General features: G+C 38.4%; 1 non-coding gene across 1 annotated transcript; it reads left to right on the forward strand.

The window, feature by feature from the left end:
• Positions 1–42473: 42473 nt before the first annotated feature.
• On the forward strand, positions 42474–42581 carry LOC112773856 (small nucleolar RNA R71). Its single transcript, XR_003188382.1, has one exon. It is a non-coding gene; the product is annotated as a small nucleolar RNA R71 (small nucleolar RNA).
• The last annotated feature ends 29508 nt before the right edge of the window (positions 42582–72089 follow it).

Consider the following 72089-nt stretch of genomic DNA (forward strand, 5'->3'; position numbering starts at 1 on the left):
GTTGTAGATCTACTTTCGCTCCTTCTATTTTCTTTCAATTCAATTAGAGGTAATTCATAATAATTGTGTTCCTTTTGATTGTTGTTGTTAATTCCTTGCCATAATTGTTGTTAGATTCTATTTTTATTATCAATTTACTTTGCTTTTCTTTTATGCCTTCCAAGTGTTTGATGAAATGCTTGGTTGGATTTTAGTATAGATTTTGTTCCTCTTGGCTATGGTAGAGTAATTAGTGACACTTGAGTTATCTAATTCCTTTGTTGATTGATAATTGGAGAGATTGCTAATTGGTTTGGAGTGCACTAAATCTAGTCTTCCCTATTTTGCTCAACCCCGCTTAAGCGCGTTGTACGCGCACGCGTAGGACCCACGTTTTTTTTCAATGGACGCGGACGCGCAAGGTGCGCGCGCGCGCCGATTCAAAAATAGGGATAACCCTAGCTCGCGAAGCACACTGCGCAGTCGCGTACCCCTATTTCCCCAACTTCCATCTTCTTCTTCTTTTCTCCCCCAACTGCCGTCGCAGCCGCAGTAACGGCCGCCGACCACCACCGTTCACCATAAATCCTCTCTCTCCTTCTGACCTCTTCTCCCTCTCACCCCTCTCACCGTCCCTCTTCCCCTCAGTTTCTCACCGTCACCGCGCCGCCATCTCCGCCGCCGCGCCATCATCACAGCCGGCAACTCGCCCTCAATCTCTCTCTCCCTCTCACTCACTCATTTCATCTCGGCCGCCGCAGCACCTCTCGCCGCCGCGCCTCTGCCATAACCGCCACCGTTAACGGCGGCGCGAATTCTGATTCTGTGGCCCTACTCCCGAATTCCCTTGCCATTTTCAGTTTTTCCCGGCTCCCAGGTTCCTGCTCCATTTCTGTTAATTCTTTTCTATTTTTCCTTTTCATTTGCTCATTCATGTTAGTTCCTAGAATTGCATGTTAGTTAGCTAAATTCAAATTTTGTATGTTAGGTTAGATAGATATAATTGCTGTTAGGTAGCTAGGGCTGGATAGAGGATTCTAGGCCTGATAATTGCTCCGTATGTGCATATCTGCTGCTTGCTTCCTTGGGTACGGTGTATTGGTTTTGGGTTGATATTCCATGCAATATGTGTTGCCACATAATATCTGTTTGCTGCTGTGCGTGCTTGATGCTATTTTTGTGCTAACTGTGCTCTTTTGCTATCCGGGAACGTCCAATTTTAAGCCAGAATGCTGCCCGATTTTCAAGGAAATTAGTTTCATCTTGATCTTTATTTCAGTTTTGGGCAAATTTCCGTTTCCTTTTTGACTTCCCAGATTTGCACATTCATGGTGAACATAAACCACAACTTTTCTTTTCATTACGCATAAATATCATCATATCACTAACCTACTTTTCTAACTTACTAACTTCTTTAACCATTCCACTTCCACTCACCTTTAACCATCTTTAACAAATTCCTTCAACTATATGATGATATTATTGCCTTGTGAATATGAGTTGTTGACTTTCATGAAGCTTGCATTTTTTTTTTTTTGGTTTACTTGTTCACTTTTGCATATTCAGTGCAACATCATGATTGCTCTTTGATAATTGTATCCTGAACATGCCTTCTTTGTTACATGCTAAATGTTTTATATATTCTATCACATTTTTTCAGGATGTCGGATAAAGGCAAAGCCATAGCCACCGCCTCTAAGAAGAGAAAACACTCTACCCCCTCCATTCCTTCCATCTACAAGAACTATGCTAAGAATCCATTGCATGACGAGGATAAAGAGAATCAGCAGTTGCCTTCTACCAATCCGGACAAATTCCCCAATCTCTACTGTGAGCTTTGGTTCTCTAGATATCGAACAACGAAGCTAAATATTGAGAAGAAGTTGCTCCTACCTAATGATGTGAGACGGCGCATTACCGGTCGGATCCTTGAGTTAGGTATTGACTTTGTTGACCGGGATTTGGGTGACATAAATATATCTTGGGTGAAGGAATTCTACTGCAACTTCTTCCGTCCGACTTTGGACTCTGTTCAGGTGCGGGGTAGAGAGATTATGGTCACCGAGACCGCCATTGGGGAGGCATTACATTGCCGACACATTCCGCATGACCAGTGTGCCCATCATCAGGCTGAGATAGCCATCCATACCATGACTTTTGATTATGAGGCGCTTCGGCGCGTGATTGGGGTACCGGATGCTTCATGGGTTATGGATGCGGGCAACACCAAGCCAAAGGGGATGTTATTCACTCATTTGACTAGGGAGGCCAGGACTTGGCAGATGATCTTCGCCCACTACGTCCTGCCTACCACCCACTTTTCTGAGGTCCCCATGGAGATGCTTCTGCTGATCGGGTATGTTATGGAGGGGAAGGATGTCTCCTTCCCTAGACTTATCCGACAGTGCATGTGGCGGGCGCATATTCGTGGCCTCCTTCCATTTCCTACATTGGTCACGAGTATGGCAGCCTTAGCTGATGTCTCGTGGTCAGATGATGATGTGCGACCACCACCAGCTGATGCAGATGACAGGGAGGTTACTATCCCTTGGGGTGTTTGGGTGCACGAGAAGCCACCTGCTAGACGCCGCTCTCGGGCTAGAGCTGTCGTAGGGACACCTTCACCACCAGCCCCTACAGCTAGCCCATCATCTTCTACACCCGCAGCTCCTTCACCATCTACAGGCCCTCCAGCAGCACCTGAGCCTACCTATCTTCTGGTCCAGCATCTCTTCCGGTTCTTAGAGTGAGAGCGCCACCATGTCAGACGCCGTTTGGATCGGATGGACCAGGCACTTATCTCTCTGGGCGCTGAGCTACCTCCGCTTCCCGATTCTCCGGCCTCCGATGAGCAGGATCATCAGGAGGAGGACGCGGAGGCGCCGGTTCAGCAGGATGCCCCTGACACTACCGAGCCACCTCAGACTCAGGAGGAGCCCGTCCCTCAGCTGGTCCCACAGCCACAGTCAGAGCCAGAGCCTATTGTTGTACCTCCCACTGATCCTCCGGTTTAGCATCGAGGACGATGCTTGATTTTAAGTGTGGGGAGGGCACCGGTAGCATTATCTGGGAACCGGTGAACTTTTCAGCCTAGTTATCCTATTTTGCACATCTTTGTATATATTTTGATGCCATTTCTAGTTTGCTTTGGATACTTTTATTGCTTATTTTGGATCTTAGATATTTTGATGCTTTTGGATATTTTTAGATCTTTTGGATGACAGATTCCGTACTTTTAGTTGGATTCTTCTTTATACATTTTGCTTATCTTTGTTTTTGGTTTGCGGTTGTGATTAGAAATCATGTTTTAAGTGAAACTTAGGCACCCTTTTTGCATAATATATTGGTTCTAAGTGAAAAAGGAAAGGGTGAACTAAGAAAATTTTTGAACTTTTCAATCACAACAATGCTTAGTCAAACATTGAGATTTTTCAAGGAGTTTAAATATAGGGCGTTAACCCAATTGATTGAAAAAGAATTTTTGAAACTTGCTTGAATTTCATACCTTGTGAGGCATGTATTGAATTGAGAACACAAGCTTGTGAGACTTGAGCCTATTGATGTGGTTACATTTTATAACCACTTATTTTCCATTCTTGTGTGAAATTGTTCTCTTTCCATGATTGTGATCCTTAATTTGCTTGATTCTATATATCCGTTTAATTCTTGTGTTTGTGCATTTATATGATTGAGGCCATTATTTCATTTGCCACTTACCCAAATAGCCAACCTTTTACTCTCCATTGTTAGCCAATTTTGAGCCTATGCTTAACCAACTCATTCTTATTTTAGCTCATTACAAGCCCAAGGCGGAAAACCAATGAAAAGCCCTTGATTGGATCTTTGATTAGCCTAGGCTAGTGAGAGTGTTTTATTATTCAAAGTTGGTGAGGCTTGGGAACATTGGATGGGATAAAAAGGGGCAGTACACCTTTATGCTTAGGAATTGGGCACATGTTCATGTATTGATTAAATGTAGAGACCTTATGCATTGATGTTCTCGTATTCAGTTTGAAAGAAGAAAAAGAAAAAAAATTATATAAAAAAAAAAATGATGATGAAAAGAAAAGAAAAAAAATGTATATAGAAAAAGAAAAAAAAAGAAAAAAAAAAAGAAAGAAAAGAGAAAAGCAATAAAGGGGACAAAATGCCCCAAAGTGAAGCTCAATAAGAATCAATGCATAAGTGTTGTGAAATGAAAAGAAAATGCATGAGTATGTAAGAAAAAGTGAAGAATGGGTAGTTAGAACAGCTTGCATTTGTATAGGTCATTAAATAGGTTAGGTGGGAAAGTCTAAGCTAATCGAAGATTCAATTCCTAGTCCACTTGACCATAAATGATCCTACCTTGACCCTAACCCCATTACAACCTAAATAAAAGACCTCATGATGAATGTATGCATGCATCGAATAAGTGTTGATTGTTAGAAGAAAATCAAATTTTGGAAAACATGATTAGAAGAGAATTGAGTGAATTAACCCTTAAACACTTGAGTGAATAGAGCGGATACACATCCGGTGAGGGTTCAAAAGTTCAATCACATGTGTTCACCCATATTATCTATATTCTTGCAAGTTTGAACTCCTTTTTGACAATTCAATACAATTGTGGTTTGGACTTAGTCCTTATTGCCTAGCTCTTGTGCTTACACATGCTCTCTTGGGAATTGATTTGTTTGAACTAAGCATTTCCAATTGCTTTAGATAATTGCATTTAGATAGGACTCATATAGTTTAGTTGCATTCAATAAATGTCATAACCCTTAGTTCCTTCTTATTTTAGCATGAGGACATGCTAAGGCTTAAGTGTGGGGAGGTTGACAAACCCCAATTTGACGGTTTGTTTTGCATTGAATTTAGAGTATTTTGATAACCTTTTGTCACATTTAGCCTAGGAATTAGCATGATTTTGTTATCTCTCCCATATTTGTGCTTAAGTGTAAAAACATGCTTTTTAAGCCTTATCTTGATGAATTCTAATTCTTCTTTGATTCCATAAAGATGCCTTGATGTGTTTACTAGTAATTCCAGGATTGAAATAGGCTAGGCATGGATCAAAGGAAGCAAGGAAGGAAGCATACAAGTGGAGAGAAGCATAAAAAGTCAAAGAAGCAAAGTCAGCCCTGCACGCGCACGCGCACAAGGCGCTCACGCGCACATTGCAGAATCGACCAGGGACGCGCACGCGTACCATGCGCGCACGCGCTGATGATGGCACATGACCTCATTAATGCAACACGTGCCTGGCGATTTGAGAGGGTTTCTGAACCCATTTTTGGCACCAAATTGCTAAGGGAAAGGAATAAAAGGATGAAGGAATAGGGAGAAAAAGAACAATTCCCAACAACTAATCATTTTTTGAGTTTTAGTTTAGTTGTGAGAGTTAGTTTCTAGAGAGAGAAGCTCTCACTTCTCTCTAGAATTAGGATTAGGTTTAGTTTAATAATCTTAGATCTAGATTTTAATTCATGCTTTCATCTCCTTCTATCTCTCAATTCTTTGTTGCTACATTCATCTTCTTCTATTCTTTAGTTGTAATTTCCTTTATGTTGTTCTTATGTTTTGTTGTAGATCTACTTTCGCTCCTTCTATTTTCCTTCAATTCAATTAGAGGTAATTCATAATAATTGTGTTCCTTTTGATTGTTGTTGTTAATTCCTTGCCATAATTGTTGTTAGATTCTATTTTTATTATCAATTTACTTTGCTTTTCTTTTATGCCTTCCAAGTGTTTGATGAAATGCTTGGTTGGATTTTAGTATAGATTTTGTTCCTCTTGGCTATGGTAGAGTAATTAGTGACACTTGAGTTATCTAATTCCTTTGTCGATTGATAATTGGAGAGATTGCTAATTGGTTTGGAGTGCACTAAAGCTAGTCTTTCCTTGGGAGTTGGCTAGGACTTGTGGCTTAAGTAAATTCATCCACTTGACTTTCCTTTAATTAGTAAGGGTTAACTAAGTGGTAGCAATGAACAATTCTCATCACAATTGAGAAGGATAACTAGGATAGGACTTCTAGTTCTCACACCTTTCCAAGAGCCTTTTATAGTTTTAGTTTATTTTCATTGCCATTTACTTTTCATGCTCCTTATCCAAACCCCAAAATAACTCATAACCAATAACAAGACACTTCATTGTAATTCCTAGGGAGGACGACCCGAGGTCCAATACTTCGGTTTATAAATTTTAGGGGTTTGTACTAGTGACAAACAACTTTTTGTATGAAAGGATTAGTGATTGGTTTAGAAACTATACTTGCAACGAGAATTCATTTGTGAAATTCTAAACCGTCAAAAATCCGTTCGTCAGTTCGCAGCGCTAGCACAGCTTGTGCGTGGGCGCTCCTCTATTTTTTGTGACCTGTGCATGCGCACCTGTTCGTGCGTACGCACACTTGCCATTTTTTGGACTCTCTGTGCGAGTGCACAAGCTTGTGCGTCCGCACACCAACTTCTTCCCTTCTGGTGGGAGCGTTGGCACAGCTTGTGCGCATGAACCCCACTCCTTTTTGCTTTTGTGCATGTGCACAGACCTGTGTGCGCACGCACACATGACCCCTTCTCATGCAATTCAAAAAAAAAAAAATAAAAAAAATTCAGTCATCTGTGCGAGCGCACAGCCTTGTGCTCCCGCACACTTCTTTGCATCCCTTTTGTTTGGAGCGTTCGCACGCTATGTGCGCTCGCATCCCTCTCTCTTTTGCTTCCTGTGCGTGCGCACACACCCACCCTAACCTGGGCGTTATCCAAGGGAAATCCCCTATTCATCCAGCAGCTCTTTCTTTCTTGTTCTCTCAGCTGCTGCGCCGCCAGCTGCCCGGCCTTTCCCCGGCGACCCTGCCGCTGCCACCTCTCTTTCTCTCTCCTCTCTCTTTCTTCTACTTTTCTTTCTTCTCTTTCTCTTTTGTTTCTCTTCCACCGGAGAGTTCCTTCACCCTTGTGGAACTCTGGTGCATCTCCGGCGAAGCCAACCGCCGTGAGCTCGTAGTGTCTATAACACGTGCCATTGTTTTATCTTCTCATCTTGCTTTCTTCACTCTTTGATTTTTAGGTTTTTATTTCTTTTTATTTCCTTTTTATGATTAATATTTTGAATTTATTTTTACTTTCTTTTCATGATACTTTGATTGAATTTATTGCTTTCTTTAGTTCTCTTTGTTTTGCAAGTGTTGATATTTGAATTATTGAGTTGATTTTGATTGATTTTGAGTTTAAATGTCATGAATTTGCACGATGCACAATAATTGTTTGATGAAATGCCTATATAAAACTTTTGTTTGATTCATGTGAATTGGCCATCATATGCTTTTAACATTCTCTTGTTTGGCATATTCTATGATTTGTGCAACTTCAAATATGAATTTTGATGATGAATTTAACCATGCATTCCTTTTTTTAATGAACATTGAAGTTCCAAACACCCATGTCTTACATGAATTTTATTCATTTGTTAATGGGTGATTTGTTGAGAATGCATTGATCTTAATTGCATTCAAATTTTTCATTGTTCATCTTCGCAATTAAATTGAGTAATCACATTACAAGTGTTCATTCTTTGATGTCTTGATCAAATATCTTTTGCTCTAATTTAAACACATTGTTTATGTGATTCTCACAGCTTCAAGATGAACCAATGACATGTTACTTTGTTAAATGGTTATTGTTGTTGTGCCCCCTTTTTATCAATGAACTTTCATGGCCACAACCTCAATAACCATTTCCATCAAGAATTCAATTAAGTAATTTGGTGCTTGTTTAAGTTGATTGAGAGGCATTGAGCTTTGATTATTTTAATAGTGCGATTGCCGTTTTAATAGGCCGGTGTGTGTGTGTTCTAACCGCGTGCACATTTGGAATATGCACACTGTTTCATTTCAAATCGCACTATCTTGAACGCTTCCAATTAAGAATTTAAATTTTTCTTCACTTTATTTGTGCTTCCTCATTGATTTTGTTTTATTATTGCCGGATGATCTTGAAATCCTTTGTTTCTCTTTCTTCTTTTTAGGATGCACAAGAAGGGTAAAGCACCAGTGATGGAGGCAGAAATTAGCAGATTAAGAAATTAATATAGAAATAATGTTGCGAGTACAGTTCCTAACCAACGAAAATCCGCTTATCAATTTAGAAGGGTTGTCACAAAATTAGAATAAAAATACTGGGAGTAGAAATCCCAGGTCGTCTCCCAACGAGTTTGACAAAAGGGTGCTATCTTATTAATCAGGAGGTTTCCGAGAGATTTTTAGAGTTGGAGAACATAAAAGTAAATGATTGTAAATTAAAGCAATGAAAATTAACAAGAGAATTTATATAATCAAAATAAAAGCCTTCACCGGGGGAAGATTAATTGGAAGTTCTATCCTTGTTGGGTTTTCCCAAGTGTAGTATCAAGAGGTTTTTGTTTTCACTTAGTTAACCCTAACTAAATAAAGGAAAGTCATGTGATTGAGCTAATACTTATTCGCAAGTCCTAATCCTCTCCTTATTGAAGGATTCACGTTAGTAAATAGAGAGTTAGCCAACAACTTCCAATTTGACATGAATACAACGTTCACAAACATATAAGAAGAAGATATGATAAATTAAATAAAATAGGAACTGAAAATTAATTAAAGGTGAAAGTAATTCGTTGCACTAATAAATCCCAAAATGCAACATCCTTATCTGAACAGGGTTAATAAGTAATGAAAAGAGTAAAGGAATAAGAAAGCAAACTAGAATGATAGCGACTTCAATGGAAGTAGTATCTCTTCTCAATATCCAAAGAAAAAGCATAAAAACTATGAATGTGTAGAAAACCTAGAGGAGAGTGATTTCTCTCTAAGATTCCAATCTATAACTAAAACTATGCGAATGAGAATGTGTCTTAAGTCTCTGCTTGTCCCCTGGCTCTAGTTTGTGTTTCGGGACCGAAAATTGGGTCCAAACTCGGCCCAAAATCGCCCCCAGCATTTTCTGCAATTTCTGCAGGTAGCGCATGTCACACGTACGCGTCAGTCATGCGTACGCGTCGCTAGTCATCTTCGCGTGTCACACGTACGCGTCAAGCACGTGCACGAGTCACCGTGCGAACTTCCATTCACGCGCAGGCATGAACCATGCGTGCGCGTCGCTCCTTGCTGGTTGTCTCCTTTATTTCTTGTGCTCCTTCCCTTTATGCAAGCTTCCTCTCCATCCTCTAAGTCATTTCTGCCCTATAAAGCCTGAAAGCACTTAACGCACAGATCATGGTATCGAATGGTATAAAGGGGATTAAAAATATACAATTTAAAGGCTCAGGAAGCAAGTTTTCACTTATAGAACAAAACTAGGAAGGAATTGTAAAATCATGTAAATTGTATGAATAAGTGTGCAAAGGCTTGATAAAAACCACTCAATTGAGCACCAAATAAACCATAAAATAGTGGTTTATCAATCTCCCCACACTTAAATATTAGCATGTCCTCATGCTAAGCTCAAGGAGATATAGAGAATGAATGGGAAAAGTAAGACTCATGAGATGCAACCTATCAATGCAACTATATGCTAAGATGATTCTGTCTACTTGGTTAAAAAGTAGATAAGTTCTCCAAGACAAACATAGATCAGATTCTACTAATTCAAATCACACAATAAAAGACAAGTAAACTTGTGAGAAGATAGCTCATGAAATCAGGAAACATATAATCAAGCATTGAACCGTCACTGGTGTAACAACCCCGATTTTCGAGTACGCGAGATCGTTTCTGAATACACGGATTTCTCCGAAAGATCAGTAAAGGGAATACCTCTTCTGTATCATCAAGCATCTCAATCCTCATTGTCATTATATTATCTTTAACTCAAGACCTTAGTTGAGACAAGCTCGATAACGCGGTCACGAAGAACCTAGTTTTTGAACCGTATCGGTTAGGGGTTTTGATTCGATTTTTCGTAAATAGTCTCAGTTTGACAAACCAGACTCGATTTATGAGAGGAGAGAGATAATAGTATAATATTATCATTATATTAGTATTAGAACATGCTTGAATGATATTATAAGGTTACCTGGTCTGTTTTAGTTAAAAATAGAAAACCGGTTTAACCGGGTTCACAATTTACTGGTGCAGCTTAGCACCAGCACTCTCTGGTGACTTTAGCAATGCTAAGGCCTCATTATTCATGTTCTATTCTCATAATAAATATGTTACTAGTGTCATTTATGCTAGTAGCTCAGAAAATAATTTTTAGAGATATTTTTACAAGTGTTCCGATACATCTAGTTTTAGTAGTTGTACACCTGAGATATTTTAATATTATTTTAATCCACCTCCAAGCCAACCAATCACAACTCACCTTACACCCCCAAGACCTCCAAGGCTGTCTCATTTCATCATTTTGGCCGAAATTGAAAGGAGAGAAAAGAGAGAAAACTTCATGAACACTTAATCTTCAAAGCTTGATTTCTTCTGAACCAAAACTCAAATCAAAACTCCGATTTCACCAAAATGATCCTCTCTTCTTCCTTTACATAACCATGTGACTTATCAAGGCTGGAAATAAGGTGAGATGGCTGTCTCCCTCCCTCTTCAATTCGGTTTTCAAGGAAAACCATGCCAAACATGTGTTTTCTTGATGTTCTTCCTTAGGAATCATGCTTAACTTGACTTGAGGGCCAAGAAACATTAATTTTCAGCAAGTATAAGGTGAGATATCTCTTCCTAACGTGCTGAGGGAGATTTGGTCAGTTGAGAGTTTGTGGATTTAAAGTTGTTCTTGATGTGTTTTAGGAGGAAAAAGTGCTTAAGGACCACCTGAAAGTCTAACCGAATTTGGAGCAGCAAATCAAGGTAGGGTTTGACAAATTTAATCTTGATTGATTGTGTTTGAGATGTGTGATTATGATATGGTTTGGTTATGCTTGAAATTGATTGCTTATATGAGTTATTCTTGATGAAAGTTTGTTGAAATTTTGATGAAATTTGATGATATTCAAGCTATGAATGTTGTTCTTGACGGCTGCTGGAAAAACGAACCCTAGGCCTTAAATTGGGGTTCAATTTGTGTTAAAATCATGTAGAAAAGATGGGGTTTTAGTGGCTGAGAAGTTATTATGAATTATAGTAAAAATTGGTTGCTGAAAAGACTGAAAAACAGGTAAAAACAGAGAAAGAATCTGAGGAATATACGAAGAACACGAAGAACACTTTGAGTGTGGTGAAGAACATTGAAGAACACCTTTTAGATCTTAGAAAGGGCAAGGAAGTAAATATTTTGGTGTTTGAGGGGTTATTTGGTAATTTCTGAAAGTTAGAGTGGTAAAAGTAGAAATATTAAAAGTTACGGGTGGTAAAAAGTAAATTTTAAAGGTTAAAGGTAAAGTTAAGTTAATTTTCGAAAATGTATTAATAAAATAATAAATAATAATAAAATATTAAATAATAATATTTAATTAAAAATAATATTTTAATAAAAATAATAAAATAATGCGAAAAAGGCAGTTTTCTGTAAAAGCTTTAGAAAGACAACTTTAAGCTCAGAATCTCATAATTACCTTCATAAAATACTTAGGGAGTGGTAATAACATGTTAGTGAGGCAAAGATAAACGAAAGATAAAAAGTTGAAGAAAAGATAAAAAAATCGAAGAAAAAGTCTGTAAAGTTTTAACGATAGAAAAACAGATAGAGACTAGTAAACGAACTAGGGCAACTTAGTTAGTACTTGAGTCGCGACTAGGGTTAGGTATTATATGAAAAGTTAAATTGTTTCAGTATAGACTTAATGAACCTATACTTGGGACAGACTAACTATTCATACCGAAATTTACATAAGCTTTAAATACACAAGTTAAGCAGAGAAATCAGAGCAGAATAAAGTAACACAGAGAACAGAGTAACCAGAGTAAAGTAAAGAGATAAAGAGAAAAAGAATAATATAGATACAGATGAAAAGAGTAATCAGAGAAGAGAAAAGGGATACAGATAACAGAGTAATTAAAACAGAGTAAAGAGATACAGAGAAAAGAGAAACCAGAACAGAGTAAAGAGATATAAAGAGAAGAGTATAAGAATAAAGAGTTAAGCCTTGTAGCATGATGTTCGGTTGGATGTTCATCTGCTGCTTTTCCATTGGCCCTAGAGGTCCTGTAGGCCCAAGTTCACCTACAGTAAGTTGTTATTCCTGTAGGCCGAAGTTCACCTGCAGTGAATATCAATTGTGTATCTCAGGGTGTTGCTCCTGTAGGCCGAAGTTCACCTACAGAGAGTTGTGATACCTGTAAGCCGAAGTTCACTTACAGGGGCGCTATTTCTGTAAGCCGAAGTTCACTTACAGAGGTGTTATTTCTGTAGGCCGAAGTTCACCTACAGAAAGTTGTTGTGTTGTGTTTAGACTATTCCTGTAAGCCGAAGTTCACTTATGGGAGTGCTATTTCTGTAGGCCGAAGTTCACCTACAGAAAATAAGCCATATCTAGGACTAGTTCCTAGGTAATGTCGGGCTGCAGGGTGTAAACCGACACGTGAGCTCATGGCCTGCATAGGACAGACATGCATCATACTTGGTTGCGCATTTCCTCTGTTATGATTGTTGTTTGAATGTATGCTTTCTTTATTTTCATTCTATTCTTTGTGTCTGTGTTTTGTTTTCTTGTATTCTTTTGTTTGTGGTTTGCTTTCTTAGTTTCTTTATTTATCTGTATCTTCTGTTTACTGTTTCTCTGTATTCTGCTATATGTCTGCTAAGCAACACAGAATTAATGAACATAACTAATAACCCCGACCCTACTAAGAACTCCCCAGTTCTTACCCCTTCTCTCTCCCTTCCCCCTTCAGATGGAAGTAAGAGTACCTTACCATAGTTCGCTGATGACCGTTCGCAAGAAGAGGATTCTGCTCTAGATAGTCTTATGAGTCTAGGGTGAATATCGTTCTCTGATTATATGTAAATACTGTGAGACCAGCCAACGTTTGCACCCCTTCGTATGCGCACTTTAACCTAAATCCTGTGTACGAGATTTCTATTTTGTGGATACTTCATGAGGTACCAGAGAGACGTCCTGTGGAAAAGTCTGATCGTGCAGAGGAGTAGCAGATGATGTTCTATCTTTTGATGACGTTCCACTTGACTTGAGTTGTGAAGACTTAGAACGTACTTTCCCTCGCATTAGTAGTTTAGAGGGACTAGGTGAGTATAGAGTCTAGGCTAGCCTGGGTGCCAGCTTAGGGACTTCTTGAACAGGTCAGGGCCTGGGATGTTGTATGTATATATATGTATATAGAGATTATTTAGCTATATCTAGGGGTGTCCTAACTAAAGATCTTTACTCTAATAAAGGCTGGATAACCGAATGATATCAACTGCATGTGATATATTTATTTATGGTTGTTTATAACTGTTTTATCTGCTATAAGTTGTGAATTGCTTATGAATGATTTCGTCTATTATTCCAAATGTTTTTAAAAAAAAAAAAGTACCTCGTAAAATAACTACGCTTTTAACAACGAATCAGGCTCATATAATAAATAATAGATAATAGATAGGTAGACAAGTTGGTAGCGCTCAGTTTCTAGTATGATCATGACGTACCAGAAATTGGGTCGTTACAATTTGGTATCAGAGCAGTTCGTTCCCAGTAGAGCCTGGGGAGTGGACTGACTATGCTTCATTGCATACTCTGCTTGTGTGTCCCATGCTGTTAGGGTATCTTCAAGATACATTTGGCATGAATGTCTATGAGTGCTCATTTTGGGAATGTTCGTGCCTAACTTAAGATATTATGACTGATCACCTTAATATTGATTGTTTGGTGCGGATAAGACCTCAATGACTGTGAATAGGCATGGTTTAATCGAGATTTGAACGACGAATCGATGTAAGACCAGCTATCCTAATAGCTGTTATGCTATACATGGCAATGAATATGTTAGATTTGGATGCTGTAAGGAACGGACCTACCTCTTCGTCAGGATGGCTTGAAGAAAGTAGATCACTTTAAGATGGATTCTTGCACGTGGCAGAAATTTTGAGGGCAAAATTTCTTTTAGGAGGGTAGAATGTAACAACCCCGATTTTCGAGTACGCGAGATCGTTTCTGAATACACGGATTTCTCCGAAAGATCAGTAAAGGGAATACCTCTTCTGTATCATCAAGCATCTCAATCCTCATTGTCATTATATTATCTTTAACTCAGGACCTTAGTTGAGACAAGCTCGATAACGCGGTCACGAAGAACCTAGTTTTTGAACCGTATCGGTTAGGGGTTTTGATTCGGTTTTTCGTAAATAGTCTCAGTTTGACAAACCAGACTCGATTTATGAGAGGAGAGAGATAATAGTATAATATTATCATTATATTAGTATTAGAACATGCTTGAATGATATTATAAGGTTACCTGGTCTGTTTTAGTTAAAAATAGAAAACCGGTTTAACCGGGTTCACAATTTACTGGTGCAGCTTAGCACCAGCACTCTCTGGTGACTTTAGCAATGCTAAGGCCTCATTATTCATGTTCTATTCTCATAATAAATATGTTACTAGTGTCATTTATGCTAGTAGCTCAGAAAATAATTTTTAGAGATATTTTTACAAGTGTTCCGATACATCTAGTTTTAGTAGTTGTACACCTGAGATATTTTAATATTATTTTAACCCACCTCCAAGCCAACCAATCACAACTCACCTTACACCCCCAAGACCTCCAAGGCTGTCTCATTTCATCATTTTGGCCGAAATTGAAAGGAGAGAAAAGAGAGAAAACTTCATGAACACTTAATCTTCAAAGCTTGATTTCTTCTGAACCAAAACTCAAATCAAAACTCCGATTTCACCAAAATGATCCTCTCTTCTTCCTTTACATAACCATGTGACTTATCAAGGCTGGAAATAAGGTGAGATGGCTGTCTCCCTCCCTCTTCAATTCGGTTTTCAAGGAAAACCATGCCAAACATGTGTTTTCTTGATGTTCTTCCTTAGGAATCATGCTTAACTTGACTTGAGGGCCAAGAAACATTAATTTTCAGCAAGTATAAGGTGAGATATCTCTTCCTAACGTGCTGAGGGAGATTTGGTCAGTTGAGAGTTTGTGGATTTAAAGTTGTTCTTGATGTGTTTTAGGAGGAAAAAGTGCTTAAGGACCACCTGAAAGTCTAACCGAATTTGGAGCAGCAAATCAAGGTAGGGTTTGACAAATTTAATCTTGATTGATTGTGTTTGAGATGTGTGATTATGATATGGTTTGGTTATGCTTGAAATTGATTGCTTATATGAGTTATTCTTGATGAAAGTTTGTTGAAATTTTGATGAAATTTGATGATATTCAAGCTATGAATGTTGTTCTTGAGGGCTGCTGGAAAAACGAACCCTAGGCCTTAAATTGGGGTTCAATTTGTGTTAAAATCATGTAGAAAAGATGGGGTTTTAGTGGCTGAGAAGTTATTATGAATTATAGTAAAAATCGGTTGCTGAAAAGACTGAAAAACAGGTAAAAACAGAGAAAGAATCTGAGGAATATACGAAGAACACGAAGAACACTTTGAGTGTGGTGAAGAACATTGAAGAACACCTTTTAGATCTTAGAAAGGGCAAGGAAGTAAATATTTTGGTGTTTGAGGGGTTATTTGGTAATTTCTGAAAGTTAGGGTGGTAAAAGTAGAAATATTAAAAGTTACGGGTGGTAAAAAGTAAATTTTAAAGGTTAAAGGTAAAGTTAAGTTAATTTTCGAAAATGTATTAATAAAATAATAAATAATAATAAAATATTAAATAATAATATTTAATTAAAAATAATATTTTAATAAAAATAATAAAATAATGCGGAAAAGGCAGTTTTCTGTAAAAGCTTTAGAAAGACAACTTTAAGCTCAGAATCTCATAATTACCTTCATAAAATACTTAGGGAGTGGTAATAACATGTTAGTGAGGCAAAGATAAAAGAAAGATAAAAAGTTGAAGAAAAGATAAAAAAATCGAAGAAAAAGTCTGTAAAGTTTTAACGACAGAAAAACAGATAGAGACTAGTAAACGAACTAGGGCAACTTAGTTAGTACTTGAGTCGCGACTAGGGTTAGGTATTATATGAAAAGTTAAATTGTTTCAGTATAGACTTAATGAACCTATACTTGGGACAGACTAACTATTCATACCGAAATTTACATAAGCTTTAAATACACAAGTTAAGCAGAGAAATCAGAGCAGAATAAAGTAACACAGAGAACAGAGTAACCAGAGTAAAGTAAAGAGATAAAGAGAAAAAGAATAATATAGATACAGATGAAAAGAGTAATCAGAGAAGAGAAAAGGGATACAGATAACAGAGTAATTAAAACAGAGTAAAGAGATACAGAGAAAAGAGAAACCAGAACAGAGTAAAGAGATATAAAGAGAAGAGTATAAGAATAAAGAGTTAAGCCTTGTAGCATGATGTTTGGTTGGATGTTCATCTGCTGCATTTCCATTGGCCCTAGAGGTCCTGTAGGCCCAAGTTCACCTACAGTAAGTTGTTATTCCTGTAGGCCGAAGTTCACCTGCAGTGAATATCAATTGTGTATCTCAGGGTGTTGCTCCTGTAGGCCGAAGTTCACCTACAGAGAGTTGTGATACCTGTAAGCCGAAGTTCACTTACAGGGGCGCTATTTCTGTAAGCCGAAGTTCACTTACAGAGGTGTTATTTCTGTAGGCCGAAGTTCACCTACAGAAAGTTGTTGTGTTGTGTTTAGACTATTCCTGTAAGCCGAAGTTCACTTATGGGAGTGCTATTTCTGTAGGCCGAAGTTCACCTACAGAAAATAAGCCATATCTAGGACTAGTTCCTAGGTAATGTCGGGCTGCAGGGTGTAAACCGACACGTGAGCTCATGGCCTGCATAGGACAGACATGCATCATACTTGGTTGCGCATTTCCTCTGTTATGATTGTTGTTTGAATGTATGCTTTCTTTATTTTCATTCTATTCTTTGTGTCTGTGTTTTGTTTTCTTGTATTCTTTTGTTTGTGGTTTGCTTTCTTAGTTTCTTTATTTATCTGTATCTTCTGTTTACTGTTTCTCTGTATTCTGCTATATGTCTGCTAAGCAACACAGAATTAATGAACATAACTAATAACCCCGACCCTACTAAGAACTCCCCAGTTCTTACCCCTTCTCTCTCCCTTCCCCCTTCAGATGGAAGTAAGAGTACCTTACCATAGTTCGCTGATGACCGTTCGCAAGAAGAGGATTCTGCTCTAGATAGTCTTATGAGTCTAGGGTGAATATCGTTCTCTGATTATATGTAAATACTGTGAGACCAGCCAACGTTTGCACCCCTTCGTATGCGCACTTTAACCTAAATCCTGTGTACGAGATTTCTATTTTGTGGATACTTCATGAGGTACCAGAGAGACGTCCTGTGGAAAAGTCTGATCGTGCAGAGGAGTAGCAGATGATGTTCTATCTTTTGATGACGTTCCACCTGACTTGAGTTGTGAAGACTTAGAACGTACTTTCCCTCGCATTAGTAGTTTAGAGGGACTAGGTGAGTATAGAGTCTAGGCTAGCCTGGGTGCCAGCTTAGGGACTTCTTGAACAGGTCAGGGCCTGGGATGTTGTATGTATATATATGTATATAGATATTATTTAGCTATATCTAGGGGTGTCCTAACTAAAGATCTTTACTCTAATAAAGGCTGGATAACCGAATGATATCAACTGCATGTGATATATTTATTTATGGTTGTTTATAACTGTTTTATCTGCTATCAGTTGTGAATTGCTTATGAATGATTTCGTCTATTAATCCAAATGTTTTAAAAAAAAAAAAGTACCTCGTAAAATAACTACGCTTTTAACAACGAATCAGGCTCATATAATAAATAATAGATAATAAATAGGTAGACAAGTTGGTAGCGCTCAGTTTCTAGTATGATCATGACGTACCAGAAATTGGGTCGTTACAACTGGTAGTGTATATCACTCTAGTCGCTCAAGTGTCTAGGGTTAATCACTCTACTCTTCTCTAGTCATGCTTTCTAGACTTGTCCTTCATCTAACAAATCAACAAAAATTTGGTATACCAATGCAAACATCATGAGGTCTTTTCAAGGCTGTAATGGGGCTAAGGTAAGGGTGAGGATATATGTATGGCCAAGTGAGCTATAATATGAATCTTTGATTAACCTAAGTTCTCACCTAAACACACACACACTCTATGTAACTCTAAATTCATGCCTAGCTACCCATAATTCCCACTTTTGTGTATATTTTTATTAGTTTTTATGTAAAAGTCACAACTCGTACCACTAACCAGCAAGTGCACTGGGTCATCCATGTAATACCTTACGTGAGTAAGGGTCGATCCCACGGAGATTGTCGGCTTGAAGCAAGCTATGGTTATCTTGTAATTCTTAGTCAGGATATCAGTAATGATTCTTAGTTTTAATTGTAAAAAGTAAAAGAACATGAAATAAATACTTGTTATGCAGTAATGGAGAACATGTTGAGGTTTTGGAGTTGCTCTGTCTTCTGAGTCTCTACTTTTCTACTGTCTTCTTCTTCACACACGCAGGTCTCCTTCCATGGCAAGCTGTATGTTGGTGGATCACCGTTGTCAATGGCTACCAGCTGTCCTCTCAGTGAAAAGGTTCTATGTACATGGCTAATCATCTGTCGGTTCTCACTAATGTTGGAATAGGATCCATTAATCTTTTTATACACTGTCACTGCGCCCAGCATTCATGAGTTTGAAGCTCGTCACAGTCATCCCTTCCCAGATCCTACTCGGAATACCACAGACAAGGCTTAGACTTTTCAGATCTCAGGAATGCTGTCAATTGATTCTAGCTTATACCACGAAGACTCTGGTCTCACAGATTTGAATGCTCTGTTGTCAGGAGATGCAATCAAACGTATGAGCCAGGAACCCAAGAGATACACACTCAATCTAAGGTAGAACGAAAGTGGTTGTCAGGCACACATTCATAGGTTGAGAATGGTGATGAGTGTCACGGATCATCACATTCATCATGTTCAAGTGCAAGTGGATATCTTAGAATAGAAACATGCATGATTGAATGAAAAATAGTAGTAATTGCATTAATTCATTAAAACACAGCAGAGCTCCTCACCCCCGACCATGGAGTTTAGAGACTCATGCTTTAGAGAATACAAGTTCTGCTGTAAAATGTCATGAGGTGCAAAATAAATCTCTAAAAGTAGTTTTTATACTAAGCTAGTGACCTAGGTTTACAGAAATTGAGTAGACTAAGATAGATAGTGCAGAAATCCACTTCCGGGGCCCACTTGGTGTGTGTTTGGGCTGAGCATTGAAGCTTCCATGTGTAGAGACATTTTTTGGAGTTAAACGCCAGGTTGTAGCCTGTTTCTGGCATTTAACTCTGGTTTGCAACCTATTTCTGGCGTTTAACTCTGGTTTGCAACCTATTTCTGGCGTTTAATGCTAGAATAGGGTAAAGACTTGGCGTTAAACACCAATTTGCATCGTCAAAGCTTGGGCAAAGTATGGACTATTATATATTGCTGGAAATCCCTGGATGTCTACTTTCCAACGCATTTGAGAGTGCGCTAATTGGGCTTCTGTAGCTCCAGAAAATCCACTTCGAGTGCAGGGAGGTCAGAATCCAACAGCATCTACAGTCCTTTTTCAGCCTCTAAATCAGATTTTTGCTCAGGTCCCACAATTTCAGTCAGAAAATACCTGAAATCATAGAAAAACACACAAACTCATTGTAAAGTCCAGAAATGTGATTTTTACATAAAAACTAATAAAAATATACTAAAAAGTAGCTAGATCCTACTAAAAACTACATGCAAATACCCCCAAAAAGCGTATAAAATATCCGCTCATCACAATACCAAACTTAAACTGTTGCTTGTCCTCAAGCAACTAGATAAACAAAATAGGATAGAAAGAAAATCAAGAGGCAATAACATCTCAGAGTTTCATATGAAGCTCAAATTCTCATTAGATGAGCGGGGCTAGTAGATTTTTTGCTTCCAAACAGTTTTGGCACCTCTATTTATCCTTTGAAGTTCAGAATGATTGGCATCTTATTGGAACTCAGAATTCAGATAGTGTTATTAATTCTCCTAGTTTAGTATGTTGATTCTTTAACACATCTACTTTATGAGTCTTGGCCGTGGCCCTAAGCACTTTGTTTTCCAGTATTACCACCAGATACATAAATGCCACAGACACATAACTGGGTGAACCTTTTCAGATTGTGACTTAGCTTTGCTAAAATCCCCAGTTAGAGGTGTCCAGAGTTCTTAAGTACACTCTTTTTGCTTTGGATCACGACTTTAACCGCTCAGTCTCAAGTTTTTCACTTAACACCTTCACGCCACAAGCACATGGTTAGGGACAGCTTGGTTTAGCCGCTTAGGCCAGGATTTCACTCCTTTGGACCCTCCTATCCATTAATGCTCAAAGCCTTGGATCCCTTTTTTTATTACCCTTGCCTTTTGGTTTAAAGGGTTACTGGCTTTTTCTGCTTTTTTTTTCACTACTTTTTCTTGCTTCAAGAATCAATTACATGATTTTTTAGATTATCAATAACATTTCTCTTTTTCATCATTCCTCAAGAGCCAACAATTTTAACATTCATAAACAACAAATTCAAAAGACATATGCACTGTTCAGGCATTCATTCAGAAAACAAAAAGTATTGCCACCATATATAAATAATTTGAATTTTTCTTATTAAAAACTCGAAAATAAAATTGCTTTCTTATTCTAAAAATCTGCTATTTTATTCTTGTTCAATGACGATAAAAAAAAGATAAATTATAACTTATTTGAGGAATAAGAATAAAAATAATGATATTAATTACTACTACTCATATAACTTCTAAGGTAGATTTCTAATAGTAAAAATTATCACAGAATTAAGACTAAGATTAGGACTCAACAACTTTCATAATCTTCCCTCTGACCAAGGTTTGAATGGTATATAAGGCGGCTCCAGTTAATCTCTGTTTATCTGTTTGCCATAGATTTGCATAGAATTCCTGAACCATGTTTCTACCCACCTTTGTCTCAGGATTAGCCAGAATTTCCCAGCCTCTTTTTCGAATCTGCTCTTGGATCTCCGGATATTCGTCTTCTTTCAGATTGAATTTAACTTCCGGGATCACTGATCTTAGACCCATTATTTTGTAGTAATGGTCTGCATGTTCTTTGGTTAAGAACCTCTCTTGATTCCAAAGTGGTTTTGGAACATTCTCTATCTTTTCTCATGAAGTAGTTTGTTTTCCTTTTGGAGCCATGATCTTAGTGAGTCTTAGCTCAGTGATCACGAAAAGCACACCAAACTTAGAGGTTTGCTTTTCCTCAAGCAAAAGAAAGGAAAGTAGAGGAATAGAAAGAGAGACAAAATTCGAATTGTGGAGGAGAGAGGGATGGCCAAATGTGAATTTAAAGAGGAGGGGGTGGGTTCAAAAATTTTAAAAAAGATATGCTAGAAGATATGATTTGTAAAGAGATAATTATGATATGCAAAAGATGTAGTTTTAAAATTGAAGACATCAGAGAGAGATTTGAAAAAGATAAATTGATTTTTGAAAAGATAGTATGATGATTTGGAAAAGATTTGAAAAGAATTTAAAAAGATAGATGAGTTTTGAAAAAGATTTAAAAAGAAGTTAAAGGAGAATGAAGAAAGATTTTATTATTATTATTTTTTTTTTGAAATTGAAATTGAAATTGAAAGATGATGATTTGTAACATGTTTATGCAAGAAATTATGGGTGAAGTCATGAAAATTTAAAAAAATTGAGTTGGAAAACAAAACTTCCTCCCTTCCACAATCTTGGCGTTAAACGCCCAACTGCTGCTTGTTTTGGGCGTTTAACGCCCATCTGTAGCAGCTTTTGGGCGTTTAACACCCAGCTGTTGCTTCTGGCTGGCGTTAAATGCCAGAAATCTTTTGTCACTTGGCATTTTTCTGAACACCCAGGATGCTGCAAGTTTGGCGTTTAATGCCCAGAAAGGTATCGTTACTGGCGTTAAACGCCCAAATATACCTCTTACTGGCGTTTTCTTGCCAGTGAGCTCCTTTTCCCTGTTTTGTACTCAGAATCCTTCTCTGTGAACTTATGCAATTGATACTTTACCTTGAAGATTATTTATATTAAACTCGTATAATTATTATTTAAATAACAAATAAGCTTTGATAATGGCTGGGTTGTCTCCCAGCAAGCGCTTCTTTATTGTCTTTAGCTGGACCTTGCTGAGCTTTTAATCTAGCCTCAGCTTTTAGCATTCTTGCTCAACATTGCCTTCAAGATAATGTTTGATTCTCTGTCCATTAACAATGAACTTCTTATGGGAATCAATGTCTTGAAGCTCCACATAGCCATATGGTGACACACTTGTAATCACATATGGTCCCCTCCACCGGGATTTCAGTTTCCCGGGGAATAATCTGAGCCTAGAGTTAAACAACAGAACCTTTTGTCCTGGTTCAAAGACTCTGGATGATAGTTTCCTATCATGCCACCTTTTTGCTTTCTCCTTGTAAAGTTTTGCATTTTCGAAAGCATTGAGTCTGAATTCCTCTAGCTCATTTAACTGGAGTAATCTCTTCTCTCTAGCTAACTTAGCATACAGGTTTAGGAATCTGGTGCCCAGTAGGTCTTATGCTCCACTTCCACGGGCAGATGACAGGCCTTGCCATACACAAGCTAGTATGGAGAGGTTCCTATAGGAGTCTTGAATGCTATTCTGTTTGCCCACAGAGCATCATCCAAGCTTTTTGCCCAATCTCTTTTACGGGTAATTATAGTCCGTTCCAGGATTCTTTTTAGTTCTCTATTAGAGACTTCAGCTTGCCCATTTGTCTGTAGATGATATGGAGTTGCTACTTTGTTGCTAACTCCATATCGGACCATAGTAGAGTAAAGCTGTTTATTGTAGAAATGAGTGCCTCCATCACAGATTAGTATTCTAGGGACACCAAACCTGCTGAAGATATGTTTTTGGAGGAACTTCAACACTGTCTTAGTATCATTAGTGGGTGTTGCAATTGCCTTGACCCATTTAGATACATAGTCTACTGCCACCAGAATATACGTGTTTGAGTATGATGGTGGGAAAGGCCCCATGAAGTCAATACCCCATACATCAAACAACTCAATCTCCAAGATCCCTTGTTGAGGCATGGCGTAACCATGAGGTAGATTACCAGCTCTCTGGCAACTGTCACAGTTATGTACGAACTCTCGGGAGTCTCTATAGAGAGTAGGCCAGTAAAAGCCACATTGGAAAACCTTGGTGGCTGTTCGCTCACCTCCGAGACGGCCTCCATATTGTGATCCATGGCAATGCCATAAGATCTTCTGTGCCTCTTCCTTAGGCACACATCTACGGATTATTCCATCTGCACATCTCTTAAAGAGATATGATTCATCCCGTAAGTAGTACTTTGCATCAGAAATCAATTTCTTTATTTGCTGCCTGCTGTACTCTTTGGGTATGAATCTTACAGCTTTATAGTTTGCAATATTTGCAAACCATGGTATTTCCTGTATGGCAAATAGTTGCTCATCTGGAAAGGTTTCAGAGATCTCAATAGGGGGGAGGACGCCCCTTCTACTGGTTCTATCCGGGATAGATGATCAGCCACTTAGTTCTCTGTCCCTTTTCTGTCTCTTATTTCTATGTCAAACTCTTGCAGAAGCAACACCCATCTTATGAGCCTGGGTTTTGAATCCTGCTTTGTAAGTAGATATTTAAGAGCAGTATGGTCAGTGTACACAATCACTTTTGATCCTACTAAGTATAATCTAAACTTGTCATTGGCATAAACCATTGCAAGCAGCTCTTTTTCTGTGGTTGTGTAATTTTTCTGCGCATCATTTAAATACGGCTAGCATAATAAATGACATGCAGAAGCTTGTTATGCCTCTATCCCAGTACTGCACCAATGGCATGGTCACTGGCATCACACATTAGTACGAATGGTAATGTCCAGTCTGGTGCAGAAATAACTGGTACTGTGACCAGCTTAGCTTTTAGAGTTTTAAACGCCTGCAGACACTCTGTGTCAAACACAAATGGAGTGTCAGCAGCAAGCAGATTGCTCAGAGGTTTTGTAATTTTTGAAAAATCCTTTATAAACCTCCTATAGAAGCCTGCATGCCCCAGAAAGCTTTTGATTGCCTTAACATTGATAGGTGGTGGTAATTTTTCAATTACTTCCACTTTAGCTTGATCCACCTCTATACCCTTGTTTGAAATTTTATGCCCAAGGATGATTCCTTTAGTCACCAAAAAGTGACATTTTTCCCAGTTTAAAACTAGGTTGGTCTTTTGGCATCTTTTCAGAACAAGTGCTAAATGGTCAAGGCAGGAGCTGAATGAGTCTCCAAATACTGAAAAGTCATCCATGAAGACTTCCAAAAATTTCTCTACCATATGAGAGAAGATAGAGAGCATGCACCTCTAAAAGGTTGCAGGTGCATTGCACAGACCAAAAGGCATCCTTCTGTAGGCAAACACTCCAAAAGGACATGTAAATGCTATTTTTTCTTGGTCCTGAGGATCTACTGCAATTTGGTTGTAACCTGAATAGCCATCCAAAATGCAGTAATATTCATGACCTGCTAGTCTTTCTAGCATCTGGTCTATGAATGGTAAAGGGAAGTGATCCTTCCTGGTGGCAGTATTGAGCCTTCTATAGTCAATACACATACGCCACCCTGTAACTATTCTTGTAGGAACCAGTTTATTTTTTTCATTATGAACCACTGTCATGCCTCCCTTCTTGGGGACAACTTGGACAAGACTTACCTAGGGGCTATCAGAAATAGGATAAATAATCACAGCCTCTAGTAACTTAGTGACCTCTTTCTGCACCACCTCCTTCATGGCTGGATTTAGCCGTCTCTGTGGTTGAACCACTGCCATAGCATCATCCTCTAATAGGATCTTGTGCATGCATCTTGCTGGGCTAATGCCCTTAAGATCACTTATGGACCTCCCAAGAGCTGTCTTGTATGTCCTTAGCACTTGAGGTAGTGCTTTCTCTTCCTGTGCATTTAAATCAGAGCTTATGATCATCGGAAAAGTATCACCTTCTCCCAGAAATACATATTTCAGGGATGGTGGTAGTGGTTTGAGCTCAGGTTTAGGAGGTTTCTCCTCTTCCTGAGGAATTTTCAGAGGCTCTTTTATTTCCTCTGATTCCTCCAGATCAGGCTAAACATCTTTAAAGATATCTTCTAGCTCTGATTCGAGACTCTCGGCCATGTTGATCTCCTCCACCATGGAGTCAATAATATCAACGCTCATGCAATCTTTTGATGTGTCTGGATGCTTCATTGCCTCAACAACATTCAGCCTGAACTCATCCTCATTGACTCTCAAGGTTACTTCCCCTTTTTGGACATCAATGAGGGTTCGTCCAGTTGCTAGGAAAGGTCTTCCTAGAATGAGAGTTGCACTCTTGTGCTCCTCCATTTCCAGCACTATAAAGTCAGTGGGAAAGGCAAATGGCCCAACCTTGACAATCATGTCCTCAATTATGCCTGATGGATATTTAATGGAGCCATCAGCAAGTTGAAGACATATTCGGGTTGGTTTGACCTCTTCAGTCAAGCCAAGATTTCTGATAGTGGATGCAGGGATTAGATTGATACTTGCCCCAAGGTCACATAGAGCTGTCTTGGTACAAGTACCCTCTAATGTGCATGGTATCATAAAGCTTCCGGGATCCTTAAGCTTTTCTGGCAAGCTTGTTAGAATGACTGCACTGCATTCTTTAGTGAGAAAAACTTTTTCTGTTTCTCTCCAATCCTTCTTATGACTTAAGATATCTTTCATGAACTTAGCATAAGAGGGTATTTGCTCAAGTGCCTCTGCAAACGAAATCTTTATTTCAAGAGTCCTGAGATAGTCTGCAAAGCGGGCAAATTGTTTATCCTGTTCTTCTTGGTGGAGTTTCTGAGGATAAGTCATTTTGGCTTTATATTCTTCAACCTTAGTTGCTGCAGGTTTATGTCCTACAGAGGCAGGTTGAGAAGCCTTCTTGAGGGAGTTATTATCAGCACTTGTAGGTGTCTGATCCCTCACTAGCGTTTGAACGCCAGAACTGGACATTGATTGGGCATTTAACGCCACATTCCTACCCTTTTCTGGCATTTGAACGTCAGAACTGAACATGAATTGGGCATTTAACGCCAGTTTTTCACCCTTTGCTGGTGTTTGAATGCCAGACTTATTCCTCTCTGGGCTCTTACTGTCCTCAGAGGGATTTTGGGTAGCAGGTTGCTCATCTTCTGTCAGCTATTCTTTTCTTGGCTTTCTGCTCCTTTGGGTTGAGGTATTTAATGTTTTTCCACTTCTTAATTGAATTGCTTGGCACTCCTCTGTTATCTGTTTTGATAACTGCTATTTTGTCTGATTCAATTGTGATTCCATATCCTTGTTAGCATTTTTGGTTTCTTGTAGCATCTCCTTAAATTCTGCTAACTGCTTTGTTATAGAAGATAGTTGCTGATTGAGTTTAGCAACTTGTTCCTGAGGACTAAAGTCAGTTGATACTGCCTTAGCTCCTTCTTTCATGGAGGACTCATTACTTATGTACAGATGCTGATTTTTAGCAACTATACCAATAAGCTCTTGAGCCTCTTCAATAGTCTTTCTCATGTGTATAGATCCACCAGCTGAGTGGTCTAGAGATACCTGAGCTTTTTCTGTAAGCCTGTAGTAGAAGATTTCTAACTGCACCCACTCTGAAAATATTTCAGAGGGGCATTTCCTTAGCATCCATCTGTACCTCTCCCAGGTATTATAAAGGGATTCATCATCATCTTGTTTAAAGCCCTGGATGTCCAGCCTTAGCTGTGTCATCCTTTTTGGAGGGAAATATTGATTCAGGAATTTGTTTGATAAATGTTTCCATATTCTTATGCTTGTTGTAGGTTGGTTATTTAACCACCTTTTAGCTTGATCTTTTACAGCAAATGGAAACAATAATAATCTGTAGATATCCTGATTTACTTCCTTGTCACATACTGTGTCAGCAATTTGCAAGAACTGTGCCAAAAACTCAGTAGGTTCTTCCTGAGGAAGACCGAAATACTGGCAATTTTGCTGCACCATGACAATGAGCTGAGGATTTAGCTCAAAACTGCTTACTTTGATGGGAGGTATACAGATGTTGCTCCCATATGCAGCAGTAATGGGGTTAGCATATGACCCCAGAGTCCTTCTGGACTATTCATTTCCATTTATGTCCATGATGGATAAAATTGAATTGATATGAATTGCAAACAAAATATATTTTTGTTTTTATTTTTTTAAAGTAGAACAAACCGAATTATTAAGATAAATAAAAATAATAAGATAAAATAAAATAATTAGAATTTAAAATGTAAATTTCGAAAACCAAGAGAAAAATAAATTAGAAAACGAAAATAATTACTTAACTAAGAAGATTTGAAAAACTTTGGATATGATTTTTGAAAAGGATTTTGAATTTTGAAATTTCAAAACTAAGATAAGATAGAATAGAAAGTTTTAAAATAAAAATCTGAATTTTTAAAGGAAAATTCGAAAATTAATTAAAATAAAGAGAAAAGATATTTTTGAATTTAATGAAGAAACAGAAAAACAGTAAAAATGACACCAAACTTAAGTTTTTAGATCAAAACAAACGAAACAAACAGAAAAACTTTGAATATCACGATGAACACTAAGAACAACTTTTGAAAAAAAAAATATTTTTTTAAGAAAATAGAAACACAAAGGACACCAAACTTAAAATATGAAACTAAACTCAAACAGAAAAACTCAATTATTAGTTTATAAAAATTTTCGAAAAAAATTTGAAAAGGAAAATAAGGATTTAAAAAAAAAATTTCAACCAAAAACAATAATAGAAGATGCAATTTTAGTGACTCTAAACAAAAAAGATAAATTTTTCCTAATCTAAGCAACAAAATAAACCATCAGTTGTCCAAACTCGAACAATCTCTGGCAACGGCGCCAAAAACTTGGTGCACGAATTGTAAATCACACTTTTCACAACTCGCACCACTAACTAGCAAGTGCACTGGGTCATCCAAGTAATACCTTACGTGAGTAAGGGTCGATCCCACGGAGATTGTCGACTTGAAGCAAGCTATGGTTATCAGTAATGATTCTTAGTCAGGATATCAGTAATGATTCTTAGTTTTAATTGTAAAAAGTAAAAGAACATAAAATAAATACTTGTTATGCAGTAATGGAGAACAAGTTGAGGTTTTGGAGTTGCTCTGTCTTCTGAGTCTCTGCTTTTCTACTGTCTTTTTCTTCACACACGCAGGTCTCCTTCCATGGCAAGCTGTATGTTGGTGGATCACCGTTGTCAATGGCTACCAGCCGTCCTCTCAGTGAAAAGGGTCCATGTACATGGCTAATCATCTGTCGGTTCTCACTAATGTTGGAATAGGATCCATTGATCCTTTTGTACACTGTCACTGCGCCCAACATTCATGAGTTTGAAGCTCGTCACAGCCATCCCTTCCCGGATCCTACTCGGAATATCATAGACAAGGTTTAGACTTTCCGGATCTCAGGAATGCTGTTAATTGATTCTAGCTTATACCACGAAGACTCTGGTCTCACAGATTTGAATACTCTGTTGTCAGGAGATGCAATCAAACTTATGAGCCAAGAACCCAAGAGATACACGCTCAAGCTAAGGTAGAATATAAGTGGTTGTCAGGCATGCGTTCATAGGTTGAGAATAGTGATGAGTGTCACGGATTATCACATTCATCATGTTGATGTGCAAGTGGATATCTTAGAATAGAAACACGCGTGATTGAATGAAAAACAATAGTAATTGCATTAATTCATCGAAACACAACAGAGCTCCTCACCCCCAACCATGGAGTTTAGAGACTCATGCCGTATAGAATACAAGTTCTGATATAAAATGTCATGAGGTGCAAAATAAATCTCTAAAAGTAGTTTTTATACTAAGCTAGTGACCTAGGTTTACAGAAATTGAGTAGACTAAGATAGATAGTACAGAAATCCACTTTCGGGGCCCACTTGGTGTGTGTTTGGGCTGAGCATTGAAGCTTCCATGTGTAGAGACTTTTTTTGGAGTTAAACGCCAGGTTGTAGCCTGTTTCTGGCGTTTAACTCTGGTTTGCAACCTGTTTCTGGCATTTAACGCTAGAATGGGGTAAAGACTTGGCGTTAAATGCCAATTTGCGTCGTCAAAGCTTGGGCAAAGTATGGATTATTATATATTTCTGGAAAGCCCTGGATGTCTACTTTCCAACGCAATTGAGAGCGTGCCAATTGGGCTTCTGTAGCTCTAGAAAATCCATTTCGAGTGCAGGGAGGTCAGAATCCAACAGCATCTGCAGTCCTTTTTTAGCCTCTGAATCAGATTTTTGCTCAGGTCCCTCAATTTCAGTCAGAAAATACCTGAAATCACAGAAAAACACACAAACTCATAGTAAAGTCCAGAAATGTGATTTTTGCATAAAAACTAATAAAAATATACTAAAAAGTAGCTAGATCCTACTAAAAACTACATGAAAATACCCCCAAAAAGCGTATAAAATATCCGCTCATCAATGACATTTCACTGAACATGGGTTTTTAATTTTATATATTTTTTTTCTATTCTCACGTGAGTAGGTACCCAAATTCCCAATATTCAAATAAATTAGAAACATAACACATTCCCATTAGCCCTAGTTCCTACAGTTCTCCACACTTAATTGTTACACAATCCCTATCTTAAGCTAACCAAAGATTCACTTGGGGTAATTAATTGTTTTTCCGCTTAAGACTAGTGATGTGGTAAAATATAGAACAAAGGGGAATTAAAAGGCTCAAGGTGGCTAACAAAGGTAATTGGAATGGTACGCTATTTAGGATAAGTGAGCTAAGAACAAATGATGGCCTCAATCATATGTATACATGTAGATATACTAAAAAATGGACATATCGAATGGAACAAAATATAGATTGCAATCATAGAGAAGAGAACACACAAGAATAAAATATTATGGTTAAATAGTTTAACCATGTAATTAAGCTTAAATCTCACAGGCTGTGTGTTCTTAGCAATAATTCATGTTCCAATTTACAGTCTTCAAACAAGTTTAGCACAAATTTTCAATTTAAATTAGTGAAATACTATAAAAAGGGTCTTGAAAAAAATTGCTTACTTTAACCAAGTAAAACATACATGCAAACAATTATTATCATGCAATCTATCCTATCTAACAAAAGAAAAAGTCAAATGTTGGTGTTAAGAGAGAAAAGTTACCTCCGGAAGTCAAAGACTGACCTCCCCACACTTAAGGCTTGGCATGGTCCTCCGTGCCATCAGTAAGGAGCAAGGGAGGGCTGGAAGCGTCGCCTCCAGTGTCTAGTTTGCCTTGGCTGCCTGTGCTACTAGATGAAGGGGAGTCTAGGGTGTCCTTCTGTTTTGAAGGTGGGTGAGTACCAGCTATGAGGTCCTTCAGATAGTTGTATCTGCGCTTGTTACGGTGCTGCATTTGCTTTGAAGGATCTGAAGGAACATCTGATAGATGGATGGTGCTTGTGGTGTGGATGATGGTGGAGTAGAAGGAGGAGGAGTACCCAAAGATGGACCTGCAGATCGGCTCGCAGAAGGAACTGGTGGCCTGATGTACTTCCCATTCGGGACATACTGGTCAGCTCTAGGGTTCATGACCTTCGTGTCTCCTGCCCGATAGAAAATGCCTGCTGTAGAGACTAAATCTGAAACCGAGGTGGGGAAAGGCAGGTTACCCATAATCTGTGCATGTCCCATTGCTTGCCGGATGTGTCGGGGCAGGTTGAAAGGTTGCTCTGGCAGGATGCACCAGAGGAGAACAGCCATGTCGACTGTGAAGGTTGACTCGTGAGTGCTCGGAAAGACATAGTGGGACATAATCTGTGCCCACACGCGAGCCTCCAGGGTGAGGGACTGGGCTGAGATGCTCTTGGGTTTTAAACAATGCTGCCCGTAGATCCAGGTGCTGCCAGGCTGGGCTATAACTCCAAGTACGCTATCCCAGTCGAACTGATACATCTGGCACTTACGAGATGCCTCTTGATAAGCATCCCATCCATCTGGACTAGGTGGAAGGTCTAGTGCTCTCTGTATGGCACTCTCGGAGATAGGGACTTGCTGCTGACGGACGATGACAGTCTGTAGAGTGGACAAGTAGAAGTTTAAGTAGAATTCAACTACCCATGATAAGTTGGCCTCTCCTGGCTGCCTCCTCAAAAATCCCCATTGTTTCCTCTCTATTCGGGGCTCCACAAAATCAACAAAGTGTGTTGGGACAATGAGTAGATGCTTATTGTTGTAGTTCCTCTCAGCTAGGATGGGGAACATCTGTTCGTAATAATGGTTAGCAAACCGTGTGGAGTCTCGTATCGGAAGGGCTTTTTCAGATTCATCGACCTTAATGATCCTCTTTACCCGCTTTACTGGCGGCTTTACACTGGTAGATGGTAGTGCCTTTGCAAGTGTTCTCTTGGTTCCTCTCCTTGCTGGTGTCCTATCAGTGGCCTTCTCTTTTCCTTTCTTGGTACCCATGCCTAAGGAAGAAGGAAAGAGGAAGAATCTGAAATATAGATAATTAAAACCGGAAGGGAGAAAATTCCAAGTGATAATGAATGCCAAAGGAAAGATGATAGCTCAAATACATGGTAGCTACAACATGTAGGTAAGACATCAATTAAGATCGAGAAGGCAATTCATAATAATTGGATTAAAGAGAGTAAAAGCATGCAAGTACTAGGTACGAGAAGCATAACTCAAGCATCAATAATTAAATGTGCCAATATAGAGAGTATTTGTATGATGACAATTGTGAATGATAATCCCAAATACATGTGGAGTACAAGTGATGTGAAAAAAGGCATTCAAGTAAAAGAGAAAAGGAAGATAGGATTCAAAGTGCCATAAGGACTTTTTCACAAACACTTGGTGAGCAAGTTAAAGTAGGAATGAAAATAATATAATCCAAATGTATATGAGAGCCAATTTAATATGTCAATTGTCAAATCACTCCTCATAATATCCATAAGCTCAAGAATGATAAGGTAATACCCAAATAAAACTCCAATACCAACATAAGAATGCAAGAAAAAGAAAAGAAAAAGAAATCATAAATAATTAAGCTAAAAGAAAAATAGAAAAGAAAGAAACATAAATAAATGCAATAATGAAAAAGTAGATGGGAGGAAGAAAAGAAAATTGATGAAAGAGATGAAGAAGAAAAGAAGAAAGTAATAGAAAGTACGAAAGAATAAGGAAGAAAAATAATTAGGATTGAAAAGAATTAAGATTGGGGTGAAGATAATTTGAAATCAGGCACTGAAGTGGTTTAATTGTGCGTCGCATGCGACGCGTACGCATGACGCGTGCATCACGCGTACGCGTGGGTTGCGCATAGTGAATAGTGACGCGTAAGCGTCGTGCAAGCGTCCGCGTGCCTTTGATGGTGCGAATCGCGCGAAGGCATTGACGCATACATACAACTCTCTGTTCGCTTTGGGCGTGGGGCAAAAAATGGCATACGACGCATGCGCGTCAGGAACGCGCATGCGTGGATGGCCCTGTTGGGAAAATGATGCGCACACGTTAGGGACGCATACGCGTGATGGGGCTTGTGCTCCCAGCACAGTTCCAGCCCCACACCATCATAATTCTCTGGCCAAACACCATTTATGCCGATTTGACATGATCATGCGTGCGCGTCAAGGACACGTACGCGTGATGGGCTGAAATTGCGAGCGACTCGTACGCGTTAAGGACGCACACGCGTGGACTTGCTTGTGCGCAATGACGTGGCGGAAATTGGCAAGTTAAGAAATTGTTATAAGAGATACGTTGCAAGTACAGTTCTTAACCAACCGAAAATCCGCTTATCAATTTAGAAGGGTTGTCACAAAATTAGAATTAAAATACTGGGAGTATGAATCCCAGGTCGTCTCCCAACGAGTTACAGAAAGATGTGCTATTTTATTAATCAGATATTTTCTAAAAAATGGTTTGAGTTGATAAACAGGAAATTAAATCAGAGAATTTATGTAATTTAAATAAAAACCTTGACCAGGAGTAGATTAGTTGGAAGCCCTATCCTTGATGGAGTTCTCTCAAGATAAAAGTGATAATTAAAGGTTGCCTGCTCAGTTATCCTTTACCAGGTAAAGGAAAGTTAAGCAAGTTGAAAGGCAATCTCTATTCACAAGTCCGAATCCTCTCCCTTGGGAAGGAACAGTGTCAGTGACTAGAGGGCGATCCCACAATAAACCCAATTACAATTTTTCTCTTGAACGTTCCGACTCAAGGTCTTCCTTTCAATCAACCTCCAATCAAGTTATGGAACTACTCGCTCATTATGATTGTGAAATTCACGAAATAAGAAGGGGAAATAAAGAAAGACATGATAAATAATAATAAAAAAGATCAATTAAAAGTAGAAATAGTTCTTGTATTAATAAATTCTAAAGATAATCCACTAGTAATTCCGAACAAAATAAGGATATGAAAGAGTAAGTGACAAGTAAGGAAACAAACTAGAATGACGAAGTCTTGACAGAAGTAATAACTCTTCTCAATATCCCGATCCGAGAAGCAATAAAATCAAAATCCTAAGAACTATGAATGTGTAGAGAGAAAACCTAGAGGAGGAGTAAAATCAGATCTAAAAGCTAAAATTATGCGGAGTGAATGTTGTTCGTCTCTGCATGTTCCCTGGTTCTAATCTGCTTTTCTGGGCCGAAAACTGGGTCAAATCAGGACCCAAAATTGCCCCCAGCGAATTCTGCAGATTCTGCAGATCGTGCATGTCATGCGATCGCGTCATTCACGCGTTTGCGTCATCCGGCGTTTTGCCTTGCCACGCGTGCACGTCGTCCACGTCTTCGCATCACTTGTGCAGTTTCCAATCCGCGCGGTCGCGTGAGCCATGCGTCCGCGTCACTAGAATTTCCTCTATGTCATGCGGTCACGTGAGCCATGTGTCCGCATCACTTCTCGATGGTCATCTCGTCAATTTCTTGTGTTCCTTCCATTTTTGCAAGCCTCCTTTCCAATCTCCAAGTCATTCATGCCCTATAAAGCCTGAAACACTTAACACACAGATCACGGCATCGAAGGGAATAAAGGAGAGTTAAAATACATAATTAAAAGTCTCTAGGAAGCAAGTTTTCAACCATGAAGTATTTTTAGGAAGGAATTATAAATGCATGCTAATCATATGAATAAGTAGGTAAAGATTTGATAAAACCGCACAATTAAACACAATATAAACCATAAAATAGTGGTTTATCAACCTCCCTACACTTAGTCATTAGCATGTCCTCATGCTTAGTTGAAGGAGATAAAATAAATGAGTAGGAACATGTAGAACTCATGCAATGCAATGCAACCTATATATGTGAATGCAACTATATGATTCTTGTCCACTTGGTCAAAAGTAAATAAATTCTTCAAGACAATCACAGATCAAATTCCACTAATTCAATTCTTATACAGTAAGAACAGATAAAAATGCAAGAAGGTAGATCATATAGTTTTATTTAATTCAATTCTTTTATTTTATTTTATTTATTTGCATACTTTCATTCATTGCATTTTAATTTTGTATATTTTTTTTTCTTTTCTAAATTTATTATTTTACCATTGGTGTTCAAATGTTCTTATTCAACTGTTATATCTTTTCTGGTATTCTCTTAGTGCTTATGACTTGTTTTATTCTGATTGGGTAATATTATTTAAATCAATGCTAATCTTTTATGATACTTGTACTTCTCTTGCATTGATATGAACTTATACTATCTTGCATTACCCACATTTTCCTCTCCTTGGTTGCAAATTTTGCACCACTAGTATGCCATGTGCTTATATTGTTTTCTCACGTACATGTTGAAGCTTCCATGTAAATGAGACCCTTATCATTAGGCATTAACCCAACCATACTTCATTTATTTTCTTATCTCTATTATTGGGTTACCTTTCTTCCCTTTTTCTTTCAGGATGGCCATCAGGAAGAGAACCGGAAGACGTTTACATGAGGAGACAGACAAGTCCATCTGCAAAATCTTCGGAGAAAAGTGCCAGTTGGAATGCCCGTCCACCTGCACATCTTAGCATGCACCGAGGACGGTGCAATCTTTAAGTGTGGGAAGGTCGATACCGACTTCCATGGGTTAGTCACTTCATATTTTAGCACCAATGTTTAAGTTTCTTTGTTAAATTAGTTGTTGCATTTGCATATTTGTTTGATTCTATGCATCTAGTTACTACTTGGTTAAAGTAATAAAATTCTTTTAAGACCATATCTTTGAAAATTTTCACTAATTTAAAATCAAAATTTTTGTGTTAAACTTATCAGAAGTTGTATTTGGAACATGGTTTTTGAGTTAAAGAACACACAACCTGTGAGATTTTGAGCCTAATTACATGGTTACATTATTTAACCATAAATATTTTATTCTTGTGTGTTTTCTTCCCTATGATTGCAATCTTTGCTTTGTTCCATTCTATATGTCCATTATTTAGTGTATTTACATGCTTGCATATGATTGAGGCCATTATTTGGTTTTAGCTCACTTATCCCAAATAAGCCTACCCTTTAAATTACCTTTGTTAGCCACTTTGAGCCTTTTTAATCCCTATTTGTTCTATATTTTATCACATCACTAGCCTTAAGCGAAAAAAAAAACAAATTAAAAACCCCAATTGAATCTTTGGTTAGTTTAAGATAGAGATTGTGCATCAACTAAGTGTGGGAAAATTGTGGGAATATGGGTTAATAAGGGAATGTATCATGTTTCTAATTTATTTGAATATTGGGAATTTGGGAACCTACTCATGAAAAACCAAAATAGAAAAATAATAGAAAATCCATGTGCATTGATAAGTTATGTTTATTTCTCTACAAAAAAAAAAAGAAAAAGAAAAAAATCCAAAAATATTCAATAAATAAATAAATAAATAAGAGGACAAAATTACCCCAATGCTAAGTTAATAAAAAGATCAATGCACATGTAATAAAAGTAAAGAAATATCAAAAAAATTTTGTACATGAGTATGGGAATCATACAAAAGTGGGAGTTATGGGTAGTTAGGCATGAATTTAACAGTATATAGAGTATATGTATATTAGGTGAGAGCTTAGGTTAGTCAAAGATTCATATTATAGCTCACTTAGCCATACATGTACCCTTACCTTTACCTCAGCCCCATTACAACCCTGAAAAGACCTCATGATGTTTGCATTGGTATGCTAAATATTTGTTGATTGGTTAGATGAAGAACAAGGTTTAGAAAGTATGATTAGAGAAGAGTAGAGTGATTAACCCTAGACACTTGAGAGTTAGAGTGATATACACTACCAGTAAGGGTTCAGTGCTTAATTCTATGTTCCCTGCTTTCATGAGCTATCTTCTTACAAGTTTATTTGCTTTTTATTGTATGATTTGAATTAGTGAAATCTGATTTATGTTTGTCTTGAAGAGCTTATTTACTTTTAACCAAGTAGGTAGAAACATTTTGCATGTAGTTACATTCATACAGATAGGTTGCATTTCATACATTCTATCATTCCTCTTCATTCTTTATAGCTTCTCTTAAGCTTAGCATGAGGACATGCTAGTGTTTAAGTGTGGGGAGGTTGATAAACCACTATTTGCATGGTTTTACATTTGCCTTCCTAATTATGTCCTTTGATTGAAAATATGCTTCTTTGGCCTTAAGTTCCCTATGTTTAATCCTCTTTTATTACCATTAGATGCCTTGATATGTGTGTTAAGTGATTTCAGAGATTACAGGACAGGAATGGCTCAGAGGATGGAAAGGAAGTATGCAAAAGTGGAAGGAATACAAGAAGTTAGAGAAATTGCTAAGCTGTCCAGCCTGACCTCTTCGCACTCAAATTGCTATAACTTTAGCTACAGAGGTCCAAATGATGCGGTTTCAGTTGCGTTGGAAAGCTAACGTTCGGGGCTTCGATTTGATATATAATATGCCATAGATGCCTTGACTCTAGGTGACGCGGTTGTGTGATCCACGCGGACGCGTCGCAGTGGCGAAAAACCAGTGTGGCAGATTTCTTCTCCAGCGATTTCTGGGCTGATTTCGACCCAGGTTGCGGCCCAGAAAACACAGATTAGAGGCTATAAAGTGGGGGAATGCATTCATTCATAATGAAGCTTTCATATTCACAATTATTATGATTTAGATTTAGTTTTGAGAGAGGTTCTCTCCTCTCTCTTTAGGATTAGGATTTAGATTTAGGATTTTATTCGTTTTCAGGATTATCTCTTTTTATCAGGTTCAATATTCCTTTTTAATTACTTGTTTTTCCAATTTAATTTATGAATTCTTCCATGTTACAGATTACTCTTTCGAATTAATGTTATTTGAGGTATTTCAGTTTATGATTGCTTTCTTTTATTTTACTGTTATTCCCAATCTGAAGACATTTTTATTCCGGTAGATTTACTTTTCCCCCTTTTGGTCTTGGTTAAGAAATCAATAACTCAGGAGTTATCAAACTCAAACATGATTGATAATTGTTATCTTTGCTAATTGAATTGAACTTCAATAATCCCAATCTTTTCTTAGGAAATAAATAGGATTCGAAGATCAAACTAATTAGTCACTTGACCTTCCCTTGCTTTAAGTAATGGTTAACAAAGTGGAATTAAGATTCAATTTTCATCATCATTGATAAGGATAACTAGGATAGGATTTCCAATTTCTCATACCTTGCCAAAAGTTTATTTTACAGTTATTTATTTATTTTACATTTATTTATTTATTTCCATTGCCATTTAAATTACTTGTTCTTCATTCTCAAAACCCCAATTTACAAACTCATAACCAATAATAAGAACATACCTCCCTGCAATTCCTTGAGAAGATGACCCGAGGTTTGAATACTTCGGTTATCAATTATTAAGGGGTTTGTTACTTGTGACAACCAAAACGTTTGTACGAAGGGATTTCTGTTGGTTTAGAAACTATATCTACAACGCGACTGTTTTTATAAAATTCTTTACTGGCAAAAATCCTAACGTCAGAGGTGCCCAGAGCTCTTAAGCATACTCTTTTTGCTTTGGACCACGACTTTCACTGCTCAGTCTCAAGATTTTCACTTGACACCTTCACGCCACAAGCACATGGTTAGGGACAGCTTGATTTAGCCGCTTAGGCCAGGATTTTATTCCTTTGGTCCCTCCTATCCATTAATGCTTAAAGCCTTGGATCCTTTTTACCCTTGCCTTTTAGTTTAAAGGGTTACTAGCTTTTTCTACTTGATTTTTCTTTTTCTTTCTTTTTCTTTATTTATTTTTTTTTCGCCATTTTTTTTCACAAGCTCTTGTTTTTCACTGCTTTTTCTTGCTTCAAGAATCAATTTTATGATTTTTCAGATTATCAATAACATTTCTCTTTTTTCATTATTCTTTCAAGAGCCAACAGTTTTAACATTCATAAACTTCACTATCAAAAATATGCACTGTTCAAGCATTCATTCTGAAAACAAAAAGTATTGCCACCACATCAAAATAATTAAACTATTTTCAAGATAGAATTCAAAATTCATGTACTTCTTTTTCTTTTCAGAAAACATTTTTCATTTAAGAAAGGTGAAGGATTTATGGGACATTTATAGCTTTAAGACATAGACACTAGACACTAATGATCATGTAATGAAGACACAAACATAGACAAAACATAAAGCATAAAAACCAAAAAATAGAAAAATAAGAACATGGAAATTAAAGAACGGGTCCACCTTAGTGACGGCAGCTAGTTCTTCCTCTTGAAGATCTTATTGAGTGCTTGAGCTCCTCTATGTCTCTTCCTTGCCTTTGTTGCTCCTCTCTCATGGCCTTTTGGTCCTCTCTGATTTCATGGAGGATGATGGAATGCTCTTGGTGCTCCATCCTTAGTTGCCCCATGTTGGAACTCAATTCTCCTAAAGAAGTGTTGAGTTGCTCCCAATAGTTGTGTGGAGGAAAATGCATCCCTTGAGGTATCTCAGGGATTTCTTGATGAGGAACTTCCTCATGCTCTTGTTGAGGTCCATGAGTGGGCTCTCTTCTTTGCTCCATCCTCTTCTTAGTGATGGGCTTGTCCTCTTTAATGAAGATGTCTTCTTCTATGACAATTCCAGCTGAATTGCATAGGTTACAGATGAGATGAGGGAAGGCTAACCTTGCCAAAGTGGAGGGCTTGTCCGCCACCTTGTATAGTTCTAGAGGTATGATCTCATGAACTTCTACTTCCTCTCCATTCATGATACTATGGATCATGATAGCCCGGTCTATTGTAACTTTAGACCGGTTGCTAGTAGGAATGATAGAGCGTTGGATGAACTCCAACCATCCCCTAGCCACGGGTTTGAGGTCAAGCCTTCTCAGTTGAACCGGCTTGCCTTTGAAGTCTCTCTTCCATTGAGCTCCTTCCACACAGATATCCATGAGAACTTGGTCCAACCTTTGATCAAAGTTGACCCTTCTAGTGAAAGCATGAGGATCTCCTTGGTGTCTGGACTGAAATCTAAGTATTTCCCCCGAACCATTGTTAGCCAATTCTTTGTGTTCGGATTCACACTTTGATCATGGTTCTTAGTGATCCATGCATTAGCATAGAACTCTTAAACCATTAAGATTCTGACTTTTTGGATGGGGTTGGTGAGAGCTTCCCAACCTCTTCTCCGAACCTCACGTCGGATCTCTGGGTATTCACTCTTTTTGAGCATGAAGGGACTTCGGGAATCACCCTTTTCTTTGCTATAACTTCATAGAAGTGGTCTTGATGGACTTTTGAGATGAATCTCTCCATCTTCCATGACTCGGAGGTGGAAGCAATTGCCTTCCCTTTCCTCTTTCTATTAATGGTTATGGAAAAACAAAAAGCAGAGCTTTTTCCCACACCAAACTTAAAAAGTTTGCTCGTCCTCGAGCAAAAGAAGAAAGAAAAGAGTAGAAGAAAAAGAAATGGAGGAGATAGAGGGGAGTGTTTGTTTCGGCCAAGGGGGGTTTAAGTGTGTATGTTGTGTGAAATTGAAGGAGGTAAGGAGGGGTATTTATAGGGTAAGAGAGAGGGAAGTCGTGTATGAACGGGTTGGGTTTGGGAGGGAAATGTTTTAAATTTGAATGGTGAGGTAGGTGGGGTTTTATGATGGATGGATGTGAGTGGTAAAGAGATTATGGGGAAGAGGGTAGGACTTGATAGGTGAATGGTGTTTGGAGAAGTGGTATTGATGTGATTGGTCAAGGGTATTTGGGGAAGAATGTTATGAAGGGGTGTGAAGAGGAGAGAGAGTGAGTTGGGGTAGGTGGGGATCCTGTGGGGTCTACATATCCTGAGGTGTCAAGAAATTCTGGTCCCTGCACTATTCTGGCATTTAAATGCCCTCTGTGTGCCATTTCTGGCATTTAACGCCGTCTCTGCTACCTTTTCTGGCGTTAAACGCCAAGCTGATGCCCCTTTCTAGCGTTTAACGCCAACCAGACACCCTTTTCTGGCGTTAAACGCCAGTTTGTTTGCCAATTCTGGCGTTTAACGCCAGCCAGACACCAGACACCCTTTTTTGGCATTAAACGCCAGTCTGCCTGCCATTTCTGGCGTTAAACGCCTAGAATGCTGCCAGACTGGGTGTTAAACGCCCATTCTACTATCCTTAATGGCATTTAAACGCCAGTAAGCCTGTCCTCCAGGGTGTGCTATTTTTTATGTTATTTTTGATTCCGCTTTAATTCTGTAGCTGTTTTTGTGGACTTCACATGATCATCTACCTAAAGAAAACATAAAATAACAATGGAAAACAAATGTCTATGAATAAATATAATTAAATAACATTGGGTTACCTCCCAATAAGCGCTTCTTTAATGTCAATAGCTTGACAGTGAGCTCTTAGAGAGCTTCACAGAGACTCAGAGCTTAATGGTGGCCTCCTAACACCAAACATAGAAGTTGAGTGTGGGGGCTCTGTTTGACTCTATATTGAGAGAAGCTTTTCATGATTCCTCTCCATGGTTACAGAAGAAGATCCTTGAGCCTTAAACACAAGGTAGTCCTTATTCAATTGAAGGACTAACTCTCCTCTGTCCACATCAATCATAGCTCTTGCTGTGGCTAGGAAGGGTCTTCCAAGGATAATGGATTCATCTTCATCATTCCCAGTGTCTAGGATTATGAAATCATCACGGATGTACATGCCTTCAACCTTCACTAAGACATCCTCTACAAGTCCATAAGCCTATTTCATTGATTTGTCTGCCATCTCTAATGAGATTCTTGCAGCTTGTACCTCAAAGATCCCTAGTTTCTCCATTACAAAGAGTGGCATGAGATTTATTCCTAACCCCAGGTCACACAGAGCCTTCTCAAAGGTCATGGTGCCTATGGTACAGGGTATTAAGAACTTTTCGGGATCCGGTTTCTTCTGAGGTAATTTCAGTTGAACCAAGGCATTCAGTTCATTAATGAGCAATGGAGGTTCATCCTCCCAAGTCTCATTACCAAATAACTTGGCATTCAGCTTCATGATTGCTCCTAAATACTGAGCAATTTACTCTTCAACAACATCTTCATCTTCTTCAGAGGAAGAATACTCATCAGAGCTCATGAATGGCAACAGTAAGTTCAGTGGAATTTCTATGGTCTCTGTATGAGCCTCTGATTCCTTTGGTTCCTCAATAGGAAACTCCTTATTGGTCAGTGGATGTCCAACAAGGTCTTCCTCACTGGAAATCACTGCCTCTTTACTCTCTCCAGGTTCGGCCACTTTGGCTATAGTTATGGCCTTGCACTCTCTTTTGGGATTCTCTTTTATATTGCTTGGGAGAGTACTAGGAGGAGTTTCAGTAACTCTTTTACTCAGCTGACCCATTTGTGCCATCAAATTTCTAATGGAGGACCTTGTTTTAGTCATGAAACTGAGAGTGGTCCTAGATAGATCAGAGACTATGGTTGCTAAGTCAGAGAGGCTCTGCTTAGAATTCTCTGTCTGTTGCTGAGAAGATGATGGAAAAGGTTTGCTATTGCCAAACCAAATTTTCCCACCATTATTATTATTGAAGCCTTGATTAGGCTTTTGCTGATCCTTCCATGAGAAATTAGGATGATTCCTCCATGAAGGATTGTAAGTGTTTCCATAGGATTCTCCTATGTAATTCACTTCTTCCATTGCAAGATTCTCAGGGTTATAGCTTCTTTTTCAGAGGAAGCTTCTTTAGTACTACCGAATGCAGCTTGCATTCCAGTCAGATTCTGAGAAATCATACTGACTTGTTGAGTCAATATTTTATTCTGAGCTAATATTGCATTCAGAGTATCAATCTCAAGAACTCCTTTCTTTTGAGTCATTCCATTATTCACAGGATTTCTTTCAGAGGTATACATGAACTGGTTATTTACAACCATTTCAATGAGTTCCTGGGCTTCTGCAGGATTTTTCTTCAGATGAAGAGATCCACCAACAGAGTGGTCCAACGACATCTTGGATAATTCAGACAGACCATCATAGGATATACATAAGATGCTCCATTCTGAAAGCATGTCAAAAGGACACCTTTTGATCAATTGCTTGTATCTTTCCCAAGCTTCATAGAGGGTTTCACCTTCCTTCTGTCTTAAGGTTTGGACTTCCACTTTAAGCTTGCTTAACTTTTGAGGTGGAAAGAATTTGGCCAAGAAAGCATTGACCAACTTTTCCCAAGAGTTCAGGCTTTCTTTAGGTTGTGAGTCCAACCATATCCTATATCTGTCTCTTACAGCAAAGAGGAAACGCAGAAGTTTGCAAACCTCGGGATTAACCCCATTGGTCTTAACAATGTCACAGATTTGCAAGAATTCAGCTAAGAACTGATGAGGATCTTCCAATCGAAGTCCATGAAACTTGTAATTCTGCTACATTAGAGAAACTAATTGAGGCTTAAGCTCAAAGTTGTTTGCTCCAATTGCAGGAATTCAGATGCTTCTTCCATAGAATTCAGAAGTTGGTGCAGTAAAGTCACCAAGCATCTTCCTTACATCTCCACCATTATTGTTGGGTTCGGTTGCCATGTCTTCTTCTTTTTTGAAAATTTCTGTAAGGTCCTCTCCAGAGTGTTGTGCTTTGGCTTCTCTTAGCTTCCTCTTCAGAGTCCTTTCAGGTTCAGAATCAGCTTCAACAAGAATGTCCTTATCCTTGTTTCTACTCATATGAAAAAGAAGAGAACAGAAAAGAAGAGGAATCCTCTATGTCACAGTATAGAGATTTCTTTATGTGAGTATAAGAATAGAAGAAGAGAGGAATAAGGTAGAGAGAGAATAAGAAGAATTCGAACACAGAGAGAAGGAGAGGGTTCGAATTATGAGTAGAAGAGAAGTGTTAGTAAATAATTAAAATGAATAGAAAGAGATGAGAGAGAGAGAGTTATTCGAATTTTAAGAAGAGGGAGAAGACAAATATTTTTATTTTTATTTAATTAATTAAGTTAGAATTTGAAATTTAAGAAAAGAGATAAAATAAAATTAGAATTTAAAACAATTAGTTAATTAAAAAGAATTTTAAAAAGGTGGTTAGTGATTTTCGAAAATTAGAAGTGGAGAATTAGTTAGGTGGTTTTGAAAAAAAAGATAAGAAATAGTAAACTTTTTAAAATTAAAACAAACAACTCAACTGGTTAATTGAAAAAGATTTGAAAATAAATTTTGAAAAGATAAGAAGTTAGAAAAAGATTTTGAAATTAAGTTTTCAAAAGGATATGATTGAAATTTATTTTGAAAAAGATTTGAAAAAGAAATTTAAAAAGATTTGATTTTGAAAATTAAAGTTGATGACTTGACTAACAAGAAACTAAAAGATATGATTCTAGAATTTAAAGATTGAACCTTTCTTAACAGGAAAGTAACAAACATGAAATTTTTGAATCAAAACATTAAATGTTAGCAATAATTTCGAAAATTATGAAAGAAAATTAAGAGAAAGATTTTGAAAATTTTATTTTGAAGAATTTTCGAAAAACATGAGTGAAAAGTGAAAAAGATTTGATTTTGAAAAAAATTTGAAAAGATAGAATTTTTAAATTGAAATTTTGGCTTGACTAACAAGAAACAAATAAATTTAAAAAATTTTTGACTAAGTCAACCCAAAATTTCAAAATTTATGAGTAAAATAAGAGAAAGATATTATTTTTGATTTTTTTTAACTAATGAAGAGAGAGAAAAATAACAAAATGACACAAGACATAAGAATTTAAGATCAAAATAAATAATGCATGCAAGAATACTTTGAATGTCAAGGTGAACACCAAGAACACTTTGAAGATCATGATGAACATCAAGAATATATTTTTGAAAATTTTTAAGAAAAGAAACACATGCAAGATACTAAACTCAGAAATTTTTAATGTTTAGACACTATGAATTCGAAAATGCATATGAAAAACAAGAAAAAATACAAAACAAGAAAATCACAAGTTTACACAAAGAAAATCATCAAGAACAACTTGAAGATCAAAGAAGAACACAATGCATATATTTTCAAAAATTTAAGAAAAATTAAAACATGCAATTGAAAGTCTTTCTACAATTGAAAGTGGAAACCTCGGTCCAAAAGATTAGACATGGCTTAATAGCTAGCCAGGCTTCAACATATCTCATGAAACTCTAGAATTCATTCTTAAAAATTCTGAAGATATCTTTTTTTTGAATTTTTCGAAAACTAAAATTTTTAAAATAAAAAGCTTAAACATAAAATAAAATTACCCAATCTAAGCAACAAGATGAACCGTCAGTTGTCCAAACTCGAATAATCCCCGGCAACGGCGCCAAAAACTTGGTGCACGAAATTGTGATTCACACTTTTCACAACTCCGCACAACTAACCAGCGTGCACTGGGTTGTCCAAGTAACACCTTACGTGAGTAAGGGTCGATCCCACGGAGATTGTCGGCTTGAAGCAAGCTATGGTCATCTTGTAAATCTTAGTTAGGAGGATTCAAATGGTTATGGGGTTTTGATAATTAAAAGATAAATACAACATAAAATAAAATAAAGATACTTATGTAATTCATTGGTGGAAATTTCAGATAAGCGTTTGGAGATGCTTTGTTGCTTCTGAACCTCTGCTTTCCTATTGTCTTCTTCCAATCATGCGTGCTCCCTTCCATGGCAAGCTGTATGATCCTCTCAGATGAAAAATACCAGGTACGGCCTCTGCACGGCTAATCAACTGTCGGATTTCTCGTATAGGATGAAAAATACCAGGTACAGCTACCGCACGGCTAATCATCTGTCATTTCTCACTAACGTCGGAATAGGATCTCTCTATCCTTTTGCACACTGTCACTGCGCCCAACATTCGCAAGTTTGAAGCTCGTCACAGTCATCCCTTCCCAGATCCTAGTCAGAATACCACAGACAAGGTTTAGACTTTCCGGATCTCAGGAATGCTGCCAATTGTTCTAGCCTATACCACGAGGGTTCTAATCACATATTCGGATGCTTTGTTGTTAGGAGAGACAATGTGAATCGTGGCTTAAAGACCCAAGAGAATATACTCTGGCTGTCATCCAATGACTACGTTGAACATCATGTAAACCGCTTGTGGTTGTCAGGCACGCGGATCTTGGCTAAGCAAGTAATGAAGATAGTGGGTGATTGTCACGGGTGACCCCTTCATTCTGACTTAACTAAATTAGGTACGAGAGTATATCTTGGAGAAGAAGTAGGCGTGAATTGAAAGAGAAACAATAGTACTTGCATTAATTCATGAAGAACAGCGGAGCTCCGCACCTTAATCTATGAGGTGTAGAAACTCCACCGTAGAAAATACATAAGAGAAAAAGGTCTAGGCATGGCCGAATAGCCAGCCTCCCCAAATGTAACATAAACGTCCAAAGATCGATCAAAGATATGAATACAATAGTAAAAAGTGCTATTTATACTAAACTAGTTACTAGGGATTACAGAAAATAAGTAACTAAGTGCAGATAGTGCAGAAATCCACTTCCGGGGCCCACTTGGTGTGTGCTTGGGCTGAGAATTGAGCTTTACACGTGCCTAGGCCATTTCTAGAGTTAAATACCAGCTTGGATGCCAGTTTGGGCATTTAACTCTAGTTCTGGTGCCAGTTCTAGCGTTTTACGCCAGAAAAGGGTCTCTGGTGGACGTTTAGACGCCAGTTTGGGCCATCAAATCTCTGGCAAAGTATGGACTATTATACATTACTGGAAAGCTCAAGATGTCTACTTTCCAACACAATTGAGAGCGTGCCAATTGGGTTTCTGTAGGTTTAGAAAATCCACTTCGAGTGCAGGAGGGTCAGAATCCAACACCATCTGCAGTCCTTTCTCAGCCTCTGAATCAGATTAATTCTCAGGTCCCTCAATTTCAGCCAAAAAATACCTGAAATCATAGAAAAATACACAAACTCATAGTAAAGTCCAGAGATGTGATTTTTGCATAAAAACTAATAAAAATATAATAAAAGGTAACTAAAACATACTAAAAACTATTTAAAAACGATGCCAAAAAGGGTATAAATTATCCGCTCATCACTAATCACTTGAGTATTCCAACTCCAGGGTCTCCTTTTAATCAACCCCCAAGTCAAGTTGGGAGTCTACTCCATTGACATGAATACAACGTTCACAAACATATAAGAAGAAGACATGATAAATTAAATAAAATAGGAACTGAAAATTAATTAAAGATGAAATTAATTCTTTGCACTAATAAATCCCAAAATGCAACATCCTTATCTGAACAGGGTTAATAAGTAATCAAAAGAGTAAAGAAATAAGAAAGCAAACTAGAATAATAGCGACTTCAATGAAGGTAGTATCTCTTCTCAATATCCAAAGCAAAAGCATAAAAAGCATAAAAACTATGAATGTGTAGAAAACCTAGAGGAGAGTGATTTCTCTCTAAGATTCCAATCTAAAACTAAAACTATGCGAATGAGAATGTGTCTTGAGTCTCTGCTTGTCCCCTAGCTCTAGTCTGTGTTTTTGGGCCAAAAACTTGGTCCAAACTCGGCCCAAAATTGCCCCCAGCATTTTCTACAATTTCTGCAGGTAGCGCATGTCACGCGTATGCGTCGCTGGTAATCTTCGCGTGTCACGCGTAGGCGTCAGCCACGCGCACGCGTGAACTATGCGTGCGCGTTACTCCTCGCTGGTTGTCTCCTTTATTTCTTGTGCTCCTTCCCTTTATGCAAGCTTCCTCTCCATCCTCTAAGTCATTCCTGTCCTATAAAGCCTGAAAGCACTTAATGCTCAGATCACGACATCGAATGGTATAAAAGGGGATTAAAAATATACAATTTAAAGGCCCAGGAAGCAAGTTTTCAATTATAAACAAAACTTGGAAGGAATTGTAAAATCATGCAAATTGTATGAATAAGTGTGCAAAGGCTTGATAAAAACCACTCAATTGAGTACCAGATAAACCATAAAATAGTGGTTTATCAACCGGTCACATTACCGGTTGTGCAACCAACAACTCGCCCTCCTAATACTTGGTTCATGGATCGCCAAAGTGAGAGACCATGTGTCTTGGTTAACCGAAGAGCCGACTCCCAATATGAGGCAATTGAGAAAAGAACAATCCATTGGGAGAGGACACTAAAGGTTCCAAGCAAATACAAGACGACCATACATGAAAGGATTGTCTCGCTTCATTGGGGATTTCTTGAGCAAGACCCCAATTGAAATTAATGAATTCATGGTGTCAGAATTCTATGTGAACTATCAAGCTTAGAAAGCGAAGTTGGTATTCCTCCAAAGGAAGATGTTGGACACTTCCAACAAGGCTCTAGAAGCTCTTCTGAAGATTTTTCACATTCTACCTGCGACAGATGACTATTCAAGGATAAAAGCGGATGTGTTCAAAGGGAGGATGTCTTTGGCTCCCATTCTTAAGAGAATTGGCCATCCCGATACAAGTTGGAAATATAGCAAGGGGAGGAAATCTGTTCCTGCTAGTATTGCTTATTCCGACTTGAATGATGAGGCGCGCATTTGGCATCAGATTGTGGCCGACTATATAATTCCTAGCACACATGCTACCCATGTCTTCCTTTTCCATCGATGGTGATGCGAGTAGCTATAGTAGCGGGGGTAGAGAGGCAACCGACGGATGTCATGTTCAAGATAGCAAGAGGCAACCAATTCATTCCGTGAGTATATTTAAATGGATCGAAAAAGAAGACACTCTCCAATAGGAAAGCACCTACAACACAATCATCAAATCCACCAACTTCATCAACTCCTCTACCATTTTTCTGGTCTCTTTCGGACTTTTTCCAAGATATATTGCATGATATCCACAACATGGAGTGACTTGAGCACGAGCGTTTCGAGTGGGTAGAGGCAAAACTACAAGGAAGAGACCTCGGCCCAACACCCAAAGCTTCATCAGAGTTAGTTGGGGAGGAGGATGATGGAAGTGATCAACCCATGTCTGTGACCATCGTTCTCCCGGATTGTGAGCATGCACAGAGGACCGTGCATTATTTAAGTGTGCGGGAGATTCGACAACTTTGAGGGGGGGTGAAATTCTTTTCTTAGACACTTTACAATACCTTGTAGTTCTTTTTCTTTAATTTTTTGCAATTTTATTCTTATTGCACTTTGTTGGTTTGTTTGTACATATTTCTTTAGTGCTTTTGGTTTTATGATAGTAAATACTTGCATGTTGCATGGTAGAGTAAATAAGTTGGTGAAACAACAAGAAATTTTCATGAAACCTTTCTTAGGGTGTGCCAGTGATTGAATTGAAAAATTTATTTGTCAACTTGCTTGGAATATTCTTTTCATAGAACATAGAAAAAGAGTTAGAACAACATACCTTGTCAGAATTGAGCTCTAATAGATGGTTTCACATTTTTAACCATAAAGTTTGTTTTTTTGTGATTATACTCCTTTTTGAATGTGATCTTAGATTTGCATGAATCTATATGTCCTATTTTTTGTGTTTGATTGCATTTAGCATGATTGAGGCCATTTTTTATATTGAACTAACTAACCCATATGGCCAACCATTGCATTCACCTTTGTAACCCCTTTTAAGCCTTTAAACCCCCTTTGTTCTAATTCTAAGCACATTATTCTCCCTAAACTGAAAAACCATTGATGTCCTTGAATTGTTCTTTGAATGGCTTGGGTGGAGTAGTGTGTCTTACACTAAGTGTGGGGGAAATTGTTGGGAAACATTGGTGATGAACTTACATGGGATATTCATTGTAAAAATTTGGAAAATGGTCATTACTCATGCATTCATTGTTCAAGACATATGCATCTTCTCATGTTGACAAAAAAAGGAATTTGTGATTTCAAAAAAAAATCAATCAAATCAAATTTTGTGCATAATAAGTATATGAAATAAAAAGGTGAATAAAGGATGCATATGTTTGTGTTTTGGAAAGAAAATACATAAGTGAATGTGAGATAGGAGATAAATGGGTAGTTAGGTTGTTTTGTTATGTATATATAGGATGGTATAGTGGTAGCACGAATCCCCACACCTTTGTACTGTTGTACCAGCAAGTGCACTGGGTTGTCCAAGTACTACCTGAGCGAGTTAGGGTCGATCCCACTAGGATTGTGGTTTGAAGCAAGCTATGGTTATCTTGTAGGTCTTAGTCAGGTGAATCAGAAGGTTGTTGGTTGTGAGATCATGAAACTATGAAGACATATAACTAATAAAGATACTCTGTAAATTAAATAAAAATCAGTAATAAGGATAAGGTAAAGGATTGGAATTGCTTTGTGTTTCTGAATTAACTCCAGTATTACTGTCTTCTTTGCTTGTGAGTGATCTCTTCAATAGCAGGCTGTAAGTGATTGGTGCCTTTATTGAGAGATCATCAATATTCCTCCAGATCTAAACCCCATGGTTAGTGTGGATCCATCTCTACTTGAGGGTGAAGCGCTTACAGTCCATTCTCCTTAATGATCCTACTCAAAACGCCACAGACAAGGTCAGATCTTTCGGATCAGAGATTGCTGCATCATTGGGTTCTAGCCTCTAGCACATAGACCCTAATATCCCCGTAAATCGGCTCAACTGGTGTCTCGAGAAGTTCCCAACGAAGTCGTGGATTAGTCGTATGAGAGATGTATGATTCAAGCTGGTGGTGTGTGCTTTCCACTGAAGTATTCACCCAAACCCAAGTAGACGCGGGTGTTTGTCAGGCACGTTCATGTTAATATGATGAACAGAGCTGATTGTCACTAATCATCCTATCCACCACGTTGAAGTATGAATATACATCTTAGAATTAATCAAACATAGCAGGGCTCCTCCCGTCAACCTAGGAGGTTTAGAAACTCATACTGATGTAAAATGAAAAGTAAAACTCAAAAATAATGGCTGTCCTCCTTCTGGAGAATGTAAAATACACTTTAAATACTAAATAGATGACTAATAAGGGTAAAATAGTCTATTTAGTGCTAAAATCCACCTCTGGGGCCCACTTGGTGAGTGTTTGGGCTGAGCTTTGATGAGATCCATATGCTATGAGGCTCCTAGGGCATTGAACGCTGGCTAAGGGGTCCTCTCTGGGCATTTGGACGCTGGACTCTGCTCTGTGGGTGCTGGACACCTGGAAGGGGGCAGGAAGTTGGCGTTGGATGCCAGTTTTGAACTTTCTAATCCGAAGCAAAGCATAGACTATTATACATTGCTGGAAAGCTCTGGAAGCCAAATTTCCATAGCCGTTAAGAAATCTTGATTTGGACTTCTGGTGCTCCAGAAAATCTCTTCCAAGTACAAGGAGGTCAGATCCGGACAGCATTTGCAGTGCTTTCTCTGTCTCTGAATCAGACTTTTGCTCCAACTCCTCAATTTCAGCCAAAAATTACTTGACATTGCACAAAAATACAAAAGCTCATAGTAGAATAAAAAAATGTGAATTTAACACTAAAACCTATAAAAACTTAATAAAAACTAGACAAAACATACTAAAAACTATAAGAAAATGATGCCAAAAATCGTATAAAATATGCCCTCATCACAACACAAACTTAAATTGTTGCTTGTCCCCAAGCAACTAAAAACACAGTAGGATAAAAATAAAATTAAGATACAATAAATTAGATAGGCGAGACTTAGTAGGTTTTTGCTTCTGAAATAGTTTTGGCATCTCACTATCTATTGAAACCTAGAATGGTTAGCATCCTTAGGAACTTAGAATCCAGATAATATTATTGACTCTCCTAGTTCAGTTCTTTTTTATTCTTGAACATAGCTTTCAGAGTCTTAGCCGTGACCCTAAGCACCTTGTTTTCCAGTATTACAACCGAATATAATAATGCCACAGACACTTTAACTGGGTAAACCTTTCCAGATTGTGACTTAGCTTTGCTAGAGTCCCCAAATAGAGGTGTCCAGAGTTCTTAAGCACACTCTTTTTGCTTTGGACCACGACTTTAACCGCTCAGTCTCAAGCTTTTCACTTGACACATTCACACCACAAGCACATGGTTAGAGACAGCTTAGTTGAGCCGCTTAGGCCAGGATTTTATTCCTTTAGGGGCTCCTATCCACTGATGCTCAAAGCCTTGGATCCTTTTTACCCTTGGCTTTTGGTTTAAAGGGTTATTGACTTTTTGCTCTTGCCTTTTTGTTTAAAGATCTATTGGCTTTTTCTGCTTGATTTTTCACTTTATTTTTTTCATTTATTTTTTCGCCACATTTTTTTTTCGTGCAAGCTTTTTCTTTTTTCTCTTTTTGCTGCTTTTTCTTGTTTCAAGAATCAATTTTATTGATTTTTCAGATTATCAACAATACTTTTCCTTTTTTCTTATTCTTTCAAGAGCCAACATTCTAGAATTTCAACTTCAAATATGCACTATTTAATCATGCATTCAGAAAAGAAAAGCAATGCCACAACATCACAAGAATTGAACTACTCTTATTTAATACTTGAAATTCATGTATCTTTCAATTCTTTTCAAATAAAAATTTTCTTTTAAGCAAGGTGAGAGATATATGGAACATTTTACAACTTTCAGACATCAATACAAATGATCATGCAATTGGAACAGGAAAACAAACAACATAATAGAAAACAGAAAATAATAAAAGGAAAGGAAATAAAAGAGAACGAATCCACCTTTAATGGAATGTTGGATGAATTCCAAGCATCCTCTAGCTATCGGCTTTAGGTCAACCCTTCTTAACTAAATGGGCTTGCCTTGGAAATTGATAAACCCCATTTTTAGGGTTTATCCTGTGCTTAACCTAGTGAATTTTATCCATTATTCTCACACTTATTCATACAATTCGCATGATTTACGTTTTCCTTCCTGATTTTGTGCTATGATTGAAAACATGTTTCCTGGGCCTTATATTTGCTAATATTAATCCTCTCTTATTACCATTCAATGCCGTGATATGTGTGTTAAGTGATTTCAGAGATTACAGGGCAGGAATGGCTTAAAGGATGGAAAGGAAGCATGCAAAAGTGGAAGGAATACAAGAAACTGAAGGAACTGCTAAAGCTGTCTAGCCTGACCTCCTGGTACTAAATCGATCATAACTTGAGCTACAGAGGTCCAAATGATGCGGTTCCAGTTGTGTTGGAAAGCTAACGTCCAGGGCTTCGCAAAGATATATAATTTTTTATAGCTGCCCCGAAGCCAGGTGACACGCACGCATGGATCACGCGGACACGTGACCTGGCAAAAACCCAATCCACGCTAACACGTGGACGACGCTTCCGCGTGACTTTGCAGCAACCTGTACATACCAGAAATCGCTGGGGGCGATTTCTAGGCTGTTTTTGACCCAGTTTTCGGCCCAAAAAACATAGATTAGAGGCTATAAAGTGGGGGAATCAATCAATTCATTCATCACAACTTTCATTCACATAATTTTAGGTTTAGATGTAGCTTTTAGAGAGAGAGGCTCTCTCCTCTCTCTTAGGATTTAGGATTAGGATTAGGATTTAGGATTTCTATTATGATTAGGCTACTTCTCTTTAATCATAGGTTCAATGTTCCTTTAATTTATTTTCTACTTTTATTTATTCTATTACTTTAATTGTTATTTATCTTTTCAATTTGGTTTATGAAATCCATGTTAGGATTAATTTTCTTAATTAATACATATTGAGGTATTTCAGATTTATGATTGCTTTCTTTAATTTATGTTATTGATGCTTCTAATTAATCCAAATTATTTTCATTCGAGTAGATTTTCTTCCCTTTTGGCTTTGGTTGAGTAATTGGTGACACTTGAGTTGTCAAACTCACCTTTTGATTAAAAATTGGAATTTGCTGATTAATTTGGATCCCTCTAAAGCTAGTATTTCCATAGGAGTTGACTAGGACTTGAGGAATCAAGTTGATTAGTCCACTTGACTTTCCTTTATTTAGTAAGGGTTAACTAAGTAGGAGAAACACCAATTCTCATCACACCTAATAAAGATAACTAGGATAGGATTTTCGGTTCTCATACCTTGCCAAGAGATTTTCTAATTATTAATTTATTTTTCTTGCCATTTAAATTACTTGTTCCTTATTTTAAAAACCCAAAAATATACTTTTTCCATAACCAATAATAAATCATACTTCCCTGCAATTTCTTGAGAAGACGACCCGAGGTTTAAATACTTCGGTTATCAATTTTATTGGTTTTGTTACTTGTGACAACCAAAATTTTGTACGAAAGGATTCTCTGTTGGTTTAGAAACTATACTTACAACGTGATTATATTTGTGAATCTCTTTACCGGCAAGAATCCGATCGTCAAAATGGCGCCGTTGCCAGGGAATTACAAACGTGTGCCTTATTATTGGTTATTGTAAATATTTTATTTTGCTTTTTTATTTGTTTCTGTTTTTATTTTTGTTTTTAATTTTTATTAGCTACTATGAGTTCTCACCCCATTCGCTTTGAGTTTGGTTCTAATGTTGTTGTAAGGAATGGAAGCTATAACAGGAACATGCATCAAGGTCAAAGCAATCAAAGATGGAAGGAGCCACGAGGATCTGATCAAGCCTTTAGGCAACAACACCTTCCAAGATACCATAGACAACGACCATCTTACAATGTATACCAAGACAATAGTTATGGTGGACCCCTTGTAGTTACCAACAAGCCTCATCATATGCTTATGAACACCTCCCCAACACAACTTTGAACCACCATACTCACAAGCCCCTTTACACCATTCACTTCCATATGACCCTAACCCATATCCACCCCAACCTCCACTGGATGAAAACACCATTGGTGTTATTCACCAAGTGCAAACAGAGCTTCATACCACACTTGCCTCTATCACTAGTCTCACCTTTACTCTTCAAGCACTTATATCCCACATGGACCAACCTTCTACCTCCAATATTCAACCCTCAAGCTTTAGTGTGCTTCCTTTTCAACCACATAATAATCTTTCCATCCCATCACCACCATCCATGGAAGAGCATCCACATCCATTAATCCAAGAGAAAGATGATCCCAGCTATGCTATTGATATAAAACAAGAGAGAAGGAATCATCTTCGCGAATCCATACTTCATAAGAAGTTAGAGGAGGCCCAACAGATGAAGGTAGTAGAGACCCTTGAAGTCGAAGGATTGGTTGAAGAATTAGTGAAGGAAGACATCAAAAAGGAGTCTGATTTTGTCTTAGAGCAAGAGGAGGCCCAAAATGTGGAGATAGAAGAGACCCTTGAAGATGAAGAAGTAGTTGAAAGAAGTTGTCATGGAAAGGAAATCATCAAGGATGAGTACAATTTTATACTAAAACAACTGGACAAAGCAGTAATTATTGAAGAGGAAGAAGTGGTTGAACACTTAGGAGATGCAGAACCTCCATGGGAAAGTCCAGTCTTAGAACCTCCTTTCAAGACGTTTGAATTTGATGTTGAAGAGGGTGTACAACCTCCAAGGCATGTCATGGCTTAAGACTTTGAAGAGGTTGATCAAGAGATGGAGATTAAAGAAGAGGAAGCACAACCTCCCATGCCCTTGGTAAGTAATGAAGAAGAGTTTGAACTGGAAGAAAGCTACCAAGAGGAAGAGGTTGAAACTGAAGAAGCCTGCAAAGAGGTAGAAGTTGTCAAGGAAGAGCACAAGGGAATGGAGCTTGAAATCACCATGCCAAAGTTGTTGGAGACTTCTCCCCCAAAGCCATTACCATCCAATACAACATTCAAGTGGGTAAAATTCTTATCTTTGACCTTTACTTTCCCACTTGAATATGGTTTACTTGAGACAGATGGTTAACTTAGAGCTCTTTGTGGCTATAAGAGTAAGAGGAAGATGGTTAGTGGTAAGAGTTGTCATGCAAGGTTTAATATGGTTGCATGCTCCAAATTGAAGTACAAAGGTTGGTACAGTTCTCAATTGAATGGGTCTAAGAAGCTGTTTGGATGTCTCAGTGAGAATTTAAATTGCGTGCCACCCGGATGGAATCATAATGATCAACAAGAAGACGGGTGTAAAAGCAAAGTCTGGGACCCCATAATTCATTCTAGCAATCAACACTCTTGGGGCCTTGTCACTTACTTTAACTTGCTTGAAGGCTTTTTACGCCTAGTTTGGGATCCAGGAGGCCATCGGAATTACAAACATTGGTGGAGATTCCTGGATGAGTTCAAACACAAGCCTCCATGACAAGAAGCTCCCCAAATGTCCAACTTAAGGACTTTAACTAAAAGTGCTAGGTGGGAGACAACCCACCATGGTATGATCGTTATTTTTCAATCTTAGTTTTATTTTATTTTATTTTATTCTTAGTTTTGTTTTATTTTATTTTTCTTAGTGTTCATTCATAATGCCTGCATCAGCATTTGCATTCTGTATTCTGCATAATACACAAAAAAATGAGGCACGTGACGCGTGAGCGTCGCTGACGCGTCCGCGTCATGTGTGCATGTGAAATAAAGAGGTAAGAAACAGAAAGTCACACGGGAGCGTGGCTGGAGGCGTGCCTCAGGCACAAACATGCCCACGCGAACGCGTCCTTGACGCGTCTGTGTTAATTGCAAAATCAGCCTTCCACGCGTACGCGTCACCCACGCGTACGCGTGACTGATAAACCATTATTTTATAGTTTATATTGTATTTAATTGTGTGGTTTTATCAAATCTTTACCCATTTATTCATTAAATTAGCATGTATTTACAATTCCTTCCCAAAATTACTCCATGTTTGAAAACTTGCTTCATAGAGACTTTTAATTATGTATTTTAATTCTCCTTTATTCCATTCGATGCCGTGATCTGTGTGTTAAGTGTTTCAGGCTTTACAAGGCATGAATGACTTGGAGATTAGAAAGGAGACTTGCAAAAATGGAAGGAACACAAGAAATTGAAGAGATGACCAGCAAGAAGCGACGCAGACGCATGGCTCACGCGACCGCGCGAATTAGAGGAAATTGCAATGACGCGCTCGCGTGCCTGACGCAAACGCATGGATTGGAAACTGCACAAGTGACGTGAATGCGTGAACGACGCGCACGCGTGGCAAGGCAAAACGCTGGATGACGCGATCGCGTGACGGGCGCGATCTGCAGAATCTGCAGAATTCGCTAGGGGCGATTTTGGGCCATGTTTTGACCGAGTTTTCGGCCCAGAAAAGCATATTAGAGCCAAGGAACATGCAGAGACCAGAAGACAACATTCATTCCACATAATTTTAGTTTTAAATCTGATTTTACTCCTCTTCTAGATTTTCTCTCTACACATTCATAGTTTTTAGGAATTTGATTTTATTGCTTCTTGGATTGGGATATTAAGAAGAGTTGTTACCTCCGTCAAGACTTTGTCATTCTAGTTTGTTTCCTTACCTGTCACTTACTCTTTCATATCCTTAATTTCTTCAGAGTTACTATTGGATTATTTTTAGAATTTATTAATACAAGAACTATTTTTATTTTTAATTAATCCTTTTGATTATTATTCATCATGTCTTATTTTGCAAAGTTTACATTCATAATGAGCGAGTAGTTCCATAACTTGATTGGGAGTTGATTGAAAGGAGGACCTTGAGTTGGAATGCTCAAGAGTAAAATTATAGTTGGGTTTAGCGTTGGGTCGCCATCTAGTCACTGACACTAGTCCTTCCTAAGGGAGAGGATTAGAACTTGTGAGTAGAAACTGACTTCTAACTTGCTTAACTTTCCTTTATCCGGTAAGGGATAACTGAGCGGACAACCTTCAATTATCAATTGATCTTGGGAGAACTCCAACAAGGATAGGCCTTCCGACTAATCTACTCCCGGTCAAGGTTTTTTATTTAAATAACATAAATTCTCTGATTTAATTTCCTGTTTATCAACTCAAATCATTTTAGAAAACATCTGATTAATAAAATAGCACACCTTTCTGTAACTCGTTGGGAGACGACCAGGGATTCATACTCCCAGTATTTTAATTCTAATTTTGTGACAACCCTTCTAAATTGATAAGCGGATTTTTGGTTAGTTAAGAACTATGCTTGCAACGTATCTCTTATAATAAATTCTTAACTCACCAATTTCTGCCACGTCAATTTTTGGCGCCGTTGCTGGGGAGTTGCAATAGAGTGCTAAGTTATTGATTGGAATTTATTTATTTGCATTTTATTTTATTTTGCTACTATGAGCTGCATGTTTCTTTCGTTAAATGACGCATTCACTTCCTGATCCAAGCTTGCCAGTATTTGATCCTGAGATTAAAAGAACTATTTCAGGTATAAGGCAAGCTCGGCATCGGTTAGTCCTCCCCGAGGGCAAATCTGAAATGTCACGTAAGGAAGAAACAAGCTCCCTTTCTACTGATTCGGTTGATTTACGTGCAGGTGACATGGCAGCACCTAGAAGAGTTACTATCCCGGAGGATGGAGCCCCTGATTTTACAATGCAACCATTTCAAGCGCATCACGCAACGGTAGCTACAGATTTTGAAATGAAGATTGCACTACTCAACTTGATGCCTAAGTTTCATGGCTTACCTGCTTAAGAGCCTATCAAGCACCTTAGGGATTTCCAAGTAGCCTGTTCTACTGTCAGGCGTGATAGTGCAGATGAAACTTCTATTCTGTTAAAAGCCTTCCCGTTCTCTCTTGAGGGAAAGGCGAGAGAGTGGTACTACACTCAACCCGCAGCAACTGTTTCTGACTGGGATACGCTTAGAAGAGAATTTTTGGAGAAATTCTTTCTAGCTGAAGTTACTTATAAACTGAGGAAAGACATTTCCATGGTTGTTCAAGATGAGTCTGAGACTCTCTATGAATACTGGGAGCGCTTCAACAACCTTCTGGAAGCATGCCCCCAACATATGATTGACAAGATAGTGTTGCTCAGCTACGTCACACAGGGCATGAGGCCCCAAGATAAGACCACATTGGAAAGTGCTAGCAATAGGTCTATGAAAAAGTACAAGACCACTGATGAGGCATGGCAATTGATCAGCGACTTGGCTGAATCCACTAGGAATCACAGGCAGAAACAAAGCCGGTCAAAAGCTGTTGCAGAGGTATCTTCTAGCAAGGAGACTACTGCTCTGACTCAGAGTATAATGAAATGACCAACTTACTGAAGCAGATGCAGTTGAATCAACAACAAGCGCAGCAAAGCCAACAGTTAGTCCCACAGAGAGTGTGCGGGATCTGCGCTGATTATAGCCATTATACTGATGAATGTCCGCAGCTCCAGCAGGAAGACAACACTGTGGCAGCCACTCATAACTTCTATGACCACCCCAATCAATGATACAATCAAGGTGACAGTTACAACCATGAATGGTAGGACAATTCCAACCAAGGTTGGAGAGATAATTCTAACCAGAGTTGGAGGGACAACAATAACAGAGGAGGCAGAGACAATCAAGGATATCAGAGGTGGAATAATAACAACAACAGGTAGCAGAACCAGAACCAGCCTTATAGAACACCTCACCTTGTAGATCACTCAATCTAATTTCTCTCCGAGTGACGAGGCACTTCAATCCATTGCGCAAGGACAAAAGAACGTGAAAAGTTCACTTAATGGCCTAGCATCCGCTATATAAGCTCTCATCTCTCAGCTGGCATCACCCAATACTTCAAACACTCAACATGCAAGCTCCAGCGAAATTCCTTCTCAACCCTTACTCAATCCAAAGGGTGGCATCAATGCCATCACTCTAAGGTCTGGAACCACACTGCAAGAGAGGAATCAAGAGTAGCCAATCCCATCAGAACACGCCTCAGCTGAAGAGGTGGTGGAAGTAGAGGATGCTGAAGAAGAAGAGGACATACAAGACATGGTTGAAGAAGAAGAAGCCCAACCACAGAAGGAAGCACCAAAGGATGCAGACGATGCAGAAAACGTCCTTCCTATTCAATTTCCACAAATTACAAGGAAGCCCAGGAAGCAGATGGAACTTGATCCCAAAATGGTAGAAATATTCAAAAAGGTTGAGGTAACTGTCCCCCTTTTTGATGTTATTCAGCAGGTACCTAAATATGCAAAGTTTCTAAAAGATTTATGTATACATAAAGACAAAATTAATGAATTAGAAACTATTCCTTTAGGTAGTTCTATATCTGCTTTAATGGGAGGTATACCTGAAAAGTGTAGTGATCCAGGTCCATGTATAGTTAATTGTACTATTGGTGGTGTGATATTTTCTGACTGCATGTGTGATTTAGGAGCATGTGTTAGTATAATGCCTTTGTCTATATATGATACTTTGAGGCTCCCTCCCTTAAAAAGGTCGGCAGCTCGTTTTGTGTTAGTAGATAAAAGCATTATTACAGTGGTTGGAATTGCTGAAGATGTATTAATGAGCATTAAGGGACTCACATTTTCCATTGACTTCTACATTCTAGAAATGCCCCCTAATGACTCAGGAAGGCCATCATCAATCCTGCTTGGAAGACCATTCCTGAAGACTTCAAAGTTCAAGCTGGACGCATTTTTAGGAACTTATTCTTTTGAAATAGATGGCAGAATGGTGAAATTCAGTTTAAATGAAGCTATGAAGCACCCTCCGGATGATTATTCTATCTCCCAGTATGACATCATAGATGAAACCGTGGCTGAAGTTCACCAGGAGGAATTAGAAGAGAAGTACACAGAACAAGGTCCAAGTGTGGGGACATTTTCAGAGGACAATGAGGGCACTTTGCCATTATCACCAGCTCCGGATGATCCAGAGCCTGGCCATGAGCAGAAATTGGAATTAAAGCCCCTCCCTCCACACCTCAAGTATGCTTACCTTAAGGACAAGCAGAAGTTTCCAGTTATCATTGCAAGGGAACTCACTTCTCAACAAGAAGAACAGCTACTCAGTGTGCTGAGAAAACACAAGAAAGCAATTGGATGGAGCCTGGCGGATATAGTAGGCATCAACCCTCAAGTTTGTGAGCACAGAATATTCCTAGAAGAGAGAGAAAAGCCCGTCCGTCAACCTCGGAGAAGACTGAATCCCACCATCTTAGAAGTTGTCAAGAAAGAAGTGACCAGGCTACTTAAAGTAGATATCATTTACCCCATCTCAGATAGCAAATGGGTCAGTCCAGTACAAGTGGTGCCCAAGAAGTCTGGAATCACAACAGTAAGAAATGAGCATGGAGAGCTTCCGACAACTTGAGTGCAGAATTCATGGAGAGTTTGCATTGACTATAGGCGTCTTAACCAAGCCACTCGCAAGGATCATTACCCCTTGCCATTCATTGATTAGATACTTGATCGCCTATCAGGTAAATCCTATTATTATTTTTTAGATGGTTATACAGGCTATTTTCAAATCCATATAGCTGCTGAAGATCAGGAAAAGACTACTTTTACATGTCCTTTTGGCACTTATGCTTATAAGAGAATGCCCTTTGGCTTGTGCAATGCACCAGCTACTTTCCAAAGGTGCTTGATGAGTCTTTTCTCTGACCTTATTGAGAACTGTATGGAGGTTTTTATGGATGATTTTAGCGTTTATGGTGATTCATTTAGCCTTTGCTTGGATAGTTTATCTAGAGTATTAGATAGATGTGTCAATACAAACCTTGTATTGAATTTTGAAAAATGTCACTTTATGGTAAAACAAGTGATTGTACTAGGACATGTTGTGTCTCATACTGGCATTTCTATAGATCCAGCAAAGGTGGATGTTATTTCTAGTTTACCTTACCCCTCCTCTATGAGGGAAGTCTGTTCGTTCCTTGGCCATGCAGGTTTTTACCGGAGATTCATTAAGGACTTTAGTAAGGTAGGACTACCCTTATCCAGACTACTGCAGAAAGATATTGAGTTCGAGTTCAGTGAGGATTGCAAACATGCGTTTGATAAGCTGAAGACCGCCTTGACTCAAGCTCCAATTGTGAGAGGACCAGACTGGAGCCAACCATTTGAAATCATGTGCGATGCTTCCTGTAACAACTGCCCCTTCTAGAAACAAAATTAAATTTGAAGTTTGAAAATCAGTTAGGAGATAAGTTTAGAATTTTGAAATTTTGGATAGGAACCTGGTAACCACCCTCAGTTTGAAATTTAAAATATCCCAACCACCCCATCCCCAAATGTATATAAATAGGGGAGCACCCATAGGTAGAAAATCACTTCTCTCAAACACTTATCCTCTCCCTTCTCTCTCTACAAAGAAATAACATTCTGTGGGCAAACACAAGAGGCAAGCTCAAAAAAGCGTTAGAAAAGAAGGTAGGGAATTATGTTTTTAAAAACGCTTGGCATGTGTTATGATCCATTCTTTATTATTATTTTCTTCCATGTTATCATGACATTAATTTTCTCTCACTCACCACCTTTCATTCATGATGATCATGTCTCTCCACCATGCCATTCACGTCTTCTTGAATCGTTATTATATGTCTCCGTATGATGTTCATTCAATTATTTACTATACCCATTTTGTGCTCTTTCATATAATTATGTTGTTAATATTCCCTTTAGGTCGAGAGTACATGCCCTCATAAGATGCTTATTCAATATCCTATATTATTATATTGATATTCCCTTAGGGCCAAGAGTACATGCCTTCTTATGTCTTGTTCAACATATAGGTATATGTGTGATCTCTTACATGGTTATATTATTATTTATAATATTTTAATTCAATTATTTAAATTACCCTATTCCATCATGTGCATCCATGTAACCTATTATACCATTATGTTATCATCATTCCCTTAAAGTCAAGAGTACATGCTTTTTCAAATATTTTATTTAAAAATTTAATCTTATGTGCATCTATGTGATCTCTTCTATCATTATTCCTTTAAAGTCAAGAGTACATATTTTTCTTCAAAATATTTAATATTCTTATAATTTGCACTTATATGATTTTTCCCTTGTGTACGTTTAAAACAACCTAAATGTAAATTAAACTGAGGGAATGATCCTTCGGTAAGGGAAGGTGACCCCAAAGACAAGATATCGATATGATCCTTCGGTAAGGGAAGGTGATCGATCGAGATGATCCTTCGGTAAGGGAAGGTGATCGCCAAAACGTTTGGGATAAGAACCTTCGGTAAGGGAAGGGGACTCCCACTTATACCGGTTTGAGCTCAATACCCTCCATATAAGTTATAAATTAAGAAAGAAAGAAGGCACGAATAAAAGCTTAAGTTCTATGTTTTCGTTAGATTTAATTATGATTATGTTGATGATTATCCTTCTATTTTCCTATATGTTTTCCCTTTCTTTTACACACATGTTTTACAAAAAAAGAAGATGCATATTACATGCCGTGTTATACGTTTGTTTTTAAAATCCCGCACGTGGGCTGGAGATGGATATGGAGGTGTTGCATAGCACTCCTACTGAGACACTAGGTTCTCACTCCCTTTCTTTTCCCATACTGTCTCCAGAGGAACATGGCACAGCGGATAGAGACGACGCAGTGCCCCCGAGGGTAACTTCTGAGTATGACCCCTCAAAGCACGCATGGGTAGTTGCGACCACTACTACCGTGCTCCAGACTATCTACTTAGGTCGAGATCCCGTGGAAGAAGAACCCCAGCTGCCCGTCATAACCTTCCTAGACAGGAATGCTTCAACATCTAGAAAGTGGTCACCTAAGGTGGTACACCTCGAGTCCGACTCTAAAGCCGAGGAAGAGGAATCCGACGACCCTGGCCAGAAGGAAGACACCATGGAGGAGGATCCAGAGGAGGAGTTGAACCCTTGCGGAAGTCCAAGGGTGGAATACGTACCTTATTCCCCCACTTCGGCACCCCGTCGAGTTTTGGTGCATCTCACGCAACGGAACCGGGTCCTCACTGCGCGAAAGGGTGTTGGAGGGAGACCCCTGGTGCCTCGATTCGTGAATAACTAAAGACTCCTGACCGAGGATAGGATAGGATGCAAGTAGGGGAGCCTCTTCAACGAGATTACTTTAGGAAGTAGTTAGCTTCTTTTCCTGTTTTAGTTTCCTATAAGTAATTTTATTTTGAAACGTACTCATGGTTAGGATGTTTATTTTAATTCAAATTCCAACGTTTTAGCGCTACTCGTTTTCCGCTCTACACGTATTTACTCCTGCCTCGCGTAACGATTAAGTCATTCTTTTTTTGGCTCAAGTGTGGCACCTTATTCTAAAAACCCCCACGATAGTATAAGAACTTAGGGTGTTACACTTCCAACCATGTAGTAGGAGCAGCGCTGGCTCAGCGTGAAGGTAAGGACCCTTTTGTAATTGCTTATGCGTCTAAGACTTTAGTCGCTGCTCAGTCTAATTACACCACTACTGAGAAAGAGCTTCTTGCTATTGTTTTTGCTCTGGATAAATTTCGAGCCTATTTACTTGGTACTAAAGTAGTAGTGTACTCAGACCACGTAGCTCTAAAGTATTTATTAGCTAAAAAGGAGTCTAAACCAAGGCTTATACGTTGGATACTGCTACTACAAGAATTTGATTTAGAAATTAAGGACAAGAGTGGTAACCAGAATCTAGTGGCAGACCACCTGAGTCGCCTTGAGCACATTAAGGATACCTCCACTCCTATAAATGATAATTTCCCATTTGATAACCTGCAAGCAGTATCTGAAGTAGTCCCTTGGTATGCACCTCTAGCTAATTATCTAGTTAGCCGCACTTTTCCTCCAAACTTTACTAAGAATCAAAGAGACAATCTGAAAAGCGAGTCCAAATATTATATATGGGATGACCAATATTTATGGAGATGTGGCGCTGACCAGGTAATTAGACGGTGTGTGCCTCAATCAGAATTCCAGTCTATTTTAGAGGCTTGCCATTCATCTGAGAGTGGAGGACATTTTGGCCCTCAAAGAATAGCTAGAAAAATTTTAGACTGTGGATTCTGGTGGCCTACTCTTTTTAAAGACGCTGCTGAATTTTGTAAATCTTGTTCCCCATGCCAAAAGTTTGGTAATATATCCAAGAGGGATGAGATGCCTTAACAAACTATGCTTTTCTGTGAAATTTTTTATGTTTGGGGCATTGACTTCATGGGATCATTTCCAAATTCTAATGTTTATTTTTATATATTGTTAGCTGTAGATTACGTTTCTAAATGGGTTGAAGCAATTCCTACCCGCACTAATGATGCTAACACCATTGTTTCCTTTGTTAGAAACCACATTATTTGTCGCTTTGGATCACCACGAGCAATCATGAGTGATCAAGGCACCCATTTCTGTAACAGGAGACTAACAGGACTATTGAAGAAGCATGGGATAGTTCATAAAGTGGCAACAACCTACCATCCCCAGACTAATGGGCAAGCTGAGGTGTCTAACAGAGAGATAAAGAGTATTATGCAGAAGATAGTCAAACCTAATAGAAGAGACTGGAGCACCAGGCTACAAGATGCACTCTGGGCATACAGAACAGCATACAAGACACCCATTGGGATGAGTCCCTTCCGCTTAGTTTATGGAAAAGCCTGTCACCTCCCAGTTGAGGTAGAGCACAAAGCCTTTTGGGCAGTAAAGGAGTGCAATATGGAATTTGAGAAAGCTGGAGTTGAAAGGAAGTTGTAACTACAAGAATTAGAAAGCCTTCGCCTAGAAGCTTATGAGAACTTAAGGCTGTACAAGGAAAAGATGAAGGCTGTGCATGGTAAGCACATCAAGAGGAGAGAGTTCAAACCCGGGGACTTTGTCCTCCTTTACAACTCTAGACTAAGGCTCATGCTAGGCAAGTTGAGATCAAGATGGGAAGGTCCATATAAAGTAGAGAAGGCCGAGCCATACGGAGTTTTCCACCTGAGTCATCCTTCAAGCTCTGAATTCATCAAAGTTAATGGACATCGCTTAAAGCTATATCATGGTGAGAAGGCGACGAAAACCAAGGAGCTAGAGATCTTCCTCTTGGAGGATCCACCCACAGTAGAAGACTAAGCTAGTGGAGCGTCCAACTTAAGGACGTTAAAGCAAAGTGCTGGGTGGGAGACAATCCACCGTGGTATGATCGTTTCTTTCTTTTATTTCTCTATTTCCTTTCTCAATAACTCTTCTCAGTACTACTGCCTATAGTTTACATCTTCATTTGCAAATTGCATAAAAAAAATGGGGGCACACGACGCGACAGCATCGCCGATGCGTCTGCGTCGCAGGTGAGTAAGAAAGAAAAATAAATCAAACAGAAAGTCACGCGGGAGCGTGGCTGGAGGCGTGCCTTAGGCACAAATTGATCCACGCAACCATGTCACTAATGCGTCCGCGTCATGTGGGAAACATGCCTCCCACGCGTCCGTGTCACCCACGCGGACGCGTGACCTGAAAATCGACGTAAGAAAGGGTGCATGGCCGAAAGTTGTGCTGGAGTGGGGCTGGACTGGCGCTAGACGCACAAGCCTTACCACGCGAACGCGTGCCTCATGCGTTCGACGTCGTATTCCAATATTGGCCACCCACGTGATCGCATCCACCACGCGACCGCGTCACCCTGGAATTTGGCAACAATGAGTTTCGAACAGAGTTGTGCGAGCGCGAGGCTGTCCTCGCGCCAGTAGCACCGAACGAGTCACGCGTCCGCGTGACCGACGCGACCGCGTCGATTCATATAAGCGCCATCCGCGTGAACGCGTACCCCACGCATCCGCGTCACTTGTGCCGCATAGCTTATCCTAATCTGCCAAAATATTTTATCTTTCTCTTCCCCAAATCCTACTTTTTCTTTTCCCTTCTTATTTCTTTCTTTCCCTTTTCTTCCTTCTTCCTTCTTTCTCACTTTCTACTTTCTCTCTCTCTCACCACCATTATCAAGGTTTTTCTTTTCTTCTTCCCTCCTTAATTTTCTATTCTTCTTTTTTATTGTATGTTTTCTTCTTCCGTTCTTTTTTCTTTCATTATCCATGTTTTCTTTTTCCTTCTTTTTCTTTTAATTGGTGTTGGAAATTTATTTGGGTCATTGTTTCTTATTATATGCTTGTGGATTATTGCAAAATTGTTTGCCAATTATATATTAATTTTTAAGGATTTCTTGCATGTTCAATTTATTATTTTCTTTAGCTTTTTTACCATGCATGCTATGTGTTTGTGAAAACGCCCGTATGGCATTGTGCACCATTTTTCGATATCTTTTATCCTACTACTCTAAATGCTTGCTTTTCACAAAACCATTATTAGTTTGAAAGGCTTGGTAATCTAACTTGAACATTGAATGCTTGATCTATGATACTGATGCTTTTGCCTGCATGCCAATAAACACCTTGCATTTAATTGTCATCATGTGCCCTTGCTATATTTCCGTTGATGATTTTTTCACATGTGGTCATGACCATGTGTTAACATCATTCATCTTTTAATGTGCATTGATTACCACCTTTCCCATTCTCTTCCTTGTTCTAACCCTTGACATTTTAACATACTTTCTCTTTCCTTTCTTTTAGGATGGATACTAAGAAAGGCAAGGAAAAAGCTACTCCCAAACCACCAGCAAGAAGAGGAACAAAAAGAGCATTATTGGCTGAACCATCTTCAACTGCAGTTAAGCCCTCAACAAAAAGAATTAAGAGGATTATCAAGGTTGAAGAAAAAGAGAAAGCCTTCCCAGCAAAGGACACTGCGCGATTTCCCAATCGCTATTGTGAGCAGATGTTCCCCATCCTGGCAGAAAGGAGTTACAACAACGAATACCTTCTTATCCTCCCGACCCATATTGCTAAATTTGTTGAGCCGCAAATTGAACGAAGACAATGGGGTTTCCTACAGAGACAGCCACGGCAGGTTAATCTTTCCTGGGTAGTCAAGTTCTACTCTAACTTCCACCTGCTAACCCTGCAGTCTGTCTATGTCCGTCAGAAGCAAGTCCCCATTATAGAAGAGGCCATTCAGCGAGCTTTAGATCTTCCCCCTACTCCAGAAGGACTGGATGTATTTCAAGAGGCCACACTCAAGCGCCAAATTACCAATTTGATTGGGACGCTGTTCTCAGAGTTATCGCACTACCTGGCAGCAGATGGATTTATGGATACCATCGTTCCCGTCCTAAGGGAATATCGACTTCCGCACTTACCTTGGAGGCTCGCGTATGGGCACAGATTATGTCCCATTACGTCTTTCCGAGCACTCACGAGTCCTCCTTCACTGCAGACATGGCCGTTCTACTATGGTGTATCCTTACAGACCAGCCTCTAAACCTACCAAGACATATCCGAAATGCTATGGGACACGTACAAATTGCGAGCAACTTACCTTTTCCCGCCTTGGTCTCAGATCTTGTCTCGACAGCCGGAGTCTCCTACAGAGCTGGTGACACCAAAGCCATGCTCCCACGGGATGATCAGTACATCCCTAACGGGAAATGTATCAGACCTCCAACAGCCACTACAAGATAGCCTACTGAACCGGCTGAAGTCATTCCTCCTTCAACACCACAAGAACCTATAACAAACCAACTGCTCCATCAGATACTTGAAAGGTTGGATCGGCAGGAACACAAGGCAAAGCTAAGAGAGCGCCGTAACAAGCGCCGATTGACATACCTCAAGGAACTACTTATGGGAAAATACAGAGACTCGGACACCCCGGACTCCACTTCATTTACCAGCACAGGGAGCCATGACGGTCCCAACTGTTGAGATACTGCTACCAATCCACCTTTGTTCCTGACAAATGGCACCAAGGACGGTGCAAAGCCTTAAGTGTGGGGAAGTCGGTCAGTACCTGACTTCCGGAGGTAATTTCTCTTTCCTAACACCGATAAAATAGGATATTTAGTTAGTTTTTCTTTTGTAGAATAGGATAAATTGCATAGTAATAGGTTAGTTGCATGCATGTTCTACTTGATTGAAAAGATAATAAGTTTCTTCTAAGACCCTATTTTTAGAACAAAATTTCACTAATTTTAATCAAAACTTTTATGTTAAATTTGCTTGAAGTTGTATTTGGAACATGATTTTTGAGCTAAAGAACACACAACCTGTGAGACTTTGAGCCTTAATACATGGTTACATTATTTAACCATAATTATTTTATTCTTGTGTGTTTACTTCTCTATGATTGTAATCTATGTTTTGTTTCATGATATATGTCCAACGTTTAATATATTTATATGCTTGCATATGATTGAGGCCATTATTTGTTTAGCTCACTTATCCCAAATAAGCCTACCCTTTCAATTATCTTTGTTAGCCACTTTGAGCCTTTAAATCCCATTTGTTCTGTATTTTACCACATCACTAGCCTTAAGCAGAAAAATAATTATATATCCCAAATTGAATCTTTGGTTAGCTTAAGATAGAGTTATGTGTTAATTGAGTGTGGGAAGATTGTGGGAACAAAGATAATAAGGGAATGTATCATGATAATATAATGGGAATTTGGGTACCTACTCATGTGAAACTATAAAAGAAAATTAAAATTCTATGTGCATTGATAAGCTATGTTTATTTTCATTTTTAAAAAAAATAAAAATAAATGTCAATAAATAAATAAGGGGACAAAATTACCCCAATGCTAAGTTAAAATTCAAGGATCAATGTATATATGATAAAATTAAAATAAAAGTTGATACATGAGTAAGGAATGTGAAAGGGAAATTTTGGGTAGCTAGGTATGAAATTTAAGTTATATAGAATGTATATATGTGTGTTAGGTGAAAGCTTGGGTTAATTAAAGATTCAATTTATAAGCTTACTGAAGAACGAAAGATTGACGGTTAGAATTCAGAATAAATTCCCGTTGCAAGTATAGTTTCTAAACCAAGCAATCATCCTTTCTTACAAACGTTTTGGTTGTCACAAGTAACAAACCCCTAAATAAATTGATAACTGAAGTATTTAAATCTCGGGTCGTCTTCTCAAGGAATTGCAAGGAGGTGTTCTTATTATTGGTTATGAGTTTTGTAAATTGGGGGTTTTTAAAATAAGGAGCAGGTAATTTAAATGACAAGTAAAATAAATAAATAACTATAAAATAAACTCTTGGCAAGGTATAAGAACTGGAAGTCCTATCCTAGTTATCCTTATCAATTGTGATGAGAAATGGATTTTTTTCCCACCTTATTAACCTCTAACTATGAAGGTAAGTTAAGTGGATGAATTAATTATTGAATCCTCAAGTCCTAGTCTTTCCTTGAGAAAGGCTAGAGTTATTGGAACTCAATTTAATTCTTGAAGAATTCCAATTTTCAATCAGCACCTCGAATTTGATAACTCAAGCGTCACCAATTACTTAACCAGAGCCAAAAGGAAGAAAATATCTAAATTAAATTAAAAGCATCCATATAAATAAAGCAAAGCAAAATTAAATCTGAAAATACCTCAAATTGTATTAATAAAAGAAATCAAATCTAACATGGATATTCATAAATTAATTGGGAAAATAAATAAAAGAAAAATTGAACCTGATAAAAAGAAACAATCCTGAAAGCAAGAGAAATCCTAATTCTAAATCCTAAGAGAGAGGAGAGAGCCTCTCTCTCTAAAACTACATATAAAACCTAAAACTGTGAATTATGAGCTGATGATTATGAATGAATGCATTCTCCCACTTTATAGCCTCTAATCTGTGTTTTCTGGGCCGAGAACTGGGTCAGAAACAACCCAGAATTTGCTGGTTTCGAATTCTAACACGCTTGTTTTTTCGCCACTGCAACGTGTCCGCGTAGATCACGCGTTTGCGTCACTTATCATCAGAGCAACTATGGCAAATTATATATTAAATCGAAGCTCCGGATGTTAGCTTTCCAACACAACTGAAACCGCATCATTTGGACCTCTATAGCTAAAGTTATAGCTGTTTGAGTACGAAGAGGTCAGGCTGGACAGCTTAGCAATTTCTCCAACTTCTTGTATTCCTTTCACTTTTGCATGCTTCCTTTCCATCCTCTGAGCCATTCCTGCCCTGTAATCTCTAAAATCACTTAACACACATATCAAGGCATCTAATGGTAATAAGAGAGGATTAAACATAGGGAACTTAAGGCCAAAGAATCATGTTTTCAATCAAAGCACATAATTAGGAAGGCAAATGTAAAACCATGCAAATAGTATGAATAAGTGGGTAAAGAGTTAATAAAAACCACTCAATTGAGCACAAGATAAACCATAAAATAGTGATTTATCACTTACTTAGCCATATATGTACCCTTACCCTTACCTTGGCCCCATTACAACCTTGAAAAGACCTCATGATGTTTGCATTGGTACATTAAATGTTGTTGATTGGTTAGGTGAAGAACAAAAAAATTAGAAAGCATGATTAGAGAAGGATAGAGTGATTACCCTATACACTAGAAAGATTAGAGCATACATACATCATTAGTGAGGGTTCAATACTTAAATTCTATGTTCCCTGCATTCATGAGCTACCTTCTTGCATTTTTATCTGTTGTTACTATATAAGAATTGAATTAGTGGAATTTGATTTGTGATTGCCTTGAAGAGCTTATTTACTTTTAACCAAGTGGACAAGAATCATATAGTTGCATTCATATGTATAGGTTGCATTGCATAACATGAGTTTTACATGTTCCTGCTCATTTATTTTATCTCCTTCAACTAAGCATGAGGACATGCTTATGTCTAAGTGTGGGGAGGTTGATAAACCATTATTTTATAGTTTATATTGTATTTAATTGTGTGGTTTTATCAAATCTTTACCCATTTATTCATTAAATTAGCATGTATTTACAATTCCTTCCAAAAATTACTCCATGGTTGAAAACTTGCTTCCTAGAGACTTTTAATTATGTATTTTAATTCTCCTTTATTACATTCGATGCCGTGATTTGTGTGTTAAGTATTTCAAGCTTTACAGGGCATGAATGACTTGGAGATTGGAAAGGAGACTTGCAAAAATAGAAGAAACACAAGAAATTGAGGAGATGACCAGCGAGAAGTGACGCGGACGCATGGCTCACGCGACCGCGCGAATTAGAGGAAATTGCAGTGACGCGCTCGCGTGCCTGATGCGAACGCAGGGATTGCAAACTGCACAAGTGACGCGAATGCGTGGACGACACGCACGCGTGGCAAGGAAAAATGCTGCATGACGCGAACGCTTGGATGACGCGATCGTGTGACGTGCGCGATCTGCAGAATCTACAGAATTCGCTAGGGGCAATTTTGGGCCATGTTTTGACCCAGTTTTCGGCCCAGAAAAGCATATTAGAGCCAGGGAATATGCAGAGACCAGAAGACAACATTCATTCCACATAATTTTAGTTTTTGATCTGATTTTACTCCTCCTCTAGGTTTTCTTTCTACACATTCATAGTTTTTAGGAATTTGATTTTATTGCTTCTTGGATTGGGATATTGGGAAGAGTTGTTACCTCCGTCAAGACTTCGTCATTCTAGTTTATTTCCTTACTTGTCACTCACTCTTTCATATCCTTAATTTCTTCAGAGTTACTATTGGATTATTTTTAGAATTTATTAATACAAGAACTATTTTTATTTTTAATTGATCCTTTTGATTATTATTCATCATGTCTTTCTTTACTTCCCTTTCTTATTTTGCGAAGTTTACATTCATAATGAGCGAGTAGTTCCATAACTTGATTGGGAGTTGATTTAAAGGAAGACCTTGAGTTGGAATGCTCAAGAGTAAAATTATAGTTGGGTTTAGCGTTGGGTCGCCATCTAGTCACTGACACTAGTCCTTCCCAAGGGAGAGGATTAGAACTTGTGAGTAGAAACTGACTTCCAACTTGCTTAACTTTCCTTTATCCGGTAAGGAATAACTGAGCAGACAACCTTCAATTATCAATTGATCTTGGGAGAACTCCAACAAGGATAGGTCTTCCGACTAATCTACTCCCAGTTAAGGTTTTTATT

Source organism: Arachis hypogaea, chromosome 18 (genome assembly GCF_003086295.3).
Source record: "Arachis hypogaea cultivar Tifrunner chromosome 18, arahy.Tifrunner.gnm2.J5K5, whole genome shotgun sequence".
In the NCBI taxonomy this organism is placed as follows: domain Eukaryota; kingdom Viridiplantae; phylum Streptophyta; class Magnoliopsida; order Fabales; family Fabaceae; genus Arachis; species Arachis hypogaea.